Source organism: Mesoplodon densirostris, chromosome 3, assembly GCF_025265405.1.
Source record: "Mesoplodon densirostris isolate mMesDen1 chromosome 3, mMesDen1 primary haplotype, whole genome shotgun sequence".
In the NCBI taxonomy this organism is placed as follows: domain Eukaryota; kingdom Metazoa; phylum Chordata; class Mammalia; order Artiodactyla; family Ziphiidae; genus Mesoplodon; species Mesoplodon densirostris.
In genome coordinates this window covers 158,996,189-159,068,277 of record NC_082663.1, presented here as the reverse complement: position 1 = coordinate 159,068,277, position 72,089 = coordinate 158,996,189, and the positions used below count along the sequence as shown (strand labels likewise).

Below are 72,089 nucleotides of genomic sequence, written 5' to 3'. Positions count from 1 at the left end.
GACCAGTTTTCCTCCAGGCAGGAGCAAGCAGGACACCCACTGCTGCTAGAGTTGCCTCTTCCCACCTTCTCCATTTTAATTGGGCCCTGGTCCATCTTTCTTAGAATCTATATATTCTCTCTCTCTCTCTCTGAACATTTGGTACCACATGAACACTCAGTTGATGAACAAAGTCATATATGTCACATACATATAGTCACATATTTATATGTCATATATATTTATAGGTAAAGTCATATATAATGTAATATATATTATGTGTAGACTATATATCATATAATGTAACTTATAAGAATACACAGTGTATATACATTATATATTACATATGTATAATATACTATATATGTGTGTATAATTAGTATGTGATTATAATGTATAATATCAATATAGAATATTGATCATATTGCATGTATATATTACATATTCATATGTAATATGTATAACAGTGCATATTACATTTTTATAGCATATACGTATACATGTTTAATACATTATGTATAGAATACGTATTTTTAAAATTTTACATATTTTATTTTATTAGAATTATAACATTTGTTATTTTTCTCACATATTCATTGCTTTTTATTTGTATTTATTGGAGTATAGCTGCTTTACAATATTGTGTTAGTTTCTGCTGTACAGGGAAGTGAATCAGCTATATGTATACATATATCCCCTCTTTTTTGGATTTCCTTCACATTTAGGTCACCAAAGAGCATTAAGTAGTTATCTATTTTTTCATTAGTTATCTAGTTTTATCTATTTTATACATATTAGTGTATATGTCAATCCCAGTCTCCCAATTCATCCCACTCCCCCTCCCCCTTGGTGTCCATACGTTTGTTCTCTACATCGGTGTCTCTGTTTCTGCCTTGCAAGAAGGTTCATCTGTACCTTTTTTCCAGATTCCACATGTATGCTTTAAGAGATGCTATTTGTTTTTCTATTTCTGACTTACTTCACTCTGTATGACAGTCTCTAGGTCTATCTACATCTGTACAAATGACCCAATTTCATTCCTTTTTATGGCTGAGTAATATGCCATTGTATATATGTACATCTTCTTTATCCATTCATATATAATATTACATTACATTACATATAATAATATATGTTGAATACTTATATGACTTTTTGCTAATTTATCAACTATTCCTATCTTTGCTTTTTGAATTCACAGTGGAGGAAGAATTGGCTTGTATGAGTGGCCATACTTTTAACTTTTCAGGTTTTCTGTGGCCCAGCTGGGAAATCTGGAACCGCTTTACCCCTCTAGATTCTGAGTCCTGATTTCTGTGTTTTGGAAAGGCACTTGCCTTTTCTCTCTCTGCTGGTCACCTGCCTACCTGACCTCACTATGGGCTGAATCATGCCTAGTGTATGTTAGGAAATGACTTGTGACAACTTTAGTCTTTAAAAAAAATTTTAAATATGATATAATTTTAGACTTACAGGATAGTACAGAGATCCCCAACTAGTCTTCATCTAGCTTCTCCTAAAGTTAACATCTTACAGAGCAGTTATTGAAACCAGGTAATTAACACTGTTACAATGCTATTAGCTAAACTTCAGACTTTAATGGGATTTCCCCATTTTTCCAGTAAAATTTTCTCCCTGTACCTGTATCAGTCCAGAATCCGACATTTCATTTAGTTGTTGTGTCTCCTTAGTCTCCTCCAAAGTGTGACCATTTTTCTATCTTAGGATCTTTTGTGACCTATATACATTTGAAGAGTACCAGTTAGGTATTTTGTAGAATTTTCTCCAATTTGGATTTCTCTGCTGTTTTCTCATGAGTACATTGAGGTTACGGATTTTTAAGAAAAAATCCCACATAGGTGATGTATCCTTCTCAGCATATGGGAAATATTCATCTTGATCACCTGATTAAGGTGGAATCTGCCAGCGTTCTCCACTGAGTAGTTACTATTTCTCCCTATGTAATACATATTTAAGTGAGTCATACTTTGATGCTATACCCCAAACTCCTGTTTATCCTTAAACTTTCACCACTAATTTTGCCATCACCAGTGGATCTTGCCTGCAGCAATTATCAGTGTGGTGTTCTAATGGTGATTTTCTGCCTCTCTTGTTCTTCTACATTGAATTAGAATTCTTCTCTAAGGAAGAGTTCTCTGCATTTATTTATTTATTCAGTCATTTATATCTGTATGGACCCATCAATATTTATTTTTTTACTAGGGCTATATCTATTATTATCACTGTTAATTTTGCTGCTCAAATTGTTCCAGATTTGACCATTTTGAATTCTCTCAGATCAGATACTGAGTCCTTTTAACATGGCTGCATCTTCCTCCCTGCTTTTCCCAAGGATTTATTTACTGTCTAGCCCCACAAGATGCTCCAGGGTTATCTTGTGTTTTACCTGCCCCAGTTCTGGAGTCGACTACTTTTCCAAGGAGCTTTGGTTCCTTTTATTGGAGAAGGAATTTAGAAAACAAAATCTGGGCATTTCGGTGTGCTCATGGCTACTAGGGAGTATTTTTTTTCCCTAGGTCCTCTCAGCAGACAAAACTGGAAATATATGTTCCCATTTACACACACTTACATATATTTCTGTATTTCTCTATGCTTCTGTGAGTGTGTATGCATCCGTGTGTGTCTGTAAATGAGTTCACACTGATACCTCAGACTCTTATATAGTGTAGAACCAGGGTTCATTTTAGAAATGTTCCCCTTTGCTTATGTGTAACTTCTTCAACAGTTTCTCCAGAGAAACCTGGTTTAATTATCTACAGTATGTTTACTTATTTGTTCAATTAAGAATGCACATAGTTTCACAATTTCCAACCCTCTGAGCAACTTACTGAAGTGTTTGTGTACAATTCTTTCTGTATTTAGCCTTGCAGCATCCAGGCAAACACTGCTTTTAAAAGTTACTTGGTTTAGCTCCTTTCAGCAACCCTGCAGCGAGGTTATGTAATCAATTTGTACCACACTTAGATTCATTTGTCATAGTCTGCATTCCATTTTGGGTTCCTCCAACAACCTGGTTGATTTTTATTTGCAAAATAAAACACTCTTTGTGGAATAAAGTTTGCTTACCTTTTTTGAGTATTTTTGTGTCTGTATTTATGAGCGATGCTGGTCTGAAATTTTGTTTTCTTGTGATGCCTTTGTCTGGTTTTGCTATCAGGTTAATACTGCCCATGCAAAATGAGTTTGGAAAGCTTCCTTCCCTCCTCTACTTGTGGAAGAATTTGTAGAACGATTGGTACAATTTATTCTTAAAATATTTGGGAGGATTCAACAATGAATCCATTTGGCTCTGGGTTTTTCTTTATGGGAAAATTTTCATTTACTAATTCGGTCTCCTGTTAGAGGTCTAAGGTTTTCTAATTCTACTTGAGTCAGTTTCAATAATTTGTGTCTTTTTGGGGACTTTGCCTACTTCATCTAAGTCATAGAATTTGTTGGCATGAAATTGTTTGTGGTATTTTCTTATAGTTCTGATATCGCTAAGGTAGGAGATGATATAGTTTCCTCAATTCCTAATTGCTTTCACTGTTTGATATTATGTGCGGATGGGAGATCTCTTGTGGACCAATATCCTGAATTCGGCGATCCCACCTCAGAGGCACAGACCTGACACCCAGCTGGAGCACCAAGACCCTGTCAGACACATGACTCAGAAGAAAAGGGAGATAAAATAAATACATAAGTTAATTAATTCCTTAAATAAAAAGAAATAAAGTTATTAAAAGAAAAATTTAAAAATTATTAAAAATTAAAAAGCAATTAAAAAATAGAAAAAAGAAAGAAAGAAGCGAGCTAAAAAAGAAGAAAATAAATCCAACAATAATAACAAGTGCTAAAAAGTATACTAAAATAAAAACCAAAAAACGGACAGACAGAACCCGAGGACAAATGTTACAACAAAGCTATACAGACAAAATCAAACAAAGAACCATACAGATACACACTCACAAAAAGAGAAAAAGGAAAAAATATACATATAAACATATAAAAAAAAGGAAGAGAGCAACCAAATCAATAAACAAATCTACCAGTGATAATAAACTCTAAATACTAAACCACGATAAACATAAAACCAAAAACTAGGGAGTCGCATACAGCAAACGCCAAGTCTACAGTTGCTCCAAAAGTACACCGCCTCAATATTGGGATGATTCATTGTCTAATCAGGTATTGCACAGATGCAGGGTACATCAAGATGATTGTGGAGATTTAATCCACAAGGCTGCTGGGAGAAATTTCCCTTTCTCTTCTTTGTTTGCACAGCGCCTGGGGTTCAGCTTTGGATTTAGCCCCGCCTCTGAGTGTAGGTCACCTGAGGGCATCTGTTCCCTTTTGGGAATTCTGAGGTCTTCTGCCAGCATTCAGTAAGTGTTCTGTAGGAGTTCCACATGTAGATGTATTTGTGGGGAGGAAGGTGATCTCCATGTCTTACTCCTCCACCATCTTGAAGGTCTCTGGCACTTACTTTTGAAAGATAATATGGATAGGTACAAAGTTTTTGGATTGATATATTAATCACCTCACCACTTTGATATTAAGCACAGAAAGTTTTGAATCTGTTGGCAATGCATCTTCAAGGATAAGATTTTCTGTTCTTGTTTCAGGGTCAGTCATTCAAATGTGTACTTGTACACTCCAGTATGTGTCTTGGGTGAGGTATTGATCCTCTGTTTACTTACAGATAAAATGGAGATAATCATAAGTGAGAGTTAAACTGTGTTTATATAAGTCCTCTATGATGTCAAGTGCTTTGCATTTATTATCCCTTTTATTCTTCTTCATGTAATCACAACTATTTTTGTCTTTTACAGATGATGGAACTAAGACCCTGAGCAATCAAATAACTTGAGAATGGTGACATCATGACTCATCTGCATAGGAGCTGACCCTCAAGCACGGGCACCTAGGCTATACTCTGTTCTTGTAGTGCAATATCACATTCCATGTAGGCTCAGTTTATACACAATTAAGATAATCATAAACATAAATAAGATAAATAAGATAAAAACAGTGCTAACTGTCATGTGTGACATATACTTAAGTATTTGGTACATTTTATCTCTTCTTATGACTAGTTCCCCCCTCTGTTGACTACATCTGTCCCCCCTTAGAGAATCCTCCTGCTTCACTTGACTGTCATGAGAATGCTCATGTTTCAGCTCAGGTGCTGGCTCAGGACGCTCCTCAACCCTTCATTTCCAAGGAGCCACAAGCAGTTCCAGTTTCCATGCAAAGCTTGAGGGAAGCTCCCCTTCCTCCTTCCGCAACTCTCTCTGTGTCGTGCCACTGAAGCGCCTGTGTGTCCAGAGCATCATGAAACCCCTCGTCAGTAGCACCATCAACTTCAACCTCTGACCTCCCTCTCTACATAAGTGCTCAAGTCAGATACATGAGACCAGGTCAAGGACAGATGCCAATCCACTGTCCTGCACACACACGCCTCCTTCTCTCTTGTTTCTTTTCCCCTCAGATTTCACCTGTCTTCCCATCCCACTCATCTTCTCCATCACCAGCTTTATCAAATCCAATTTAGTTTCCTATTCTAGAATAGTGAGAGCCAGGGCAGAGCTTCAACTGTTTAAGAGAATAGGGGCCTGAGACCTGAATCAGAGATAAGTCCTAAATGAGGATGAGAAGGCTGAGGCAAGAAGTGACATTAACAGTGGAGCAGAGGGCTCTGTGAGGCCAGTGCCAGAGGAAGACTACACTGTTCTAGATTGGGACAGGGAAAGAGAACCTAGTGTTAGGTGGAGAGAAAAGTGCTCCCACCCTAACCATCCCCTATGGGCCCCTTCATGGAGCGCATGGAGGAGGAGGAATTCCCACAGCAGACTGCCCTGGGAGAGAGTCACTGATTGTGGAATGATAGACACTGGACAGGCAAAATATGACCCTTGCTGCTTAGGGTTGAAGCCTGGCATTTGTTTCCTACAGCCGATGCTGAGCATCAGGGGATGGCAGCACCAGGGTACTAAGAAGGTTGGCTATGGTCAAGACTCCTTTTCCTTCCCATATCAAAGGTCAGACAGATTCACAGCAGGCTGGCTCAGGGCCTCAAGGTATGATAGGTGATTCAGGGGACATGTGCCAAATTTCACAGGCTTAAGTGCAAGGGGAGTGTCTAGCATAACTTAAGAGACCATGGGCTTATGGAGCGGCAGCCTCCTGGATGAGACAAGTGCTGACCTGGGGTAGGCACATCCACTGCTTCCACTTCAGCATGGTCTGCTGCAAAGATGATACCCTGACCTCCGTATGTGAGACTCTTCTCTCAGAGGCCATAGGTTTATTATCAGAGATATTTGCATTTTGTGTTTTGTATTCTATTTTGCCTCTTGTGGCCATAAAAGGCAGGGTCGGCCTCTTTCCTAAGGATGTGGATATCATTTGTATTCATCATCTTGTAAATGAAGGTGTCCACAGACAAGTGACTGGATATGGAAAGGTGGACAGGAGCCAGGCAGAAAACGGAAGCCATGATTCTTTCCCTATTAGATCAGTGGGGTCAAAAGAGGTGGGTACCCCTTCTTTGTAAATGCAGTTAAAAGTCTTTTCCCTCCACTCCCTGCCTTTATCCAATGTTAATGATATTCTCCTATGAATGTACATGTATAAACATAAATGGCACACAGAAAAATTTGGTACCATTAGTTTTACAAAAATGGGATTATAAAATATGCACTTTTGTGTATCTTGTTTTTCTTCCTTAACAACACATCTAAGAGCTCTGCTCTTAGAGCGGATAGGGATCGTTCCTTTCAAGATCCTAATCCTGATAGTCACCTAGCCCTAGGGTATCAACCCAAACACTAACCCTAATTCTTATATCTAAAATGTGCTAACCTTGAGGCATTACCACAACCTTAACTCCAGCCCTAACATTAGGGTCCTCACCAGAACCCTATTCCCCAGACCCGATAAACTCTAATGCTGACTCTGAGGCCCTAATCCATGTGGAATTAAGCTGCAGTGTACTCACTAGTTTTTAAAATTTTTATTGGAGTATAGTTGCTTTACAATGATGTGTTAGTTTCAGGTGTACAGCAAAGTGAACCAATTATACAAATACACATATCCCTTCTTGTTCAGATTATTTTCCCATATAGATTATAACAAAGTATTGCAGATAGTTCCCCGTGCTGCACTGTAGGCCCTTATTAGTTATCTATTTTATATATAGTAGTCTGTATATGTTAATCCCAATCTCCTAATTTATCATTTTCCCCCTTTGGTAACCATAAGTTTGATTTCGAGATCTGTGAGTCTGTTTCTACTTTGTAAATAAGTTCACTTGTAGCATTTGTTATTAGATTACACATATAAGTGATATCATATGATATTTGTCTTTTTCTGTCTGACTTACTTCATTTAGTATGATAATCTCTGGGTCCATCCAAGTTTACTGCAAATGGCATTATTTCATTCAATTTATGGCTAACAATTCCATTGTATATATGTACCACATCTTCTTTACCCATTCCTTGGTTGATGGATATTTATGTTGCCTCCATGGCCTGGCTATTGTAACTAGTGCTGCAATGAACATGGGAGTTCATGTATCTTTTTGAATTATGGTTTTCTCCAGATATACGCCCAGGGGTAGGATTGCTGGATCATATGGTAGTTCTATATTTAGTTTTTTGAAGAGCCTCCATACTGTTCTTCATAATGCTTGTTCCAATTTACATTCCCACCAACAGTGCAAGAGGGGTCCCTTTTCTCCACATCCTCTCCAGCATTTATTGTTTGTAGAATTTTTGATGAATGGCCATTCTGACCAGTGTAAGGTGATACCTCATTGTAGTTTTGACTTGCATTTCTCTAATAATAAGTGATGCTGAGCATCTTTTCATGTGTTTGTTGGTCATCTGTATGTCTTCTTTGGAGAAATGTCTATTTAGATCTCCTGCCCATTTTTTGATTGGGTTTGTTTTTTGATATTGAGCTACATGAGCACTTTGTATATTTTGGAGATTAAACTCTTGTCATTTGCTTCATTTGCAAATATTTCCTACCATTCCGAGGGCTGTATTTTTGTTTTGTTTATTTTTTCCTTTGCTGTTCAAAAGCTTTTAAGTATAATTAGGTCCCATGTTTTATTTCTGTTTTTATTTACATTACTCTAGGTGGTAGATTTAAAAAGATATTGCTGAAAAAAAAGATATTGCTGTAATTTATGTCAGAGAGTGTTCTGCCTATTTTATGCCTTTTCTAAGAGTTTTAGAGTATCTGGTCTTACATTTAGGTCTTTAATCCATTTTGAGTTTATTTTTGTGTATGGTGTTAGAGAGTGTTCTAATTTCATTCTTTTACATGTAGTTGTCCAGTTTTCCCAGCATAGCTTATTGAAGAGACTGTCTTTTCTCCATTGTATATTCTTGCCTCCTTTGTCATAGATTAGGTGACCATAGGTGCATGGGTTTATCTCTGGACTTTCTATCTTGTTCCATTGAGCTATATCTCTGTTTTTGTGTCAGCACTATACTGTTTTGATTACTGTAGCTTTGTAGTATAGTCTGAAGTCAGGGAGCCTGATTCCTCCAACTCTGTTTTTCTTTCTCCAGATGGCTTTTGCTATTTGGGGTCTTTTGTGTTTCCATAAAAATTGTGAAAATTTTTGCTCCAGTTCTGTGAAAAATGCCATTGGTAATTGGATAGGAATTGCATTGAATCTGTAGATTGCTTTGGGTAGTATAGTCATTTTCTCTGTATTGATTCTTCTAATCCAAGGACATGGTATATCTTTCCATCTGTTTGTGTCATCTTTGATTTCTTTCATCAGCATCTTATAGTTTTCAGAGTACAGGTCTTTTGCCTCATTAGGCAGGCTTACTTCTAGGTATCTTATTCTTTTCGATGTGATGGAAAATGGGATTGTTACACTAATTTCCCTTTCAGACTTTTCATTGTTAGTGTATAGGAATGCAAGTCATTTCTGTGAATTAGTTTTGTAACCTGCAACTTTACCAAATTCATTGACAAGCTCTAGTTGTTTTCTGGTAGCATCTTTAGGATTTTTATGTATACTGTCATATCATCTTCAAATAGTGATAGTTGTAATTCTTCTTTTACAATTTGGATTCCTTTTATTTCTTTTCCTTCTCTGATTGCCATGGCTAGAACTTCCAAAACTATGTTGAATAAAAGTGGCTAGAGTGGACATCTTTGTCTTGTTCCTGATCCTAGAGGAAATGCTTTCAGTTTTTCACTGTTGAGAGTGATGTTAGCTGTGTGTTTGTCACATATAAGCTTTATTATGTTGAGATAGGTTCCCTCTATGCCCACTTCCTGGAGAGTTTTTATCATAAATGGGTGATGAATTTTTGAAAAGCTTTTTTCTACATCTATTGAGATGATAATATGGTTTTTTAACTTCAGTTTGTTAATGTGGTGTATCACACTGATTGATTTGTGGATATTGAAAAATCCTTGTATCCCTGGGATACATCTCACTTGCAGGGTGTATGAACCTTTCAATGTATTGTTGTATTCAGTTTGCTAGTATGTTTTGAGGGGTTTTGCAACTATGTTGGTCATTGATATTGGCTTGTAATTTTCTTTTTCTGTGGTATCTTTGTCTGGTTTTGGAATCAGGGTGGTGATGGCCTCATAGAATGAACTTAGGAGTATTCCTTCCTCTGAAATTTTTTGCAAGAGTTTCGGAAGTATAGGTGTTAGCTCTTCTCCAAATATTTGATAGAATTCGCCTGTGAAGCCATCTAGTCCTGGGCCTTTTTTGTTGGAAGTTTTAAAATCACAGTTTTGATTTTAGTATGTGTGATTGGTCTGTTCATATTTCCTGTTTCTTCCTGGTTCAGTGTTGATTGTACCTTTCTGAGAATTTGTCCATTTCTTCTAGGTTGCCTATTTCATTGGGATATAGATACTTGTAGTAGTCTCTTATAATCCTTTGTATTTCTGTGGTGTCCATTGTAACTCCTCCTTTTTCATTTCTAATTTTATTGATTTGAGCCCTCTTCCTTTTTTTCTTGATGAGTTTGGTGAAAGGTTTATCAATTTTTTATCTTTTCCACGAACCAGCTTTGAGTTTCATTGATCTTTTCTATTGTTTTCTTCATCTCTATTTCATTTATTTCTGCTCTGATCTTTATGATTTCTTTCTTCCTACTAACTTTGGGTTTTGTTTGTTCCTTTTTCTCTAGTTGCTTTAGGTATGACATTAGGTTGTTTGAGATTTTTATTGTTTCCTGACGTAAGCTTGTATTGCTATAAACTTCCCTCTTAAAACTGCTCTTGCTTTGTTCCATAGGTTTTGGATCATCATGTTTTCATTTTCATTTGTCTCTAGGTATTTTTTAATTTCCTCCTTGATTTCTTCACTGATCCTTTGTTTGTTTAGTAACATACTGTTTAGCCTCCACGTTTTTGTGTTTTACCCAGTTTTTTTTGTAGTTCATTTCTAATCTCATAGTGTTGTAGTTGGAAAAGATGCTTGATATGATTTCAGTTTTCTTTAATTTACCATGGCTTGATTTGTGGTCCAAGATGCGATCTATCTGGGGGAATGCTCCATGTGCACTTGAGAAGAAAGTGTATTCTGCTGCTTTTGGGTGGAATGTTCTATAAATATTAGTAAAATTCATCTGGTGAAATGTGTCATTTAAAGCCTGTGTTTCCTCATTGATTTTCGGCCTGAATGATTTGTCCATTGCTGTAAGTGGTGTGTTAAAGTCCCACAATATTGTTACTGTTGATTTCCCCTTTTAAGTCTGTTAGAATTTGTGTTATATATTGAGGGACTCCTATGTTGGTTGCATATATATTTACAATTGTTATATCTTCTTCTTGGATTGATCTCTTGATCATTATGTAGTGCCCTTCCTTATCTCTTGTAACAGTCTTTATTTTAAAGTCTATTTTGTCTGATATGAGTACTGCTATCCAGTTTTCTTTTGATTTTCATTTGCACAGAATACCTTTTTCTATCCCCTCACTTTCAGATTGTATGTGTCCCTAAATCTGAAGCAGGTCTTTGGTAGACAGCATATATACGGGTCTTGTTTTTGTATCCAATCATCCAGACCATGTCTTTTGGTTGGAGCATTGAATCCTTTTACATTTAAGGTAATTGTTGATATATATATGTTCTTACTGCCATTTTCTTAATTATTTTGGATTTGCTTCTGGAGGTCCTTTTTCTTCCCTTCCTCTTTTGTTCTCTTCTCATGTGATTTGATGACTATTTTTAGTGTTGTGTTTTGGGTTGCTTTTTCTTTTTTTGGTGTGTGTTTATCTATTGTAATTTTTTGGTTTGCAGTTCCCATGAGGTTTTGACATAGCAGTCTATATATATTTATATACAAGGTTGGTTTAATTTGTTACTCTCTTAAGTTGAAATACATTTCCAATTTACTGCATTTGTACTCTCCTCATGGTTGCTTGTTTTGATATCATATTTCTGTGTGGATGTTTTCCTACTTTTACTGTACGTTTGCCTTTACAAGTGAGCGTTCCTATTTGTGATTTTATAGTTTCTAGTTGTGGCCTCTTTTTTTTTTTTTTTTTTTACCACCTAAAGAAGTTCCTTCAGCATTTGTTGTAAGGCTGGTTTGGTAGTGCTGAATTCTCTGACATTTTGTTTCTCTGTAAGTCTTCTGATTTCCCCATCGAATCTAAATGAGAGCCTTGCTGGGTAGCATATTCTTGGCTGTAGGTTTTCCCCTTTCATCACTTTAAATATATCATTCCTTCTGGCCTGCATAGTTACTGCCGAAAAATCAGCTGATAACCTCATGGGGATTCCCTTGTATGTATTTTTTTGCTTTTCCCTTGTTGCTCTTAATATTTTTTCTTTGTATTTAATTTTTGTCAGTGTTTGGTTAATTTGTGTCTTGGTGTGTTCCTGCTTGAATTTATTTGGTATGGGACTCTGTGCACTTCCTGGACTTCAGTGAGTGTTTCCTTTCTCATGTTAAGGAAGTTTTCATCTATAATCCCTTCAAATATTTTCTCAGGCCCTTTCTCTTTGCCTTCTCCTTCTGGGACCCCTATAATGTGAATGCTAGTGCATTTAATGTTGTCCCAGAGCTCTCTGAGACTGTCCTCATTTCTTTTCATTCTTTTTTTCTTTATTCTGTTTGGTGGCAGTGATTTCCACTACTCTGTCTTCCAGATCTCTTTTTTGTTCTTCTGCCTCAGTTATTTTGCTATTGAGTCCTTCTAGTGTATTTTTCATTTTAGTTGTTGTGTTATTCATCTATGTTTCTTCTTAAGTCTTCTAGTTCCTTGTTAAATATTTTTTGTATCTTCTTGGTCTGTGCTGCCATTCTTTCTCCGAGATTTTTGAATCATCTTTACTCTCATGACTCTGAACTCTTTTCCAGGTAGATTGCCTAGCTCCTCTTCATTTAGTTGTCTTCTGCAGTTTTATCTTGTTCCTTTGTCTGCAACATATTTATCTGTCATCTTATTTTGTCTCACTTTCTGTCTTTATGGTCTCCTTTCTGTAGGCTGCAGGATCATAGATCTTCTTGCTTCTGGTGGGTTAGGTTGATCCATGGGTTTGTGCAGGCTTCCTGCTGGGAGGGACAGGTGCTTGCCCTCTGGTCTGTGGAGTTGGGTCTTGTCCCTCTAGTGGGCAGGTCTGTATCCTGGGTGTGTTTTGAGGTGGCCACAACGTCAGTATAACTTTAGGTAGCCAGTTGATGGGCGGTTCTGTGTTCTTATCTTGCTGGTTGTTAGGCCTGAGGTGTTCCAGCATTGGAGCCTGAGGGCTCTTGGGTAGTGCCAGGTCTTGGTGCTGCAATGGGGGCCTCTGGGAGCTCTCACGCCAATCAATATTCCCTGGGGCCTCTACCACCAGTTTCCTTGTACTGTGAGTACAGGAGCTACATCCTCAGTAGAACCTCTAAGACCCCTAGGTAGGTCTGTCCCAGGTTCCTATCAAGGTACTTTGTGCTGGGTTCCAGTGCATGTGAGACCTTGTGTGTGCCCTCCAACAGTGGAGTCTCTGTTTCCCCGAGCCGTGTGGAGCTCCTGCACTCAAGCCTTAATGGCCTTCAAAGCCAAACCCTCTGGGGTTTCTTCCAGACTCTGATGCCAGACTCTCGGACTGTCCTGAAGGGCTATTTTATGTGGGAACGTCCCTATGTAGCCTGAGTGGATTTACTTTTTTTTGTGTGTGTGGTGTGAGGGCTGCTTGTAGTATGGATGTCTGCCACCTCTTTCTTTACTGTATGCTGTCCATTAACCCCTTGATAGGAGGTGTGACTGATGTTGCGGTGACCAGAGTCTGCACTGGATATTGAGTGGGACCTTCCCTTTGCTCTGTGGTTTTCACTGCTCTGCCAGGGGCAGGGTCTGCTCTTTAGTTGTTGGAGTAGAGCTCCCCAGTTCTATTTCTGAGCGTGTTTCTCATCTTTGGTGTGAGGTAGGCATGATTGGAGTACTGCCACTGGGAGAGAAGCCACTGAGTGAGTGTTCACCCCCTAGAGCTGCTCACTTGTGAGCGTCCTCTGTTGTGTCACCTTTCACCCATTGTGCAGGCTCACAAATTATACCATTGTTGGCACTGTTCTTGGCCCTGCCTTAACTGTGAGTATGCCAGCAACTGGCCTTGCTGTCTATCAGGCATTGTTTTCACCAAGTCATCAGCACAGATCCACTGAAGCCAGGTACCAGGACTGCAGTAATCATGCAGCTGGGCCTGCTGTGGGTACCTTGGAGGTGTCTCAGACTCTGTCTTGGCCCAACCTCCACATGTATGTGCCCACAAAGCCCACAGCTGTTAAGTTAGAGCTGCTAAAGCTGGAGCCCAGCCAGGTGGGAAGGGGCTGAGGCAGCAACTCACTGGGTCAGGCAAGTCCAGTCAGGCAGGAGGGGGTGGGAGCAAAGACTGACCGGGGTGCATGAGGCTCCTCAGGTGGGAACCCCTTATAATGTCCCCAGAGGCAGGGGTCAGGGCGTGGAGAATGTGTCTGCAATGACGGCCCCATCCTTTGTGCACCACTCAACAATGGTGCTTTGCTTCTATGACAGACCAGACTTCTTCCACAAGCATTTTTGTTTGTGGAGCTCCAAACTCTGTTTGCCTCAGGCTGTCTCTTCACAGCCAAACCAGTCCTCTTCCTGGTCTGCTCTCCAAACTCCACGTTCCAGCACCCAGCCCCTGTCCATACCAGTGGCTGGGGCATGCAGAGCTGTGGCACAGACCATCTGTTTGAGTCTTACTTTGTGTTGCCTGCCATATGTCAGTTGCTGCACTCTCCTCTGAGCTCTTGAAGCACCCCTCCTGTCCCAGCTGATTTCCCCACTTTTGAGGAGGACTACCCTAGATACGGGAAACTCTCTTCTCCTTCAGCACCCCCCAATGTGTGCTTCCGTTTTTCTTTTTTCTTTTTCTTTCTTTCATCCTGCCCAATTATGTGGGGATATTTCTTGTCCTTTTAGGTGTCGAAGTTCTCAGCTAGTGTTCAGCAGGTGCAAGAATTGTTCCACTTCGAGATGTACTCTTGATGTATTTGTGGGGAGAGGTGAACTCCCTGTCCTCCTACTCTGTCATATTCATCAGCCCCTCACCAGGAAAAATTTTTCAATATCATCTTTGTATGTGATCTTAGTGAATATTTTCTCAGAATGGATATCCATGAATGAGATTGTTGCGTCTAGGAATAGATATATTTTAATGCTATTGGACATCATTGCCAAATTGTTTTCCAAAATAGACTGAAAGATGTTTCCTCCTGAGACATGTGAGAGAACCCATTTTCTTGCATCATCACCTGAAATAGAATTTATGACCTTAAACTTCTCCACATTTGAAGTAGTCTTTTAAGTAGCTATGGGGGTGAGGGTTGGGAAGAGTGGAACCCATTCATTCCTAAACTTTAAAGGACTTGGTGTGCCCAGGAACTTCTCCAAGATCCGCATCTGTAGAGGGGAAGGGGACTTGGGAATAGGTGGCTCCACCTCCCATGCTAGCCAATCTAGAGGGTCCTTGTGGCCCCACCCCAAGAAGTGAGGACCTAAGGGGTTTCAGACAGAGATGACAGGCTCTTGGGTGATCACAGGATGAGGGAGAAGGACAGTCTCCTGGTGTGACCCTGGAGCAGGGCTCTGACTCTGAGCTCTCATTGAATTATGCTCTGAGTCATAAGTCCAAGGTCCAACCATCTGGAGTCCCAAATGAGCCTGACTCAAGGGATCAGGTCAGGGGGTGCTGTGGACAGGAGCTGCTTCTATGAGTTAGTCATTAAAACTGGAGCATACCTGTTTCTCTGGGCATGGGAAATCCAAGAGAGGAAGGGTTGAATTTTTCAAGAATGAAGGGGGCCAAAATGAGCAAGAAAGAAATCAAAGGGAGTATCAGGATGGGGAAATTTTCCTCCTGCCACTTTTGGGTTCTTCTGCTTAGTTATAACAATTGAATTGCCACAAGATAGATTAACAGGAAAAAAAAACCATTTAATTCATAAGCACAGAGGTCTCATAGAAATGGGACTCCACTCTATGAGTGGACCAAAGGGACCAAAATAGGCTGTTTGTTTACAGATCATTTTAGACAAACAATTTGTGAAGATTTAACAAAACAAAGGGGCTGGTGTTTGGGGTAACAGACTACTGAAGAAGTAACAAAGTTTGTTTGTACATCTTTCATAGTCTAGAATTCCTTAACTCTGGTGATACGGATGCTTTCAATCCTCCTGGTACAGGATAGATACTTTCACATGGGAGATTTATCTCCTGCTTTCAGGAGGAAAGGAGGTGTCAGAGTGGTTTTTTAACCACCCACAGGCTGTTTCTCAAGTTACTTTAATTCAAAATAATCAATATGCCTTTGTGGCACATTTTGGGATGGTCTGCCTTAGGCCCCAACAGGAGCATGGAAGGGGATGCAAGACAGAGGAACTGGGAGACAGAAGGAACTGAAGGAGCTGACAGGGTGCCCTATAGTACAGAGTCATACCCCCACCTCAAGCCTGGGTCTGAACAGGAGGTCGGGGCAGGAGGCTGGGGGCTTGGGGTCCTTTCTATCTGCCTCCTCCCTGATCTGGTAGACCACTGGGTTCCTCTGGTGCATCACTAGGCAGGACTGGGAGAGGCATCAATCCCGCAAACCATTTGTAAATTTTGGAGATTACTCTTTGGTCAGTCACATCATTTGCAAATATTTTCTCCCATTCTTTGGGTTGTCTTTTCATTTTGTTTATTGTTTCCTTTGTTGTACAAAGGCTTTTGAGTTTAATTAGGTCCCATTTGTTTATTTTTGTTTTTATTTCCATTACTCTGGGAGATGGATCAAAAAAGATATTGCTGTGGTTTATGTCAAAAAGTGTTCTGCCTAAGTTTTCCTCTAAGAGGTTTATAGTATCAGGTCTTACATTTAGGTCTTTAATCAATTTGGAGTTCATTTTTCTATGTGGTGTTAAATAATGTTCTAATTTCATTCTTTTACATATATCTGTCCAGTTTTGCCAGCACAATTCATTGAAGAGACCTTTCTCCTTTGTATACACTTGCCTCCTCTGCTGTAGATTAATTGACCACAGGTTCTTGATTTTATTTCTGGGCCTTCTATCCTGATTCATTGATCAAACAGCTCATGTAGCTCATATCAAAAAACAAACAGCCCAATCAAATAATGGGCAGAAGACCTAAGTAGACATTTCTCCAAAGAAGACATATGTGCCCAGAGGCACATGAAAAGATGTTCAACATTTCTAATTATTAGATAAATGTAAATCAAAACTGGAATGAGACATCACCTCAAACCAATCAAAATGGGCATCATCAAAAAGTCTACAAAAAAATACATGCTGGAGAGGGTGTGGAGAAAACGGAAACCTCCCTATGCTCTCTGTGGGAATGTAAATTCGTACAGCCACTATGGAGAAGGTTCCTTAAAAATCTAAAAGTAGAGCTACCATATGATCCAACCATTCCACTCCTGGGCATATATCCAGAGAAAACCATGGTTCAAAAGAATACATGCACCCCAATGTTCATTGCGATGCTGTTTACAATAGCCAAGACATGGAAGCAACCTAAATGTCCCTTGACAGATAAATGGATAAAGAAGATGTGGTACATATATACAACAGAATATTACTCAGCCATTAAAAATCGAAATAATGCCATTTGCAGCAACATGGATGGAACAGGAGATCATCATAGTAAGTGAAGTAAGTCAGACAGAGAATATCAAATATCACAGGATATTGCTCATATATAGAATCTTAAAAAAAATGATGGAAGTGAACTTATTTACAAAACAGAAACAGAGTCACAGACTTAGAAAACAAAGTTATGGTTACCAAAGGGGGAGGGATAAATTGGGAGTTTGGGCTTGACATATACACACTACTATATTTAAAATAGATAACCAACAAGGACCTACTGTATAACACAGTGAATTCTGCTCAATATTCTGTAACAACTTAAAAGGAAAAGAATTTGAAAAAGAATAGATACATGTATATGTACAACTGAATCTAATGCAACATTGATAATCGACTATATTTCAAAATAAAATAAAAAGATAAATAAAAATTAAAAAATAAAAGTAAAATATAAAAAATCCTGCAAAGTGGCTCCCTGTTCATTTGCATACACCCCACCCCCTCAGGGCCCCTCCTTCCACTCTCACTCTTACAAAGGAGGTGCAGAATTTCCTGCTAGGGCAAGAGCCCAGTTCCCAGGTGGAAGTGCTTTCCTAGAAGGACATGAGGAGGGAAGAGGTCCATTCTGGGACCTCAATCCCCCCTTTCCATAAACACATGGAAGAAACACATTTTAAAAGCATCTTGAAATGGATAAAAATGGAGAATTTCTAGGGAAGAAAATAGAGACAACAGGACTAAAAGGAGGGCGAGAGTGAAAAGGACAGGGGGAAAAACAAAGCCAGAGCTGCCTGTCCCCACCCATGGGCACAGCCACTCAGAGGCCACCTTGAAGTTGCAGCTGGAAGGGGCAAGCTTTGATGGTCTGAGTGATCAGCCTTTTGTAGCTGGAGTCATGCTCTGGGAAGTGGGTGGCAGGGAGAGGAAAGGTCAAGAACAGAGACAAGTTGGGGTCTGGGGCAGAGGTAGACACTTAGGGCCCACAGCCTCTAGAGGGAGCAGTACTGGGGATTCTGGGAGGTTGGAGTCAGCACTGAGGGCAGAAGGGAGCATGGGAAGCAGAACAATGGAAGCTCCAGGAGGTGGAACTGAGGAGACTCCTGTCCAGCTCCGCTTGTCCAGAATGAAAACACCCTGAAGGGGGATCCTGGAGAGAAGGGCACAGACTCCTAAGGACACTCCCCCACTCTATCCCTGATCTTCCATCTCAGCTTTTCCCTCCTCTGGAAGGGCAGATACTTCTGTTATGGAGCAAAGGACTTGATGCCTGAGCAAAGGGCTTGATGCCTGATGCACATAGAAGCCAATGCTATGGCACCAGCTTTTGAGAAAAGCTTTATTGCAAGGAGGCAGGGGGCAAGGCTCAAATCTGTCTTCCCAACAGCAAGGTGAGGTTGATATCTACAGGTTCAGGTTTTGGAGCAGAAAGGGGGAAAAAGTGGTTGGTTATAAAGTTTAAGGGAGTGATGGATTCTTATGTGTAGGGCTTCATACTTCTCCATGGCTAGCATGTGCAAATTCCTGGAGAGCTGGTATGAAACATGTGGGGGAAATATGGGCTGTGATGTCAAAAGGTCATGCATTGGACAAGCAAGTCTATTTGCCACAGACTCCAATCTGCCATACTCTTTCCAACTGGTTTCAGGCAATTTTGTCATGTTGTAAGAGGAGGTGATTTTTAACAACCTGCTTCCTTATCTGCAGTTCTGTAAGATGAGCTCAAGAATTTCTCTTAGTGATGGGTTTTTTTAACCCTATGGGGCAAGGTTTAATTTCTAGTCATATTAGTCTGTCCTGTGACAGAGTTTCCCTCTAGCTATCAAAGGGAAAGTTCCAAGACCTTTCTAAGATTTTGAAGTTGAATGCTGTCTTACCCATCTTCAAATAGGAATCTTCATCAGGAGATCCTGGTTTCAAGGCAGGTTGAATTCATCTTCATTTCCTTAATTGTTTTGGGTTCATTGTTGTAGGTATTTTCCTTCTGTTGTGTTTCTTGCCTAGAGAAGTTCCTTTAACATTGTTGTAAAGCTGGTTTGGTGGTGCTGAACTCTCTCAGCTTTTGCTTGTCTGTAAACGTTTTAATTTCTCCATCAAATCTGAATGAGATCCTTGCTGGGTAGAGTAATCTTGGTTGCAGGTTTTTCTCCTTCATCACTTTAAATAAGTCATGCCACTCCCTTCTGGCTTGTAGAGTTTCTGCAGAAAGATCAGCTGTTAACCTTATGAGGATTCTTTTGTGTGTTGTTTGTTGTTTTTCCTTTGCTGCTCCTAATATGTTTTCTTTCTTTTTAATTTTTGACCATTTGATTAATATGTGTCTTGGCGTATTTCTCCTTGGATTTATTCTGTATGGGACTGTCTGTGCTTCCTGGACTTGATTAACTATTTCCTTTCCCATGTTGGGGATGTTTTCAACTATAATCTCTTCAAATATCTTCTCATTCCCTTTCTTTTTCTTTTCTTCTTCTGGAACCCCTATAATTCGAATGTTGGTGCATTTAATGTGGTCCCAGAGGTCTCTGAGACTGTCCTCATTTCTTTTTATTGTTCTTTCTTTATTCTGCCCTGCAGCAGTTATTTCCACTAGTTTATCTTCCACATCACTTATCTGTTCTTCTGCCTCAGTTATTCTGCTATTGATCCCATCTAGAGTATTTTTAATTTCATTTATTGTGTTGCTCATCGTTACTTGATTCATCTTTAGTTCTTCTAGATCCTTGTTAAATGTTTCTTGCATTCTGTCTATTCTATTTCCAAGATTTTGGATCATCTTTACTATCATTATTCTGAATTCTTTTTCAGGTAGACTGCCTATTTCCTCTTCCTTTGTTAGGTCTGGTGGGTTTTTATCTTGCTCCTTTACCTGCTGTGTGTTTTTCTGTCTCCTCATTTTGCTTATCTTATTGTGTTTGGGGTCTCCTTTTTGCAGGCCGCAGGTTCATAGTTCCCGTTGTTTTTGGTGTCTGTCCCCAGTGGCTAAGGTTGGTTCTGTGGGTTGTGTAGGCTTCCTGGTGGAGGGGACTAGTGCCTGTGTTCTGGTGGATGAGGCTGGATCTTGTCTTTCTGGTGGGCAGGTCCACGTCTGGTGGTGTGTTTTGGGGTGTCTGTGGCCTTATTATGACTTTAGGCAGCCTCTCTGCTAATGGGTGGGGTTGTGTTCCTGTCTTGCTAGTTGTTTGGCATAGGGTGTCCAGCACTGTAGCTTGCTGATCGTTGAGTGAAGCTGGGTGCTGGTGTTGAGATGGAGATCTCAGGGAGATGTTCGCCATTTGATATTATGTGGAGCTGGGAGGTCTCTTGTGGACCAGTGTCTTGAACTTTGCTCTCCCACCTCAGAGGCACAGCACTGACTCCTGGTTGCAGCACCAAGAGCCTTTCATCCACATGGCTCAGAATAAAAGGGAGAAAATATAGAAAGAAAGAATTAGTAGAAGAAACATAAAGAGAAAGAAAGAAAGAAAGGAGGGAGGGAGAGAGGGAGTGAGGAAGGAAGGAACGAATGTAGGAAAAAAGAGAGAAGATAAAGTAAAATAGAATAAAGTATGATAAAATATAACATTATTAAAATAAAAATAATTATTAAAAAAAGTTTGTAAAGAAGGACAGATAGAACTCTGGGACAAATGGTGGAAACAAAGCTATACAGACAAAATCTCACAGAGAAGCATACACATACACATTCACTAAAACAGGAAAAGGGGAAAAAATTATAAACCTTGCTCTCAAAGTCCACCTCCTCAATTTGGGAAGATTCGTTGTATAAAGGAGGGAAGGAAGGAAAGAAAGAAAGAAGATAAAGTAAAATAAAATAAAGATAATATAAAATAAAGCTATTAAAATAAAAAATAATTACTAAGAAATAATATTCTTTTTAAATGGATGGCTAGAACCCTAGGACAAATGGTGGAAGCATAGCGGTACAGACAAAATCTCACACAGAAGCATACACATACACACTCACAGAAAGAGGAAAAGAGGAAAAAGTCATAAATCTTGTTCTCAAAGTCCATCTCCTCAATTTGGGATGATGCGTTGTCTATTCATGTATTCCACAGATGCAGGGTACCTCAAGTTGATTGTGGAGCTTTAATCGGCAACTTCTGAGGCTGCTGGGAGAGATTTCCCTTTCTCTTCTTTATTCTCACAGCTCCCGGGTCTCAGCTTTGGATTTGGCCCCGCCTCTGTGTGTAGATTGCCGGAGGGCGTCTGTTCTTCACTCAGACAGGACAGGGTTAAAGGAGCATCCGCTTCGGAGACTCTGGCTCAATCAGGCGGGGGGGGGGGGGGGGGGAGGGAGGGGCACGGAGGCAGGGCGAGCGTGCGGCGACAGAGGCCAGCATGACATTGCACCAGACCGAGGCGCGCCGTGTGCTATCCCGGGGAAGTCGTCCCTGGATTCCCGGACCCTGGCAGTGGTGGGCTGCACAGGCTCCCTGGAACGGTGGCGTGGACAGTGACCTGCGCTCACACACAGGCCTCTTGGTGGTGGCAGCAGCAGCCCCAGCCTCCCACGCCCGTCTCTGGGGTCTGTGCTTTTAGCAGCGGCTCACGCTGGTCTCTGGAGCTCCTTTAAGCAGTGCTCTTAATCCCCTCTCCTTGTGCACCAGGAAACAAAGAAGGAGGAAAAAGTCTCTTGCCTCTTCGGCAGGTCCAGACATTTTCCTGGACTCCCCCCTGGCCAGCCAATGTGCACTAACCCCTTCAGGCTGTGTTCACGCCGCCAACCCCAGTCCTCTCCCTGCGCTCCCACCGAAGCCCGAGCCTCAGCTCCCAGCCCCGCACACCCTGGCGGCCGAGCAGACAAGCCTCTCGGGCTGGTGAGTGGCGGTCGGCACCAACACTCTGTGTGGGAATCTCTCCGCTTTGCCCTCTGCACCCCTGTTGCTGCACTCTCCTCCGCTACTCTGAAGTTTTCCCCCTCCGCCAACTGCAGTCTCTGCCCCGGCAGGTAGACTCCTAACCACTGCAACACCATAAGTGGGGTTTTAAAGTCTCCTACTGTTATTATATTATTGTCCATTTTCCCCTTTATGTCTGTTAATATTTGCTTTATATATTTAGGTGCTCCTGTATTTGTTCAACATTGTAATACCCTATTTTTATATTGATCCCTTTATCACTATATAATGCCTTTCTTTGTTTTTTCTTATAGACTTTGTTTAAAAGCCTATTTTATCTGATAGTATTGCCATCCCCATTTTCTTGTCATTTATCTTTGTATGAAATATCTTTTCCCATCTCCCCACTTTCAATTTGTGTGTGTCTTTAGCCTTGAAGTGAGTCTCTTATGGGCAGCATATTGAAGCATCTAGTTCTTTTTTAAATCCAATCAGCCTCCCTAGGTCTTTTGGGTGAAGCATTTAGTCCTCTGACATTTAAAGTAATTATTGATAGGTATGTACTTATTGCCATTTTATTACTTTTTTTCCCAGTTGTTTTTGTAGTTCTTCTCCTTTCATTTCTTCTTTTTTTGTTTCTTCTCTTGTGGTTTGATTACTTTCTTTAATAGTGTGCTTGTGTTTCTTTCTTTTTGGTTTTTGTGTCCCTGTTGTAGGTTTTTTATTTCTGGTTACCATAATGTTCATATATATTGACATATATTTACTAAGTAGTTGTATCTACTTGCCTTAAACTGGTAGTTATTGACATTCAAACACATTCTAAAATATCTACACTTTTTTACTCCCCTCCCACACATTTTGTGGTTTCAATGTCATAGTTTACATCTTAATGCTTATCCATTAACTGTTTATTGAAGTTATAGCTGCTTTTACACTTCTTTGTCTTTTATTCAATGTGCTGGCTTATTTCAGTTGTTGATCTTCAATCTTTACTGTATATTTGCCTTTATGAGTGTGATTTTCCTTTTCCTATAGATTCTTACTTCTTCTACATTTAGATTATATTCTTCAGCATTTCTTTAAGGGTAGCTTTAGTATAGATGAGCTCTTTTAGTGTTTGCTTGCCCGAGAGGTTCTTTATCTCTCCTTCTATTCTAAATGATAATCTTGCTGGGTAGAGCATCTTAGGTTACAAATTTTTCCCTTTCAGCACTTTGAATATGTCATGCTATTCCCTCCTAGCTGCAAAGTTTCTGCAGAGAAATCAGCTGATTGCCCTATGGGTGTTCCCTGGTATAGGACTCTTTTTCTCTTGTTGCCTTTAGAATTCTCTCTTTAACTTTTTCCATTTTAATTATGGCGTGTCTTGTGGATCTGTTTGGGGGTCACCTTACTTGGGACCCTCTGTCCTTCCTGTACCTGGATATCTATTTCCTTCATTAGTTTTGAGAAGTTTTTAGCCAACATATCTTCAGATCGATTTTTGATCCCCTTCTCTCTCTCTTTTGCTTCTTGAACCCCTAGAATACAAATGTTGGAATGCTTAATGCTATCACAGTAATCTCTTATTTTCATTTTTAAACATTGGTTTTTCTGTCTGCTGTTCTGAGTGTGTGCTTTCCATTATTCTTTCTTCCAGAGCACTTATGCATTCTTCTGTATCACATAATCTGCTATTCGTTACTTGTAGTGTGTTTTTGTTTTAGTTATTGGATTATTAACTTCTAACTGAGTATTCTTTGATATTTTCTAGTTTCTTGTTAAAATGTTTTGTGTTTAGGTCAGTTCTTTCCCCTAATTCTCTTAATATCTTTATTGCCAATGTTTTGAATTCTTTATCTGGTAAATTATTTATTTCATCATTTTATTCAGCGTTTCTCTTGATCTTTTAATTGAGATTATTTCCTCTGCCTTTTAATTTTCTGAATTGTGTAAATCAGTTACCAGTTTCAGTCTTGAAGCGATATTCTTATGTGGGAGCATCCCTATGCACACTGTGTGTGCCTAATACATTTAGTGGGAGGGTTGGCTTTGACGTGGATGGCTATCACAACTTTCCTCGGGGTGTGCTGGCAACTATCACCATGGTAGGGGGTGAAACTGGAGATGGAGTTGCTAGAGCTGGAGCACGGTGTGATGTGGGACTTCCTCTCTGCTCAGTGGCCACCAGCACCCTGTCAGGGGTCTGAGCCTAAGTTGCTGGAGCAGAAGCCCTGAGGGTCAGTCTTGGGGTGGCTCTGTTCCCTTTAAGTGTGTGCGGTTTTCCCTCTCCTTGCACTGGAACTTTTGCCCCAGAGGAGGGGAGTGCTGAAGCAAGTTGGGCCTGGGCACAGACAAGTTTGATGCACTGCCTTTTGTAGGTATCTATGGCTCCATTCAGACGCAGTCTCAGGCACAAGCCCCCTTTGTCTCTCATAGCTAAACACTGCACCCTGCCTCGGCTACCCCTGTTCTGTTGTGAAGCCGTTCTGTCGTGAACATCTCTTTGCCTTGCCTTGGCGGCCATCCAGCATGCCTGCGCTCCTCATGAGCAGAGACCAGGCCTATTCCACCCTTTTATTTATTGCAGTGGTCTTCCAACCAGTGAAGGGGACTTGTCTCCTCCATCTAGGATGCCAGGAATGGGACACCCAGTCTGTGGCTTGACCTGCTCACTCCCCAGAGCACATGTCTGCTCATGCAATCTCCCTTTTCCTCTGAGTCCCATCCCAGGGGCACAGGTCCCAATCCAATTGCTATGTTTTCCTTCCAACCCGATTACATGTGTATCTTTCTTACAGCTGGGTTGTACACATGTCCTTCTGCCAGTTTTCAGTGAGGACTCTTCCACATGTAGGTGTATTTTTGATGTGTTTGGGGCTGGGGCAGTGAAGAGGTGTGCTCTCTGACTTCTTAACTCTGCCATCTTGATCTCCCTCCAGTCTTTCACCATTAGGTGTGATTTTAGCTGAGGTTTTATAGATGCCCTTTATCATATTGAGGAAGTTCCCTTTTATTCCTAGTTTGTTGCATATTTTTGTCATGAAACTTTCTTAGATTTTGTCTAATGCTTTTCCTTCATCAATTGAAATGATCAAGTATTTTTTCCTTCACTTTATTAATGTGTTGTATTACATTGATTTTTGGATGTTGAACCACCCTTGCCTTCCTAGGATAATTCCCAGTTGGTCATGATGTGTAATCCTTTGATAAGCTTCTGGATATGGTTCTTAAAAGTTTGTAGAGAATTTTGTATCTATACTAATAAGGCATACTGTTCTGCAGTTTGTGTTTCAGTGGCTTTATCTGGTTGTGCTATCAGGGTTATGCAGGCCTCGTAGAATGAGTTAGGAAGTCTTTCCTTGCCTATTTTTTAGAAGAGTTTGAAAATAATTAGCGTTAATTCTTCCTCAAATGTTTGGTAGTTTTCATCATTGAAAACATCTGGTCCTGGGCTTTTTTATAGGGAAGTTTTTGATTACTGACTCAAACTCTTTGCTTTTTTAAAAGTCTGTTCAGGTTTTCTATTTCTTCTTGAGTCAATTTAGGTAGTTTTTCTATTTCTAAGAATGTTTCCAGCTCATCCATGTATCTAAGTTGTTGGCATACAATTGTTCACAGAATTATTTGGAATCCTTTTTCTTTATATGTGTAAGGTCATTTAATGTCTCCACTTTGATATGTGATTGTAATAATTTGAGTCTTCCCTCTTTTTTCGTAGTCATTGTAATTAAAGTTTTGTCAGTTTGTTACCGTTTTTTAAACATCTTTATTGGAGTATAATTGCTTTACAATGTTGTGTTAGATTCTGCTCTATAACAAAGTGGATCAGCTATATGTAAACATATATCCCCATATTCCTTCCCTCTTGCATCTCCCTCTTACCCTCCTCATCCCACGCCTCTAGGTGGTCACAAAGCACGGAACTAATCTTCCTGTGCTATGTGGCTGCTTTCCACTACCTACCTATTTTATATTTGGTAGTGTATGTACGTCCATGCCACTCTCTCACTTCATCCCAGCTTACCGTTCCCCCTCCCCATGTCCTCAAGTCCATTCTCTACATCTGTATCTTTATTCCTGTCCTACCCCTAGGTTCTTCAGAACCTTTTTTTTTTTTAGATTCCATATATATGTGTTAACATATGGTATTTGTTTTTCTCTTTCTGACTTACTTCACTCTGTAGGACAGGCTCTAGGCAAATCCACCTCATTACAAATAACTCAATTTCATTTCTTTTTATGGCTAATATTCCATTGTATATCTGTGCCACATCTTTCTTCATTCATCTGTCAATGGACACTTGGGTTGCTTCCATGTCCTGGCTATTGTAAATCGAGCTGCAATGAACATTGTGGTGCATGACTCTTTTTGAATTATGTTTTTCTCAGGGTATATGCCCAGTAGTGGGATTGCTGGGTCGTGTGGTAGTTCTATTTTTAGTTTTTTAAGGAACCTCCATACTGTTCTCCATAGTGGCTGTATCAATTTACATTCTCACCAACAGTGCTAGAGGGTTTTAACGGAGACACTTTTGGTTCAAATATACAAATAGATTAGAAGTAAGATTATTGAAAAAGATATATCATGCAAGCAGTAACAAAAAGAAAGCATGAAAGCCTATATTAATATCAGGTTAAATCGATGTTAAGACAAAAAATGTTTCTAGAGACCATGAAAATTTATTACAATTAACGTCGCAATCAAGAAATATAACAATTATGAACATATATGAACCCAACAGTACCCTGAAATACGTGAAGCAAAACTGACCAAACTGAAGGGAGGCAAGCAATTCAACAATAATAGTTGGAACTCCAATACCAATCCCAGTAATCAATAAGACAACTAGACAATTTGCTTAGAACATAAGCAAGAATGTAGAAGATTTGAACAACACTATCTATCAACGACACCTAACTGACATCTATCAAATATTCCATCCAACAACACCAGAATGCAAATTCTTCTCAAGTATACATCTCCAGGATAAACCATATGCCATACAATAAAACAATTTTCATAAATTTAATAAATTAATTAATGTATAGATGTCAACAGCATAAGGAAATTTAAGAAATCCACATATGTGTGGAAATTAACACACTTTCAAATGACCAATGAGTAGAATAAATCACAAAGGAAATTGACAATTAAGAAATTGAGCTGAATTAAATAAAAAACATAAGAAACAAAATTTATGAAATGCAGATAAAATCATATTTAGAGGAAAAATGTACAGCTTAAAACACATATATTAGAAAAGGAGAATATCTCAAATCAATAACCTACCCTTCCACCTTAAGAAACTAGAAAAAGAAGAGGAAACTAAACCAATGTAAGCAGAAAGAAGGAATTAATAAGGATGGTCGTGGGAGTAAGTTAAATAGGAAACAGAAAAACACAGAGAAAATTAATAAAACCAAAAGGTAGTTCTTTGATAACATTTTTAAAAACAGACAAATCTTTAGCCATGTTAATCAAGAAAAATGAGAGAAGACACAAATTGATAAAGTCAGAAATGAAAGAGGGGATATCACTACTACCCTTACAGAAATCAAAAGGATTTTAAGGGAGTGGTATAAACAACTTCATGCCAACAGATTAGACTACTAAGATGAAATGGAAAATTCTTAGAAAAAAAGACACAAGTTACCAGAACTGAATCCAGAAGAAACAGAAAACTTAAATCTTCTTGTAAGAAATATTGATAATAACTAAAAATCTTCTCAAAGCAGTGAGTGTAGATGTGGTTATTAAGGGTAGCATTACAGGGCCTTGTGATGGTGGTAGAGTTCTGAAGCTTGGTTGTGTTGGTTATGTGTATCTACATATGTGATAAAATCACGTAGAGATATACACACACACACACACATGCACATCTCCATTTAGGGAAACTGGTACATGGAATATTCCTGTATATATATGTGTATATATATATATGTATGTATATATATATATATATATATATATGTATATATATATATATATATATACATACATATATATATATATATATATATATATTGCTGTGAATGTATGATTATTTGAAAAGAAAAAGCTTAAAAAAATTCCACAATAAAAAAGCACAGGCCCAGATGAGTAGACTTATGAATTCTTTCAATAATTTAAATAAGGAATAATATCGATCCTTTAAACATTATTCCAGAAAATGGGGGGGAGGGAACACTTTTCAACTCATTCTATGAGGCCAGGATTATCCTGATACCACTCAGATAAACAAATCACAGGAAAAGAAAACTACAGACAAATATTCTTCATACCCCCCAAAACAACAAAATAAAGCAGGGCTCCCCTGGTGGTGCAGTGGTTGAGAGGCCTCCTGCCAATGCAGCAGACACGGGTTCGTGCCCCGGCCAGGAAAGATGCCACATGCCGCAGAGTGGCTGGGCCTGTGAGCCATGGTCACTGAACCTGCGTGTTGGGTGCCTGTGTTCCACAGTGGGAGAGGCCACAACAGTGAGAAGCCTGTGTACTTAAAAAACAAACAAAGAAACAAACAAAAAATCGGGCAAAATATAAAATTTTATGCCATGACCAAGTAGGATTTACCCTAGTAATGCAAAGTTGGTTTAATATCTGAAACTCAGTGAACATAATTCCCAATAATAATAGAATAAAGGGCAAATGATCATCACAGCAGATGCATAAAAATGTTTCACAAAATCGACCACCGTCTCATAATAAAATCCTTCATAAACTAGGAATAGAAGGGAATTTCCTGAACCTGATAAGGAGTATTTACAAAATACCCACAGGTGACATTATACGTAGTGGTCTTAGTGGTGAAAGACTAGACACTTTCGACCTAAAATCAGGAACACGAGAAGGAAATCTACTCTCATTGCTTCTATTCAACATTGTGCTGGAGGTTTTATCCAGTGAGATTAGAGAAGGAAAAAAATCCAGATTGGAAAATAAGTAAAACAGTCTTTATTCACATAGAACAAGATACTATATTATTCACATAGAACAAGTTCCTATATATAGAAAAACCCTAAGAGACACATGCATGCACGCACACGCGTGTGTGTGCTTCTACAACTAAAAAAGGAGTTCAAGAATGTTGCAGGAGAGATGTATATACCAAAATTAATTGCACTTTTATATATCAGCAATGAACAGTCTGAAAATGAAAGTAGGAAAAATAATTTCATTCACTTATCAGCAAAAAGAATAAAATACATAGGAACACATTTAATGAAAGATGTGCAAGGCTTGTACAGAGAAGACCACAAAACATTGCTCCAAAAGCTAAATAAGACCCAAGTAAATGGAAAGATATATTATGTCTATACATGGAAGACTTAATATTGTTAAGATGGCACTATTTCCCAAGTTGATTCTACAAATCCATACAATCCCTATCAAAATCCCAGCTGGTCGTTTTTTTGTTTTTTGTTTTTTTGAAATTGACAAACTAGTCTTAAAATTCACATGGTAATACAAGGAACCAAGAATGGCTAAAACAATCTTAAAAAATAACAAAGTTGAAGAACATATATTTCCCAATTTTTAAACTTACTACAAAGCTATGGTAATTAAGGCAGAGTGATAGTGGCATAAGACACATAGTCCAATGGAACAGAATTGAGATTCCAGAAATAAACCCTTACATTTATGGTTAATTAGTTTTGGACAAATGTGCCAACACAATTCAATGGGGTAAAGGACAGTCTTTTCAATAAATGATGCTAGTACCACGGGATAGCCACACACAAAAGAATGAATTTGGACCAGTACCTCACACAATACACCAAAATTAATTCAAAGTAGATCATATTCCTACATGTAAGAGCTAAAACTATAAAGTTCCTAGAAGAAAAACATAGGAATAAATCTTTGAGACCTGTGTGTAAGAAAAACCTCACCCGGCCTCTTGTGTGTTTCTTCTTTACTGTCACACTACTATTACACTCACAACACTTCTGACACCAGGTGTGTGAGCATTTTGCCCACACCAAGAAATTCTGTGACACCAGCTGAGTGTCCTACAATTTAACTCAATTCTGACACTGTGTACCTGAAGATAGCATCTCAGATCCCATAGATTATGGGCTCAGTCCCACAAGACTGCCCCCATTCAGGTGACAATCACAAGTAATAGGTCCCAAGTTTCCCCACAACTATCCCACTTGGCTGCAGATCAGAGGTTCCCATGACCTCCTCTCTCTTGGATTCACTTATTTGTTAGAACATCTCAAAGAACTCAGGGAAACACAGTTATACACTGAGCAATGTGGGAGTTGGGCGTGGTGACCCCTGCACAGTTGAAAATCTGAGTATAACTTGACAATTGGCCCTCTGTATCTATGGTTTCACATACACCAACTGCAGATCTTGTAGTACTCTAGTAGTTTTCACTTTAAAAAATCTTCGTATAAGTGGACCCACACAGTTCAAACCTGTGTTTTCCAAAGGTCAACTGTATTTATGTTTACTGGTTAATATACAATAAAGGATATGATAAAGGATACAGATGATCTGCCAGATGAAGAGATATATCAGGTGAGGTATGGAAGTGTCCCAAACTCAGGAGCTTCTGTCCCCGTGGAGTTGTGGTACATCGCCCTCCTGGTATATGGATGTATTCACCAACCTGGAACCTCTCTGAACCCCATGCTATTGGGATTTTATGGAGGCTGCCACACATAGGCATGATCAATTATTAAGTCCATTTCCAGCCCTTTCTCCTCTCTGGAGAACTGGCGGCGGGGCTGGAAATCCCAAACTTCTAAGTATGGTTTGGTCTTTCTGGTGACTAGTCCCCATCCAGGAACCATGCACAAGTCCACCCAGTCACCTCATTGGAAAAAAAGATGCTCTTAGTGCTCTTATCAAGAATTGTGCCAGGAATGGAGACAAAGACCTAATATATATTTCTTATAAATCACAATATCACATCTTGATTTGGGCAAAGATTTCTTATATATAACACCAAAAGCACAGGTGATAAAATGATAAATTGGACTTCATCAAAATTAAAAACTTCTGTGTTTCAAAAAGAGAACATCAATAAAGTGAAAAGATAATCCATAGATTGGTAGAAAATGTTTGCAACTTATTTATCTGATCAGGGACTTGTACCCAGAATTCATAGAGAACTGAAACTTGGAAAATGATCCAATTAAAGATGGGCAAAATATTTGAATAGACATTTTGCCAAAGAAGAAATCTGAATGGCCAATATTATGAAAAGATGCTTAGTATCATTACTTATTAGGGAAATGGATATTAAAACTACAATAAAATACCACTTCTCTCCCACCGAAATGGCTACAGATGGAGACAGACGGTAACAACTGCTGGTGAGAATGCAGCAAAATGGAAACTTTCATGAATTGCTGGTGGGAATTTAAAATGCAGCAATCACTTTGAAAAAACAGTTTGGAAGTTTCTTCAAATGTTAAACATAGATTTACTACATCATCTGACAATCCTCTCCAAAAGAAATTGTCCCCACAAAGACCTGTATGCAAATGTTCACAGCAGCATTGTTTACAGTAGCCCCAAAATGGAAACAACTCAAATGTCCATCAGCTGATGAATGGATTAACGAGTGTGATATACACATACAATGGAATATTTTTCAGCCAAAACCAGTAATAAAGACAAAGGACCACATGAAGACACAGGGAGAAGCCAAGGAAAGAGGACTCAGAAGAAATCGACCCCGTCTGACACCTTGATCTCAGACATCTAGCTTCCAGAATTGTAAGAAAATAAATTTCTGTTGTTTAAGCCACCCGTTTGAAGTATTCTGTTATGGCAGCTCCAACAGATTTTGGTACCAGGAAGTTGGCTATTTCTGTAACAAATACCTAAGAATGTGCAAGTGGCTTTGGAACTAGGTAATGGGAAGAGTTTTGAGGTGCATGTTAGAAAAGCCTAGATTGTCTTGAAGAGACTAAATATGGTCATTCAAGGTGATTCTTCTGACAGCTCAGAAAGAGAGAACTGTACAGAAAGCTCCTATCACTATATCTGCTCATATATGTATATGTATATATATATATATCTGTTTATATATATTTCATCATGAACAGAATATTGACACAAATATGAATGTTAAAGGTGCTTCTGGGGAAGTCTCAGATGGATATGAGGAATATGTTATTGGAAACTGGAGGAAAAGCAGTCCTTGTTACAAAGCGGAAGAGAACTTGACCAAACTGTGTTCTAGTGTTTTGTAGAAAGTAAAAGTTGTCAGTAATGAACTTGGATATTTAACGGAGGATATTTTTAAGCAAAACGTTGAAGCTGTGACTGGGTTTCACCTTGCTGCTTATAGTAAAGTGGGAGAGGGAGACAACTGAAAAAGAAATTATTATGCAAAAAGGAAGCAGAACTTGAAGGCCAAAAATCCTCAGCCTATTCATATTGCAAAAAAATGAGAACGTGTGTTCAGGACAGAACACCAAAGATGTGGCTGGACAGTCTTTAGGAAAGAGATTATGGGTGTGTGACATGGATCCAATCACAGCAGAAGCACTGTCAGCTTGGACTGAAGAGGACAGAGGTGGGATGAAATGAAGGAAAGGCTGTCAGACGTCTGGGGTTCTACAAGCAGAAAAGTAGATGACAGAGATGTCTGGATGCTAACATGCATCATCCGTCGAGTAGAGGGAGGAATGACTCTAAAGGTGGGTCAGGGGTCAGCAGGGCTGCTACTGCCACCATGGGTCCCGAACACACAGGCAGCAGGACTATTTCCTCATTGGTTCCAGAGGGTTTGGGGACAAAATTCAGGGAGAAGAAAGCAGGGCTGCTACTGCCACCATGGGTCCCGAACACACAGGCAGCAGGACTATTTCCTCATTGGTTCCAGAGGGTTTGGGGACAAAATTCAGGGAGAAGAAGGCAGAGCCACCACCCTTGTTCGACAGAAAATTGAGCCAAAGTGGATTTCCTTATAATCTGATGGAACTTTCCATAGAAGTTTCTTAAAATTAGCCACATATGTTAATGTCACACAAATAATGTCAGCAGGCAAATGTGTGCTGTAGAAATATTGCAGACTGGACAGTAAAAGTTGTGAGTTCTAGTACTGACGTTGATATAATCAAGTAAATCTTTGAATAAACTAAAACTTGAAAGGAATTTACCCTGCTAGGTTTTGGACTTGCTTAGGACCTGTCAGCCTTCTTCTTTCCAATTCTCCCTTTTGGAATGGGAATATCTATCCAATACCTGTCCCACCATTGTATTTTGGAGGCCCATAACTTGTTTTGTTTCATAGGTTCACTATTGTAGAAGAATTTTGCCTCAGGATGAATCATACCTCTAGTCTCACTCATATCTGAGTTAGGTGCTATTTAGATGAAAGTTTAGACTTAGAGTTGTTGCTGGAACGGGTTAAGACTTTTGTGGCTGTTGGAATGGGACAAATATATTTCACATGTGAGGACTTGAAATTTGGAGGCTGACAGGGTGGAGTGTTATAGGTTAAATTGTATCCTTGCAAAATACATATGTTGAAGTCCTAAGCCCTAGTACCTCAGAATGTGACTGTATTTGGATACAGAGTTTTTAAAGAGGCAATTAAGGTTGAATGAGGTTATTGGGAGTGGGCCCAAACCCAATTTCACTTGTGTCCTTAAAAGAAGAGGAGATCAGGACATGCACACACAGAGAAAAGAAAGACCATATGAAGACACAGGGAGAAAAGACACAGGCCACCTGCAAACCAAGGAGAGAGGCTTCAGGAGAAATCAACTCTGCTGACAATTTGATCTCAGAATTGTGAGAACATATATTTCTGTTGTTTCACAACAACAACAAAAAAGAATTACTAATACATGTGGCTATACAGATGAACCCCAAAAACATGCTAAGTGAAACTAGCTACAAGAGACCATATATTGTAAGAGTCTGTTTATCTGAAAGGTGTCCAGAAGAGGCAAATTTATCGAGACAAAAAGTACATTAGTGGTTGCCCAGGCCTGTGAGTAAGAATGGGAAGTGACTGCAAATAGGCATGAGTTTTCTTCTGGGGTTAATAGAAATGTCATAAAATTAGATATAGGTGAAAGTTACACACTTTACAAAGTTACTAAAGATTCTTGAAGTGTAATCTTAATACAGGTGAATTTTATGATATGTAAATTATATCTCAATAAAGTTGTTTTCAAAATTAATGGTTGAAACAATTCCTTAAGATGATATTTGTTGGATAACAAGTTTTATTGTGTCTATAATTCGGATTTATTCTTTAACTGAGAACCTTCAAATACCTGGAACAACTCCATTCATATTGTGGTAGAATATCAACCCATCACGAATTTTTCTTTTATTTCATTTTAAGGAGGGCTTTGAAGCACAGCAGGCAGGGAGGTTAAGTCAGTATTGTTAAAATTTTTTGCATAAAAATGCAAGTCAAACTCCTGAATTTTAGAACCCACTAGAATATTTAACTACAGCCCTTTAGATGTTGGTTACACAAAATCATACTTCCCTCCTCTGCTTGCTGAGAGCAGCACTGACTGGAATAACTCCTTTGAAAAGTGACCTGGCCTGGTAAAGGGTCACGGGTCATTCACTAAGTGACAACAATTCAAAATAAGGCAAAAAGATTTCAAAACAAACAAACAAACAAATAAAACAAAACCAAAGAAGTGGGGGTAAGTACTAAAACATCAAAGATTTCTATATAGTCTGAATATTCTAATGTATTCACCATTTAACTAATAATATTAACTTCAGTCAGAATACTTACAGGGAGCCCAATTCTGAGTTCCAATTTAAATTGCCAGGTCACTTCTCCCATCCCATAGACACAGACTTACTGAATAGATGAAAAAGGAATGACAAAAGGCCTACAGGATCTGCTAAGAGGCAGAAAACAGAGATTAGGATGAAGGTAAAGCATGACCTTCAAAACAGGAATTCAAGTTTTAGGTCCCAGATAACATAGCTCCTGGACATAGAGCTGCCTAAAAAGATACCAGTTCTCTACCTGTAAGTTCTGACTTCTGGTCATTATAAACTGTCTTGGAAACCTTACTTCCCAGGGAAGGCGACGAGGAGCCAAGAAGGGGCACCTGGAAAGTAAGATTCTCTGGGAAGGGAGGAAGATGGGGGGCAGCACATCCACTCTGGCTTCCCGCGTCCCGTGGGTTCCCTCCTGCGGTCCTCCTGCCCCCTAGACGCCTGGGGGGCTATGCCATCCCGCAGGATCTCGGTGGCACGGGTTCTGAACGGCTTTCCCCTGAGGTATCCGGTGCTGACCCCAGAGCTCCAGCGTAGAGTGGGCGCTGCTGAGCCCGGAGCCGTTCGGGTTGGGGGAACACCGCCCGTCCCTTTCCCGCGACGAAGCTGGGGCCTGGCCACGGGAAGGGCGGCTGCACCCCAGGGAGCCTGTCCTCCACGCGCCAACACCCGAGGCCCGCAGCAGCGGTCCGGAAACAGGCGAGGCCTCTCGCAGGTCTCGCGCCCCCTTTCTCCACTCACTCGTTCCAACAACGCGTCACAGGCGGCACGCCCAACCGTCAGTAGCGAATGGAAACCTCTCTGAGCCGCTGACTCCCATCTGAAGGACACGACCGTTCAGAATTGCGCCTCATGGGCGGTTACCTGAGCCGGACTTGCCGTCGCCGGCAGTCCCCTGCTCTGCGAGGCGGGGACCAGGCGGAGAGAGCCGAGCTCCTCGGGCCTGCGCATCCCGCCCGCCATTTTCCCCTCCCTTTCCGCTCTCACTCGGCGGTCCCAACCCTGGACCTGGCTCGCAGGCTGTCATACGAGCGTCCTGGGGCTTCACCCCGTCGTCGTTGGCACCGTCGGCTGTTTATCAGAGCCCATCGGTGGCAATATCCAATCCAGCAAGCCTGGTGTTTATTTCTGGGGATCTTTTCCTCGGTGCCCCGGAGGGGCCATCAGAAGTCACTGCTGTCTGCTTGCAGCTCCAAGATGTCCTGTACCTCAGTGATCCTGAAGATGGCACCTGCTAAGGGCAAACGGATGCTCCTTTTGGCTCTGAAGCAGACAATCCTCTGTACGTGGTCTTCCCTGTCTGTTCACCTCCCAAACTTTTGTGGAAAGGAGATCCTGGTGAGAGACCTCGAAGAAAGCGGTCAACTGAAAGCCAAGGAAGAGAAGGACCTGACAGCCCTGGGTGAGCGCAGGAAAAGGCTAATGAAGCAAAAGAAAGGACACTCAGCTCCCGAGAGTCAGGACGAGCAGAGAAGGGGCTCAAACCCCGGTGGGAATGCGCAGTCTGTGTTCAGAGGGCTGATGGCCAGTGAGGTCCTCTCTTCTTCTGTGCCCAAGCCTGGGCCTCTGAAGAGAGACTTCTGCTCCAAGAGCTCTGAAGATATCCTGCTTAGGAAATCCCAGCCCTACGTTTTGAGCTCATGCAGAAAACGAAATGCCATTACCGGTTCCTACAGCTCCACTAGAGGTTTCCCACAGCTGCAGAGGAGTGGTCCAGGCGCAGCGGGGCTCCTGGGCCCAGCCTCATCGCATCCTCGTGTGCTCTCAAAGAAAGCCAGTGAGCAAGGCTGTCAGTCTAGCCCTTCAGCCTCAGTGGAAACACAGAGGAAGAAGATCAAGCGTGAAAGGGTTGCGGATGGCCCCTTAGAGCAGAAACACAACTTAAATTGCTCACAGCCATCTGATAGTTCCAGACCCCGGAAACGTAAGATTACTCTGCTGCTGCCCTCGAGACGAAATGGCCCACTGATTTTGCCCCCACCACCCCAGCTAGCTTATCCAGTCACTGCTGAAGACCTTGAATTGGAGAAGAGAGCTGCGATGCAGTGGATCAACAAGGTCTTGGAAGGGTAAGACAGAGGCCCTCTCACACTGCAGAGCCCCTCAGCCTTCCTGTTTCCACTCTGCCAGCGCCCAGCACTAATTCACAGCTGAGGAGCTTGTGCAAGAGGTAGAGCTCCCCAGGCCCAGTGGTCTTCCCGTAGCTGTCTGGAGCAGCCACTTCTATGGGCCGTTTGTCCTGGTTTTCCCTGTTTGTCTTGCTCCACCTGGCTTAAAAAATGTTTGCTCCTTTTCCCTGGCCCACCAGGGTCTGTTCCCCAGTACTTTGCTGCTTGGCCCCTCAGTGGTTCCTCAGAGGAGCATTGCAGGACACCATCAGAGTCCAGCTTTGCCCTTGAGGGAGCCCAGGGTGCTGCTCCTTTGGGCCCATTCCCCCACCAAGTCAGTTCTCTCTAGAGAGGCAATGTTCCATTCTTATCGACTTTCTGTCAGAGGTGCCCCTAGAAGTCGGGTGGCTTGAGGTTGTTAGTCTGGCCTACCCCAGTGGTGAGGATCCTTGCAACAGAAGAGGGATGCTTTGGACCAGTTTTCCTCCAGGCAGTAGCAAGCAGGACACCCACTGCTGCTAGAGTTGCCTCTTCCCACCTTCTCCATTTTAATTGGGCCCTGGTCCATCTTTCTTAGAATCTATATATTCTCTCTCTCTCTCTCTGAACATTTGGTACCACATGAACACTCAGTTGATGAACAAAGTCATATATGTCACATACATATAGTCACATATTTATATGTCATATATATTTATAGGTAAAGTCATATATAATGTAATATATATTATGTGTAGACTATATATCATATAATGTAACTTATAAGAATACACAGTGTATATACATTATATATTACATATGTATAATATACTATATATGTGTGTATAATTAGTATGTGATTATAATGTATAATATCAATATAGAATATTGATCATATTGCATGTATATATTACATATTCATATGTAATATGTATAACAGTGCATATTACATTTTTATAGCATATACGTATACATGTTTAATACATTATGTATAGAATACGTATTTTTAAAATTTTACATATTTTATTTTATTAGAATTATAACATTTGTTATTTTTCTCACATATTCATTGCTTTTTATTTGTATTTATTGGAGTATAGCTGCTTTACAATATTGTGTTAGTTTCTGCTGTACAGGGAAGTGAATCAGCTATATGTATACATATATCCCCTCTTTTTTGGATTTCCTTCACATTTAGGTCACCAAAGAGCATTAAGTAGTTATCTATTTTTTCATTAGTTATCTAGTTTTATCTATTTTATACATATTAGTGTATATGTCAATCCCAGTCTCCCAATTCATCCCACTCCCCCTCCCCCTTGGTGTCCATACGTTTGTTCTCTACATCGGTGTCTCTGTTTCTGCCTTGCAAGCAGGTTCATCTGTACCATTTTTCTAGATTCCACATGTATGCTTTAATAGACGCTATTTGTTTTTCTCTTTCTGACTTAATTCACTCTGTATGACATTCTCTAGGTCTATCTACATCTGTACAACTGACCCAATTTCATTCCTATTTATGGCTGAGTAATATGCCATTGTATATATGTACGTCTTCTTTATCCATTCATATATAATATTACATTACATTACATATAATAATATATGTTGAATACATTAATGACTTTTTGCTAATTTATCAACTATTCCTATCTTTGCTTTTTGAATTCACAGTGAAGGAAGAATTGGCTTGTATGAGTGGCCATACTTTTAACTTTTCAGGTTTCTGTGGCCTAGCTGGGAAATCTGGAACCGCTTTACCCCTCTAGATGCTGAGTCCTGATTTCTGTGTTTTGGAAAGGCACTTGCCTTTTCTCTCTCTGCTGGTCACCTGCCTACCTAACCTCACTATGGTCTGGATCATGCCTAGTGTATGTTAGGAAATGACTTGTGACAACTTTAGTCTTTAAAAAAATTTTTAAATATGATATAATTTTAGACTTACAGGATAGTACAGAGATCCCCAACTAGTCTTCATCTAGCTTCTCCTAAAGTTAACATCTTACAGAGCAGTTATTGAAACCAGGTAATTAACACTGTTACAATGCTATTAGCTAAACTTCAGATTTTAATGGGATTTCCCCATTTTTCCAGTAAAATTTTCTCCCTGTACCTGTATCAGTCCAGAATCCCACATTTCATTTAGTTGTCATGTCTCCTTAGTCTCCTCCAAAGTGTGACCATTTTTCTATCTTAAGATCTTTTGTGACCTATACACATTTGAAGAGTACCAATTAGGTATTTTGTAGAATTTTCTTCAATTTGGATATGTCTGCTGTTTTCTCATGAGTACATTGAGGTTATGGATTTTCAAGAAACAATCCCACGTAGGTGATGTATCCTTCTCAGCATATGGAAAATATTCATCTTGATCACCTGATTAAGGTGGAATCTGCCAGCATTCTCCACTGAGTAGTTACTATTTCTCCCTATGTAATACATATTTAAGTGAGTCATACTTTGATGCTATACCCAAAACTCCTGTTTATCCTTAAACTTTCACCACTAATTTTGCCATCACCAGTGGATCTTGCCTGCAGCAATTATCAGTGTGGTGTTCTAATGGTGATTTTCTGCCTCTCTTGTTCTTCTACATTGAATTAGAATTCTTCTCTAAGGAAGAGTTCTCTGCATTTATTTATTTATTCAGTCATTTATATCTGTATGGACCCATCAATATTTATTTTCTTACTTGGGCTATATCTATTATTATCACTGTTAATTTTGCTGCTCAAATTGTTCCAGATTTGACCATTTTGAATTCTCTCAGATCAGATACTGAGTCCTTTTAACATGTCTGCATCTTCCTCCCCGCTTTTCCCAAGGATTTATTTACTGTCTAGCCCCACAAGATGCTCCATGGTTATCTTGTATTTTACCTGCCCCAGTTCTGGAGTCGACTACTTTTCCAAGGAGCTTTGGTTCCTTTTTTTGGAGAAGGAATTTAGAAAACAAAATCTGGGCATTTCTGTGTGCTCATGGCTACTAGGGAGTATTTTTTTTTCCTAGGTCCTCTCAGCAGACAAAACTGGAAATATATGTTCCCATTTACACACACTTACATATATTTCTGTATTGCTCTATGCTTCTGTGGGTGTGTTTGCATCTGTGTGTGTGTGTGTGTGTGTGTGTGTAAATGAGTTCACACTGATACCTCAGACTCTTATATAGTGTAGAACCAGGGTTCATTTTAGAAATGTTCCCCTTTGCTTATGTGTAACTTCTTCAACAGTGTCTCCAGAGAAACCTGGTTTAATTATCTACAGTATGTTTACTTATTTGTTCAATTAAGAATGCACATAGTTTCACAATTTCTAACCCGGTGAGCAACTTACTGAAGTGTTTGTGTACAAGTCTGTCTGTATTTAGCCTTGCAGCATCCAGGCAAACACTGCTTTTAAAAGTTACTTGGTTTAGCTCCTTTCAGCAACCCTGCAGCGAGGTTATGTAATCAATTTGTACCACACTTAGATTCATTTGTCATAGTCTGCATTCCATTTTGGGTTCCTCCAACAACCTGGTTGATTTTAATTTGCAAAGTAAAACACTCTTTGTGGAATAAAGTTTGCTTACATTTTTTGAGTATTTTTGTGTCTGTATTTATGAGCGATGCTGGTCTGAAATTTGTTTTCTTGTGATGCCTTTGTCTGGTTTTGGTATCAGGTTAATACTACCCATGCAAAATGAGTTGGGAAAGCTTCCTTCCCTCCTCTACTTGTGGAAGAATTTGTAGAAGGATTGGTACAATTTATTCTTAAAATATTTGGGAGGATTCACCAATGAAGCCATTTGGCTCTGGGTTTTTCTTTATTGGAAAATTTTTATTTACTAATTCATTCTCTTGTTAGAGGGCTAAGGTTTTCTAAATCTACTTGAGTCAGTTTCCATAATTTGTGGCTTTCTGGGGACTTTGCCTACTTCATGTAAGTCATAGAATTTGTTGGCATGAAATTGTGGTATTTTCTTATAGTTCTGATATCGCTAAGGTAGGAGATGATATAGTTTCCTCAATTCCTAATTGCTTTCACCATTTGATATTATGTGGGGCTGGGAGATCTCTTGTGAACCAATATCCTGAACTCGGCACTCCCACCCCAGAGGCACAGACCTGACACCCAGCTGGAGCACCAAGATCCTGTTAGCCACACGGCTCAGAAGAAAAGGGAGAGAAAATAAATACATAAATAAATAAATTAATTAAATAAAAAGAAATAAAGTTATTAAAATAAAAATTAAAAAATTATTAAAATTTAAAAAGTAAATAAAAAATAGAAAAAAGAAAGAAAGAAGTGAGCAACCAAACCAGAATATAAAACCAACAATAATAACAAGTGCTAAAAACTCTACTATAGAAAACCCAAAATACGGACAGACAGAACCCTAGGACAAATGTTACAACAAAGCTGTACAGACAAAATCACACAAAGAACCATACAGATACACACTCACAAAAAGAGAAAAAGGAAAATATATATATATAAACATATAAAAAAGAGAAGAGAGCAACCAAATCAATAAACAAATCTACCAGTGATAATAAACTCTATATACTAAACTAAGATAAACATAAAACCAAAAACAAGTGAGTCGCATACAGCAAACGCCAAGTCTACAGTTGCTCCAAACGTACACTGCCTCAATTTTGGGATGATTCATTGTCTATTCAGGTATTGCAGAGATGCAGGGTACATCAAGATGATTGTGGAGATTTAATCCACAAGGCTGCTGGGAGAAATTTCCCTTTCTCTTCTTTGTTTGCACAGCGCCTGGGGTTCAGCTTTGGATTTAGCCCCGCCTCTGAGTGTAGGTCACCTGAGGGCATCTGTTCCCTTTTGGGAATTCTGAGGTCTTCTGCCAGCATTCAGTAAGTGTTCTGTAGGAGTTCCACATGTAGATGTATTTCTGATGTATTTGTGGGGAGGAAGGTGATCTCCATGTCTTACTCCTCCACCATCTTGAAGGTCTCTGGCACTTACTTTTGAAAGATAATATGGATAGGTACAACGTTTTTGGATTGATACATTAATCACCTCACCACTTTGATATTAAGCACTGTAAGTTTTGAGTCTGTTGGGCAATGCATCTTCAAGGATAAGACTTTCTGTTCTTGTTTCAGGGCCAGTCATTCAAATGTGTACTTGTACACTCCAGTATGTGTCTTGGGTGAGGTATTGATCCTCTGTTTACTTACAGATAAAATGGAGATAATCATAAGTGAGAGTTAAACTGTGTTTATATAAGTCCTCTATGATGTCAAGTGCTTTGCATTTATTATCCCTTTTATTCTTCTTCATGTAATCACAACTATTTTTGTCTTTTACAGATGATGGAGCTAAGACCCTGAGCAATCAAATAACTTGAGAAGGGTGACATCATGACTCATCTGCATAGGAGCTGACCCTCAAACACGAGCACCTAGGCTGTACTCTGTTCTTGTAGTGCAATATCACATTACATGTAGGCTCAGTTTTATACATAAATAAGATAATCATAAACATAAATAAGATAAATAAGATAAAAAAAGTGCTAACTGTCATGTGTGACATATACTTAAGTGTTTGGTACATTTTATCTCTTCTTATGACTAGTTCCCCCCTCTGTTGACTACATCTGTCCCCCCTTAGAGAATCCTCCTGCTTCACTTGACTGTCATGAGAATGCTCATGTTTCAGCTCAGGTGCTGGCTCAGGATGCTCCTCAACCCTTCATTTCCCAAGGATCCACAAGCAGTTCCAGTTTCCATGCAAAGCTTGAGGGAAGCACCCCTTCCTCCTTCCGGAACATTTTCTTTGTCGTGCCACTGAAGCGTCTGTGTGTCAAGAGCATCATGAAATGCCTTGTCAGTGGCACCATAAACTTCAACCTCTGACCTCCCTCTCTACATAAGTGCTCAAGCCAGATACATGAGACCAGGTCAAGGACAGATGCCAATGCACTATCCTGCACACACACTCATCCTTCTCTCTTGTTTCTTTTCCCCTCAGATTTCACCTGTCTTCCCATCCCACTTCCAGCCACTCATCTTCTCCATCACCAGCTTTATCAAATCCAATTTAGTTTCCTATTCTAGAATAATGAGAGCCGGGGCAGAGCTTCAACTGTTTGAGAGAATAGGGGTCTGAGACCTGAATCAGAGATAAGTCCTAAATGAGGACGAGAAGGCTGAGGCAAGAAGTGACATTAACAGTGGAGCAGAGGGCTCTGTGAGGCCAGTGCCAGAGGAAGACTACACTGTTTTAGATTGGGACAGGGAAAGAGAACCTAGTGTTAGGTGGAGAGAAAAGTGCTCCCACTCTAACCATCCCCTATGGGCCCCTTCATGGAGCCCATGGAGGAGGAGGAATTCCCACAGCAGACTGCCCTGGGAGAGAGTCACTGATTGTGGAATGATAGACATAGGACAGGCAAAATATGACCCTGCTGCTTAGGGTTGAAGCCTGGCATTTGTTTCCTACAGCTGATGCTGAGCATCGGGATGGCAGCACCAGGGTACTAAGAAGGTTGGCTATGGTCAAGACTCCTTTTCCTTCCCCTATCAAAGGTCAGACAGATACACAGCAGGCTGGTTCAGGGCCTCAAGCTATGATAGGTGATTCAGGGGACATGTGCCAAATTTCACAGGCTTAAGTGCAAGGGGAGTGTCTAGCATAAATTAAGAGACCATGGGCTTATGGAGCGGCAGCCTCCTGGATGAGACAAGTGCTGACCTGGGGTAGGCACTGCTTCCACTTCAGCATGGTCTGCTGCAAAGATGATACCCTGACCTCCGTATGTGAGACTCTTCTCTCAGAGGCCATAGGTTTATTATCAGAGATATTTGCATTTTGTGTTTTGTATTCTATTTTGCCTCTTGTGGCCATAAAAGGCAGGGTCTGCTTCTTTCCTACGGATGTGGATATCATTTGTATTCATCATCTTGTAAATGAAGGTGTCCACAGACAAGTGACTGGATATGGAAAGGTGGACAGGAGCCAGGCAGAAAACGGAAGCCATGATTCTTTCCCTATTAGATCAGTGGGGTCAAAAGAGGTGGGTACCCCTTCTTTGTAAATGCAGTTAAAAGTCTTTTTCCCTCCACTCCCTGCCTTTATCCAATGTTAATGATATTCTCCTATGAATGTACATGTATAAACATAAATGGCACACAGAAAAATTCGGTACCATTAGTTTTACAAAAATGGGATTATAAAATATGCACTTTTGTGTATCTTGTTTTTCTTCCTTAACAACACATCTAAGAGCTCTGCTCTTAGAGCGGATAGGGATCGTTCCTTTCAAGATCCTAATCCTGATAGTCACCTAGCCCTAGAGTATCAACCCAAACACTAACCCTAATTCTTATATCTAAAATGTGCTAACCTTGAGGCATTACCACAACCTTAACTCCAGCCCTAACATTAGGGTCCTCACCAGAACCCTATTCCCCAGACCCTATAAACTCTAATGCTGACTCTGAGGCCCTAATCCATGTGGAATGAAGCTGCAGTGTACTCACTAGTTTTTAAAATTTTTATTGGAGTATAGTTGGTTTACAATGATGTGTTAGTTTCAGGTGTACAGCAAAGTGAACCAATTATACAAATACACATATCCATTCCTTTTCAGATTATTTTCCCATATAGATTATTACAAAGTATTGCAGATAGTTCCCCGTGCTGCACTGTAGGCCCTTATTAGTTACCTATTTTATATGTAGTAGTCTGTATATGTTAAGACCAATCTCCTAATTTATCATTTTCCCCCATTTTCCCCCTTTGGTAACCATAAGTTTGATTTCAAGATCTGTGAGTCTTTTTCTACTTTGTAAATAAGTTCACTTGTATCATTTGTTATTAGATTACACATATAAGTGATATCATATGATATTTGTCTTTTTCTGTCTGACTTACTTCATTTAGTATGATAATCTCTGGGTCCATCCAAGTTTACTGCAAATGGCATTATTTCATTCAATTTATGGCTAATAATTCCATTGTATATATGTACCACAACTTCTTTACCCATTCCTTGGTTGATGGATATTTATGTTGCCTCCATGGCCTGGCTATTGTAACTAGTGCTGCAATGAACATTGGAGTTCATGTATCTTTTTGAATTATGGTTTTCTCCAGATATACGCCCAGGAGTAGGATTGCTGGATTATATGGTAGTTCTATATTTAGTTTTTTGAAGAGCCTCCATACTGTTCTTCATAATGCTTGTTCCAATTTACATTCCCACCAACAGTGCAAGAGGGGTCCCTTTTCTCCACATCCTCTCCAGCATTTATTGTTTGTAGAATTTTTGATGAATGGCCATTCTGACCGGTGTAAGGTGATACCTCATTGTAGTTTTGACTTGCATTTCTCTAATAATTAGTGATGTTGAGCATCTTTTCATGTGTTTGTTGGTCATCTGTATGTCTTCTTTGGAGAAATGTCTATTTAGGTCTCCTGCCCATTTTTTGATTGGGATTGTTTTTTGATATTGAGCTACATGAGCACTTTGTATATTTTGGAGATTAAACTCTTGTCATTTGCTTCATTTGCAAATATTTCCTACCATTCTGAGGGCGGTATTTTTGTTTTGTTTATGTTTTCCTTTGCTGTTCAAAAGCTTTTAAGTATAGTTAGGTCCCATGTTTTATTTCTGCTTTTATTTACATTACTCTAGGAGGTAGATTTAAAAAGATATTGCTGAAAAAAAAGATATTGCTGTAATTTATGTCAGAGAGTGTTCTGCCTATTTTATGCCTTTTCCAAGAGTTTTACAGTGTCTGGTCTTACATTTAGGTCTTTAATCCATTTTGAGTTTATTTTTGTGTATGGTGTTAGAGAGTGTTCTAATTTCATTCTTTTACATGTAGCTGTCCAGTTTTCCCAGCATAGCTTATGGAAGAGACTGTCTTTTCTCCATCGTATATTCTTGCCTCCTTTGTCATAGACTAGGTGACCATAGGTGCATGGGTTTATCTCTGGACTTTCTATCTTGTTCCATTGAGCTATATCTCTGTTTTTGTGTCAGCACTATACTGTTTTGAATAATGTACCTTTGTAGTATAGTCTGAAGTCAGGGAGCCTGATTCCTCCAACTCCGTTTTTCTTTCTCAAGATGGCTTTTGCTATTTGGGGTCTTTTGTGTTTCCATAAAAATTGTGAAAATTTTTGCTCCAGTTCTGTGAAAAATGCCATTGGTAATTGGATAGGAATTGCATTGAATCTGTAGATTGCTTTGGGTAGTATAGTGATTTTCAGTGTATTGATTCTTCCAATCCAAGAACATGGTATATCTTTACATCTGTTTGTGACATCTTTGATTTCTTTCATCAGCATCTTATAGTTTTCAGAGTACAGGTCTTTTGCCTCATTAGGTAGGTTTACTTCTAGGTATTTAATTCTTTTCGATGTGATGGAAAATTGAATTGTTACCCTAATTTCCCTTTCAGACTTTTCGTTGTTACTGTGTAGGAATGCAAGTCATTTCTGTGAATTAGTTTTGTATCCTGCAACTTTACCAAATTCATTGACAAGCTCTAGTTGTTTTCTGGTAGCATCTTTAGGATTTTTATGTATACTGTCATATCATCTTCAAATAGTGATAGTTGTAATTCTTCTTTTACAATTTGGATTCCTTTTATTTCTTTTTCTTCTCTGATTGCCATGGCTAGAACTTCCAAAACTATGTTGAATAAAAGTGGCGAGAGTGGACATCTTTGTCTTGTTCCTGATCCTAGAGGAAATGCTTTCAGTTTTTCACTGTTGAGAGTGATGTTAGCTGTGTGTTTGTCACATATAAGCTTTATCATGTTGAGATAGGTTCCCTCTATGCCCACTTCCTGGAGAGTTTTTATCATAATTGGGTGATGAATTTTTGAAAAGCTTTTTTCTACATCTATTGAGATGATAATATGGTTTTTTAACTTCAGTTTGTTAATGTGGTGTATCACACTGATTGATTTGTGGATATTGAAAAATCCTTGTATCCCTGGGATACATCTCACTTGCAGGGTGTGTGAACCTTTCAATGTATTGTTGTATTCAGTTTGCTAGTTTGTTTTGAGGGGTTTTGCAACTATGTTGGTCATTGATATTGGCTTGTAATTTTCTTTTTCTGTGGTATCTTCGTCTGGTTTTGGAATCAGGGTGGTGATGGCCTCATAGAATGAACTTAGGAGTATTCCTTCCTCTGAAATTTTTTGCAAGAGTTTCGGAAGTATGGGTGTTAGCTCTTCTCTAAATATTTGATAGAATTCGCCTGTGAAGCCATCTAGTCCTCGACTTTTTTTGTGGGAAGTTTTCAAATCACAGTTTTGATTTTAGTATGTGTGATTGGTCTGTTCATATTTCCTGTTTCTTCCTGGTTCAGTGTTGATTGTACCTTTCTGAGAATTTGTCCATTTCTTCTAGGTTGCCTATTTCATTGGCATATAGTTACTTGTAGTAGTCTCTTATAATCCTTTGTATTTTTGTGGTGTCCATTGTAACTCCTCCTTTTTCATTTCTAATTTTATTGATTTGAGCCCTCTTCCTTTTTTTTTTTTTTTTTTGATGAGTTTGGTGAAAGGTTTATCAATTTTTTATCTTTTCCAAGAACCAGCTTTTAGTTTCATTGATCTTTTCTATTGTTTTCTTCATCTCTATTTCATTTATTTCTGCTCTGATCTTTATGATTTCTTTCTTCCTACTAACTTTGGGTTTTGTTTGTTCCTCTTTCTCTAGTTGCTTTAGGTGTGACTTTAGGTTGTTTGAGATTTTTATTGTTTCCTGACTTAAGATTGTATTGCTATAACCTTCCCTCTTAGAACTGCTTTTGCTTTGTTCCGTAGGTTTTGGATCATCATGTTTTCATTTTCATTTGTCTCTAGGTATTTTTTAATTTCCTCCCTGATTTCTTCACTGATCCTTTGTTTGTTTAGTAACATACTGTTTAGCCTCCACGTGTTTGTGTTTTTCTCAGTTTTTTTTCTTGTAGTTGATTTCTAATCTCATAGTGTTTAGTTGGAAAAGACACTTGATATGATTTCAATTTTCTTTAATTTACCATGGCTTGATTTGTGCTACAAGATGTGATCTATCTGGGGGAATGCTCCCTGTGCACTTGAGAAGAAAGTGTATTCTGTTGCTTTCAGGTGGAATGTTCTATAAATATTAGTTAAATTCATCTGTTGAATTATGTCATTAAAGCCTGTGTTTCCTCATTGATTTTCTGCCTGAATGATTTGTCCATTGTTGTAAGTGTGGTGTTAAAGTCCCACAATATTGTTATTGTTGATTTCCGCTTTTAAGTCTGTTAGAATTTGTGTTATATATTGAGGGGCTCCTATGTTTGGTGCGTATATATTTACAATAGTTATATCTTCTTCTTGGATTGATCTCTTGATCATTATGTAGTGCCCTTCCTTATCTCTTGTAACAGACTTTATTTTAAAGTCTATTTTGTCTGATATGAGTACTGCTATCCAGTTTTCTTTTGATTTTCATTTGCATGGAATACCTTTTTCTATCCCCTCACTTTCAGATTTTATGTGTCCTTAAATCTGAAACAGGTCTTTGGTAGACAGCATATATATGGGTCTTGTTTTTGTATCCAATCATCCAGTCTATGTCTTTTGGTTGGAGCATTGAATCCATTTCCATTTAAGGTAATTGTTGATATATATGTTCTTTCTGCCATTTTCTTAATTATTTTGGATTTGCTTCTGGAGGTTCTTTTTCTTCCCTTCCTCTTTTGTTCTCTTCTCATGTGATTTGATGACTATTTTTAGTGTTCTGTTTTGGGTTGCTTTTTCTTTTTTTGGTGTGTGTTTATCTATTGTAGTTTTTTGGTTTGCAGTTCCCATGAGGTTTTGACATAGCAGTCTATATATATTTATATACAAGGTTGTTTTAATTTGTTGGTCTCTTAATTTGAAATACATTTCCCATTTACTGCATTTGTACACTCCTCAGGGTTGCTTGTTTTTTTTGTTTTTTTTGTTTTTGTTTTGTTTTTGCAGTACACGGGCCTCTCACTGTTGTGGCCTCTCCCGTTGCGGACCACAGGCTCCAGACGCACAGGCTCCGCGGCCATGGCTCATGGGCCCAGCCGCTCCACGGCATGTGGGATCTTCCTGGACCGGGGCACGAACCCATGTCCCCTGCATCAGCAGGCGGACTCTCAACCACTGCGCCACCAGGGAAGCCCTGGTGGCTTGTTTTGATATCATATTTCTCTGTGGATGATTTCCTACTTTTACTGTATGTTTGCCTTTACCAGTGAGCGTTCCTATTTGTGATTTTATTGTTTCTAGTTGTGGCCTCTTATTTTTTTTTACCACCTAAAGAAGTTCCTTCAGCATTTGTTGTAAGGCTGGTTTGGTAGTGCTGAATTCTCTGGCGTTTTGCTTGTCTGTAAATCTTCTGATTTCCCAATTGAATCTGAATGAGAGCCTTGCTGGGTAGCATATTCTTGGCTGTAGGTTTTCCCCTTTCATCACTTTAAATATATCATTCCTTCTGGCCTGCAGAGTTACTGCCGAAAAATCAGCTGATAACCTTATGGGGATTTCCTTGTATGTATTTTTTGCTTTTCCCTTGTTGCTCTAAATATTTTTTCTTTGTATTTCATTTTTGTCAGTGTTTGGTTAATTTGTGTCTTGGTGTGTTCCTCCTTGAATTTAGTTGGTATGAGACTCTGTGCACTTCCTGGACTTGAGTGAGTGTTTCCTTTCTCATGTTAAGGAAGTTTTCATCTATAATCCCTTCAAATATTTTCTCAGGCCCTTTCTCTTTGCCTTCTCCTTCTGGGACCCCTATAATGTGAATGCTAGTGCATTTAATGTTGTCCCAGAGCTCTCTGAGACTGTCCTCGTTTCTTTTCATTCTTTTTTTTATTTATCCTGCTTCGTGGCAGTGATTTCCACTACTCTGTCTTCCAGATCTCTTTTTTGTTCTTCTGCCTCAGTTATTTTGCTATTGATTCCTTCTAGTGTATTTTTCATTTTAGTTGTTGTGTTATTCATCTATGTTTCTTCTTAAGTCTTCTAGTTCTTTGTTAAATATTTTTTGTACCTTCTTGGTCTGTGCTGCCATTCTTTCTCCGAGATTTTTGAATCATCTTTACTCTCATGACTCTGAACTCTTTTCCAGATAGATTGCCTAGCTCCTCTTCATTTAGTTGTCTTCTGCAGTTTTATCTTGTTCCTTTGTCTGCAACATATTTCTCTGTCATCTTATTTTGTCTCACTTTCTGTCTTTATGGTCTCCTTTCTGTAGGCTGCAGGATCATAGTTCCTCTTGCTTCTGGTGGGTGATGTTGATCCATGGGCTTGTGCAGGCTTCCTGCTGGGAGGGACAGGTGCTTGCCCTCTGGTCTGTGGAGTTGGGTCTTGTCCCTCTAGTGGGCAGGTCTGTATCCTGGGTGTGTTTTGAGGTGGCTGCAAGCTCAGTACAACTTTAGGTAGCCAGTTGATGTGCGGTTCTGTGTTCTTATCTTGCTGGTTGTTAGGCCTGAGGTGTTCCAGCATTGGAGCTTAAGGGCTCTTGGGTACTGCCATGTCTTGGTGCTGAAATGGGGACCTCTGGGAGCTCTCAGGCCAATCAATATACCCTGGGGCCTCTGCCACCAGTTTCCTTGTCCCCACTGTGAGCTACATCCTCAGGAGACCCTCTAAGACCCCTAGGTAGGTCTGTCCCAGGTTCCTATCAAGGTACTTTGTGCTGGGTTCCAGTGCATGTGAGACCTCGTGTGTGCCCTCCAACAGTGGAGTGTCTGTTTCCCCCAGCTGTGTGAAGCTCCTGCACTCAAGCCTTAATGGCCTTCAAAGCCAAACGCTCTGCGTTTTCTTCCAGACTCTGATGCCAGACTGTCGGACTGTCCTGAAGGGTTATTTTATGTGGGAATGTCCCTATGTAGCCTGAGTGGATTTACTTTTTTGTGTGTGTGTGGTGTGAGGGCTGCTTGTAGTATGGATGTCTGCCACCTCTTTCTTTACTGTATGCTGGCCATTAACCCCTTGATAGGAGGTGTTACTGATGTTGCGGTGACCAGAGTCTGCACTGGATATTGAGTGGGACCTTCCCTTTGCTCTGTGGTTTTCACTGCTCTGTCAGGGGCAGAGTCTGCTCTTTAGTTGTTGGAGTAGAGCTCCCCAGATCTATTTCTGAGCGTGTTTCTGATCTTCAGTGTGAGGTAGGCAGGATTGGAGTACTCCAACTGGGAGAGAAGCCACTGAATGAGTATTCGCCCCCTAGAGCTGCTCACTTGTGAGCGTCCTCTGTTGTGTCACCTTTCATCCATTGTGCAGGCTCACAAATTATACCATTGTTGGCACTGTTCTTGGCCCCGCCTTAACTGTGAGTATGCCAGCAACTGGCCTTGCTGTCTCTCAGGCATTGTTTTCACCATGTCATCCGCACAGACCCACTGAAGCCAGGTACCAGGACTGCAGTAATCATGCAGCTGGGCCTGCTGTGGGTACCTTGGAGGTGTCTCAGACTCTGGCTTGGCCCAACCTCCACATGTATGTGCCCACAAAGCCCACAGCTGCTAAAGTTAGAGCTGCTAAAGCTGGAGCCCAGCCAGGTGGGAAGAGCCTGAGGCAGCAACTCACTGGGTCAGGCAAGCCCGGTCAGGCAGGAGGGTTTGGGAGCAAAGACTGACCGGGGTGCATGAGGCTGCTCAGGTGGGAACCCCTTATAATGTCCCCAGAGGCAGGGGTCAGGGCATGGAGAATGTGTCTGCAATGACGGTCCCATCCTTTGTCCACCCCTCAACAATGGTGCTTTGCTTCTATGACAGACCAGACTTCTTCCACAAGCATTCCTGTTTGCGGAGCTCCACACTCTGGTCCCCTCAGGCTGTCTCCTCACAGCCAAACCAGTCTTCTTCCTGGTCTGCTCTCCAAACTCCATGTTCCAGCACCCAGCCCCTGTCCACACCAGTGGCTGGGGCATGCAGAGCTGTGGCACAGACCATCTGTTTGAGTCTTAGTTTGTCTTGCCTGCCATATGTCAGTTGCTGCACTTTCCTCTGAGCTCCTGAAGGACCCCTCCTGTCCCAGCTGATTTCCCCACTTTTGAGGAGGACTTCCCTAGATGCGGGAACCTCTGTTCTCCTTCAGCACGCTACAATGGGTACTTCCGTTTTTCTTTTTTCTTTTTCTTTCTTTCATCCTGCCCAGTTATGTAGGGATCTTTCTTGTCCTTTTAGGTGTCTGAAGTTCTCGGCTAGTGTTCAGCAGGTGCGCTGCAAGAATTGTTCCACTTGTAGACGTACTCTTGATGTATTTGTGGCGAGAGGTGAACTCCCTGTCCTCCTACTCTGTCATATTCATCAGCCCCTCACCAGAAAAAGTTTTTCAATATCATCTTTGTATGTGATCTTACTGAATATTTTCTCAGAATGGATATCCATGAATGAGATTGTTGGGTCTAGGAATAGATATATTTTAATGCTATTGGACATCATTGCCAAATTGTTTTCCAAAATAGACTGAAAGATGTTTCCTCCTGGGACATCTGAGAGAACCCATTTTCTTGCATCATCACCTGAAATAGAATTTATGACCTTAAACTTCTCCACATTTGAAGTAGTCTTTTAAGTAGCTATGGGGGTGAGGGTTGGGAAGAGTGGAACCCATTCATTCCTAAACTTTAAAGGACTTGGTGTGCCCAGGAACTGCTCCAAGATCCGCATCTGCAGAGAGAAAGGGGACTTGGGAATAGGTGGCTCCACCTCCCACGCTAGCCTCTCCAGAGGGTCCTTGTGGCCCCACCCCAAGAAGTGAGGACCTAAGAGGTTTCAGACTGAGATGACAGGCTCTTGGGTCATCACAGGATGAGGGAGAAGGACAGTCTCCTGGTGTGACCCTGGAGCAGGGCTCTGACTCTGAGCTCTCATTGACTTATGCCCTGACTCATAAGTCCAAGGTCCAAACTTCTGGAGTCCCAAATGAGCCTGACTCAAGGGATCAGGTCAGGGGGTGCTGTGGACAGTAGCTGCTTCTATGAGTTAGTCATTAAAACTGGAGCACACCTGTTTCTCTGGGTGTGGGAAATCCAAGAGAGGAAGTGTTGAATTTTTCAAGAAAGAAGGGGGCCAAAATGAGCCAGAAAGAAATCAAAGGGAGTATCAGGATGGGGATATTTTCCTCCTGCCCCTTTTGGGTTCTTCTGATTAGTTATAACAATTGAATTGCCACAAGATAGATTAACAGGAAAAAAAACCATTTAATTCATAAGCACAGAGGTCTCATAGAAATGGGACTCCACTCTATTGGTGGACCAAAGGGACCAAAATAGGCTGTTAGTTTATGGATCATTTTAGACAAACAATTTGTGAAGATTTAACAAAACAAATGGGCTGGTGTTTTGGGTAACAGACTACTGAAGAAGTAACAAAATTTGTTTGTACATCTTTCATAGTCTAGAATTCCTTAACTCTGGTGATACGGATGCTTTCAATCCTCCTGGTACAGGGTAGATACTTTCACATGGGTGATTTATCTCCTGCTTTCAGGAGGAAAGGGGGTGTCGGAGTGGTTTTTTAACCACCCACAGGCTGTTTCTCAAGTTACTTTAATTCCAAATAATCAATATGCCTTTGTGGCACATTTTGGGATGGTCTGCCTTAGGCCCCAACAGGAGCATGGAAGGAGATGCAAGACAGAGGAACTGGGAGACAGAAGGAACTGAAGGAGCTGACAGGGTGCCCTATAGTACAGAGTCATACCCCCACCTCAAGCCTGGGTCTGAACAGGAGGAGGGGGCTGGAGTTTGGGGGCTTGGAGTCCTTTCTATCTGCCTCCTCCCTGATCTGGGAGACCACTGGGTTCCCCTAGTGCATCACTAAGCAGGACTGGGAGAGGCATCAATCCCGCAAATGATTTGTAATATTTGGAGATTACTTTTTTGTCGGTCACACCATTTGCAAGTATTTTCTCCCATTCTGTGGGTTGTCTTTTCATTTTGTTTATGGTTTCCTTTGCTGTACAATGGTTTTTTATTTTAATTAGGTCCCATTTGTTTATTTTTGTTTTTATTTCCTTTACTCTGGGAGATGGATCAAAAGAGATATTGCTGTGATTTATGTCAAAAAGTGTTCTGTCTAAGTTTTCCTCTAAGAGGTTTATAATATCAGATCTTACATTTAGGTCTTTAATCGATTTAGAGTTCATTTTTGTATATGGTGTTAAATAATGTTCTAATTTCATTCTTTTACATATATCTCTCCAGTTTTGCCAGCTCCATTCATTGAAGAGACTGTCTTTTCTCCATTGTATAGTCTTGCCTCCTTTGTTGTAGATTAATTGACCACAGGTTCTTGATTTTATTTCTGGGCCTTTTATCCTGTTCCAGTTATGAAACAGCTCATGTAGCTCATATCAAAAAACAAACAACCCAATCAAAAAGTGGGCAGAAGACCTAAGTAAACATTTCTCCAAGAAGACATATGTGCCCAGAGGCACATGAAAAGATGTTCCACATTTCTAATTATTAGATAAATGTAAATCAAAACTGTAATGAGACATAACATCAAACCAATCAAAATGGGCATCATCAAAAAGTCTACAAAAAATACATGCTGGAGAGGATATGGAGAAAAGGGAACCCTCCCTATGCTCTTCGTGGGAATGTAAATAGTTACAGCCACTATGGAGAAAGTTCCTTAAAAAACTAAAAGTAGAGCTACCATATGAACCAACCAACCCACTCCTGGGCATATATCCTGAGAACAGCATGGTACAAAAGAATACATGCACCCCAATATTCATTGCAATGCTGTTTACAATATTCAAGACATGGAAGCAACCTAAATGTCCCTTGACAGATAAATGGATAAAGATGTGGTACATATATACAATGGAATATTACTCAGCCATTAAAAAATAGAAATAATTCCATTTGCAGCAACATGGTTGGAATAGGAGATCATCATAGTAAGTGAAATAAGTCAGACAGAGAATGACAAATATCATAGGTTATTGCTCATATACATAATCTTAAAAAAATGGATGCAAATGAACTTATTTATAAAACAGAAACAGAGTCACAGACTTAGAAATCAAAGTTAAGGTTACCAAAGGGGGAGGGGTAAATTGGGAGTTTGGGCTTGACATATACACACTACTATATTTAAAATAGATAACCAACAAGGACTTACTGTATAACACAGTGAATTCTGTTCAATATTCTTTAACAACTTAAAAGGAAAAGAATTTGAAAAAGAATAGATACATGTATATGTACAACTGAATCTAATGCCACATTGTTAATCAACTATATTTCAAAATAAAATAAATAGATAAATAAAAATTAAAAAGTAAAAGTAAAATATAAAAAATCCTGAAAAGTGGCTCCCTTTTCATTTGCATACACCCCACCCCCTCAGAGCAACTATTCCACTCTCACTCTTACAAAGGAGGTGCATAATATCTTGCTAGGGCAAGAGCCCAGTTCCCAGGTGGAAATGCTTTCCTAGAAGGACATGAGGAGGGAAGAGGTCCATTCTGGGTCCTCGATCTCCCCTTTCCATAAACACATGGAAGAAACACATTTTAAAAGCATCTTGAAATGGATAAAAATGGAGAATTTCTAGGGAAGAAAATAGAGACAACAGGACTAAAAGGAGGGCGAGAGTGAAAAGGACAGAGGGAAAAACAAAGCCAGAGCTGCCTGTCCCCACCCATGGGCACAGCCACTCAGAGGCCACCTTGAAGTTGCAGCTGGAAGGGGCAAGCTTTGATGGTCTGAGTGATCAGCCTTTTGTAGCTGGAGTCATGCTCTGGGAAGTGGGTGGCAGGGAGAGGAAAGGTCAAGAACAGAGACAAGTTAGGGTCTGGGGCAGAGGTAGACACTTAGCGCCCTCAGCCTCTAGAGGGAGCAGTACTGGGGATTCTGGGAGGTTGGAGTCAGCACTGAGGGCAGAAGGGAGCATGGGAAGCAGAACAATGGAAGCTCCAGGAGGTGGAACTGAGGAGACTCCTGTCCAGCTCCGCTTGTCCAGAATGAAAACACCCTGAAGGGGGATCCTGGAGAGAAGGGCACAGACTCCTAAGGACACTCCCCCACTCTATCCCTGGTCTTCCATCTCAGCTTTTCCCTCCTCTGGAAGGGCAGATACTTCTGTTATGGAGCAAAGGACTTGATGCCTGAGCAAAGGGCTTGATGCCTGATGCACATAGAAGCCAATGCTATGGCACCAGCTTTTGAGAAAAGCTTTATTGCAAGGAGGCAGGGGGCAAGGCTCAAATCTGTCTTCCCAACAGCAAGGTGAGGTTGATATCTACAGGTCCAGGTTTTGGAGCAGAAAGGGGGAAAAAGTGGTTGGTTACAAAGTTTAAGGGAGTGATGGATTCTTATGTGTAGGGCTTCATACCTCTCCATGGCTAGCATGTGCAAATTGCTAGAGAGCTGGTATGAAACATGTGGGGGAAATATGGGCTGTGATGTCAAAAGGTCATGCATTGGACAAGCAAGTCTATTTGCCACAGACTCCAATCTGCCATACTCTTTCCAACTGGTTTCCGTCAATTTTGTCACGTTGTAAGAGGAGGTGATTTTTAACAACCTGCTTCCTAATCTGCAGTTCTGTAAGATGAGCTCAAGAATTTCTCTTAGTGATGGGTTTTTTTAACCCTATGGGGCAAGGTTTAATTTCTAGTCATATTAGTCTGTACTGTGACTGAGATTCCCTCTAGCTATCAAAGGGAAAGTTCCAAGACCTTTCTAAGATTTTGAAGTTGAATGATGCCTTACTCTTCTTCAAATAGGAATCTTCATCAGGAGATCCTGGTTTCAAGGCAGGTTGAATGCACCACCATTTTCTTAATTCTTTTGGGTTCACTGTTGTAGGTATTTTCGTTCTGTTGTGTTTCTAGCCTAAAAAAGTTCCTTTAACATTTGTTGTAAAGCTGGTTTGGTGGTGATGAACTCTCTCAGCTTTTGCTTGTCTCTAAAGGTTTTAATTTCTCCATCAAATCTGAATGAGATCCTTGCTGGGTAGAGTAATCTTGGTTGCAGGTTCTTTTCCTTCATCACTTTAAATAAGTCCTCCCACTCCCTTCTGGCTTGTAGAGTTTCTGCTGAAAGATCAGCTGTTAACCTTATGGGTATTCCATTGTGTGCTATTTGTTGTTTTTCCCTTGCTGCTTTTAATATGTTTTCTTTCTTTTTAATTTTTGACCATTTGATTAATATGTGTCTTTGTGTATTTCTCCTTGGATTTATTCTGTATGGGACTCTCTGTGCCTCCTGGATTTGATTAACTATTTCCTTTCTCATATTAGGGAATTTTTCAACTATAATCTCTTCAAATATCTTCTCATTCCCTTTCTTTTTCTCTTCTTCTTCTGGAACCCATATAATTCGAATGTTGGTGCATTTAATGTTGTCCCAGAGGTCTCTGAGACTCTCCTCATTTCTTTTAATTGGTTTTTGTTTATTGTGCCCTGCAGCAGTTATTTCCAGTAGTTTATCTTCCACATCACTTATCCGTTCTTCTGCCTCAGTTATTCTGCTATTGATCCCATCTAGAGAATTTTAAATCTTATTTATTCTGTTGCTCATCGTTACTTGATTCATCTTTAGTTCTTCTAGATCCTTGTAAAATGTTTCTTGCATTTCGTCTATTCTATTTCCAAGATTTTGGATCATCTTTACTATCATTATTCTGAATTCTTTTTCAGGTAGACTGCCTATTTCATCTTCATTTGTTAGGTCTGGTGGGTTTTTATCTTGCTCCTTCACCTGCTGTGTGTTTTTTTTGTCTTCTCATTTTGCTTATCTTACTGTGTTTGGGGTCTCCTTTTTGCAGGCTAAAAGTTCGTAATTCCCATTGTTTTTGTTGGCTGTCCCCAGTGGCTCTTCTTGTTCAGTGGGTTGTGTAGGCTTCCTGATGGAGGGGACTAGTGCCTGTGTTCTGGTGAATGAGGCAGAATCTTGTCTTTCTGGTGGGCAGGTACACGTCTGGTGGTGTATTTTGGGGGGTCTGTGGCCTTAATATGACTTTAGGCAGCCTCACTGCTAATGGATGGGGTTGTGTTCCTGTATTGCTAGTTGTTTGGCATAGGGTGTCCAGCACTGCAGATTGCTGTTCGTTGAGTGAAGCTGCCTCACTATGAAGTCCTCCTGGTTGCCTTGCCTCAACAGATTGTTAGATGATAGTTGTCCTTTATAACGCTGCAATTTTCTGAATTGTTGTGCCCCTGAGCTCCATTTGTCAACACACATTTTTGTGATCTGGCAGCAAAACGACAGGATTGCTTCAGGCCGTATTCTGGTTCCGGGGCAGAAGGCTGAGACTTCGGTTAATTTTTCTTCCTGACGGGAAATTAGAGTGACATGTGCCCGTCCAAATGCCTACATCTTGGCTCTCATTGGTTCCCCCTCTTCCCTTTCATCCTCCGCACAAGTTGCAAACTGTGTGAAACAGGATGTTAAAGGCACTGACTCCCCAAGTTTGGAGATGGAGAGTAAAGCACCTGGAATGTCGAACCCGAGCACCAGGAGAGGAAAAATGAGGAGCGTTTTAGAAATCTTTCCCGATCACACGGTGTCCCATCCGGTGCGTTTCCCATGCATGATTTAACTGTACTAAAATTCCCTTAAACCTGGTGAGTAGGGACACATGGAATTTTTGGCACGCATTATTGCTTTCAAGTTGTTCATTTGTTCTCCGAGCCTCACCAATCCTCTCAGCCGCAAGTGTCCAGCCTTTTTTCTCATGCAGGTGTGGGTGTAGATGGGGTCAATCCAGGTTGCATCAAGCCCCTGAATGAATGGTGTAAGAATTTTGTGGTTTTTGTGTTTTGTTTTTCAAATTTATTTTTATAATGGGGTTCAGCTTATTTTCACTGCCGTGTTTATGCCGCTCTAGGCACACTTGATTCCCTTATGGAGACATATCAGTACATAGGTTTTAAGATTCTTACTAGTCAGATATATACCTCTGTGTGGAATAGGGTGTGTCCAGTCCAGTTCACTGAGGAAGGAGTAGGTCTTTTCTATTACATATTTGGTTTATGGAATGGTACCTGTGTTAATATCAAACTCTGGTTTTATGCATCTCCCCACCTCACCTTTCGCCTTGAGCAGGCATAGGAGCGTTTTCTAAATGTGAGACTCTGTTCTGTTTTCTAATTATTTCATGTGTAGCCTTTTTACATTCCCTTCATAAGTGATATCTTATGATAAGTTTCTTTTTCTGTGTGACTTATTTCACTTAGAATCATCGTACCTAAATCCACCCATTATGGTGCTACTGGCCTTATGACATTGATTTCATGGCTGAGGGCTATTCCATCATATGAAAGTACCACAACTTCTTTATCCATTTTTGTCTATCCGGCGATATATGAGGCGTTCTGAAGTCGAGGGGCTTGTAAACAGAGCAGCCCTTAACTTTGGGGTGGCTGTGTTTGTTGATTTTCAGGTTTCCCAAGGTATACGTCCATGAGTGAAAGTACCCTGGCTCTCTCGCTGAGTTGTTTAGTTGTTTTTGGGAAACACCATGCACTTCTCCGCAGTGGCTGCTGGCAGTTTTCCTCCCTCCCATCTGCATATGAATGCTCCCGGTTCTCCATGGGCTGTCCTGCTTTTCTGGTTTTTACAATTTTTTCGGATGTCCCTTTTGACCGGTTGGAAGAGAGACTACTTTTTAGTGTGTATTTGCATTGCCTGATTGCTTGGTTGGACATAAAGTGTGTATGCGTCTTTTCCTCAATATGTTCTGGAAAACACGCATACGCCCTCTTTGGCCAAGTGCATCATTGTGGAAATTCTGCCGATTTTCATGTGCTTTAAAGGCGATTCCAGTCTACCTCTTGAAGCCTGTTTCCTGGAATTCTGCCTCGCTTTCAAGTCCTCCTGGTTGCCTTCCCTCAACAGATTTTTGGATGATAGTTGTCCTTTATAACTCTGCAGCTTTCTGAATTGTTGTTCCCCTGAGCTCCATTTGTCAACATACATTTTTGTGAGCTGGCCACAAAACCGCAGGATTGCTTCAAGCCCTATTGTCAGAAGCCATCCTGGAGCCATTGCACCATGACAAATTAATGAGCGATGGAAGGGAAATCTGCAAGGCAGCGCCGTGCCAGGAAGGTGGACTACAGCTCCGTTGTTATGTTTTATGATAATAAATTTACATACAGGGGCAATTTTGGGGGGATGTTGCTCCACGTGAAAGAAAAATTCCTCTAGGACTCCCCTCCTGAAACTACCACAGAATGGGAAGTACCCACTAAAACCCTGGGGAAATAGGTAACTACTTAAGAGCTTGGAACTAAGGGGATGGTTTTATGAAAAACACCCTCTAGTATGGAGTTATGGCCATGGGCCAGAGTTCCTGATGACGACATAGGAAATTTTTGGTTCTATTATAAAGGAAGATTAATTATAGAAAAACAAATGACTAGAGCAGAATTGGTTGCCAGGATGGGGAGAAAACACTGTCTCAGTTGAAGAAAACAACGAGAAAGAGCATGCAGGTACATTGTAAATATTTTCATGGAACCATTGTAAAAGGTTGCTTTGCAAGAAGAAAAATAGGAACAAGTAGCTCCAACTTTTACAACTGAAATAATCATATAACTGTTTGACTTGGTTACTAAGAAACAACCTGTGATTAATGGGAACTTGGGGAAATATTTTAATAGGACATCTAGAAACTAGGTGATATTTGTTTTAAAAAATCTTTATAGAATATTTTGAGGTTTGATTGTGCTAAGATTGTTTGGCCATGTACCTGTTAATGTAATCAACTACACTATATAAACCTGTGATTGTAAACAAAAAAAGAAGAATCAAGAATAAAGACATGAGAGAAAGAAACATGCAATGCTGATACTTTAAGAAGTGTAATAGAGTTATTTCCTTTGCCGATTCTATCCATCCCTCGTGTATCCCTGGACTCGCTGGAGCTGGATTCTGGCACCCTATTCTGGTTCCGGGGTGGCAGGATGAGATTTTGGTTAATTCTTCTTCCTGATGGGAAATTAGAGTGACATGTGCCTGTCCAAATGCCTACAGCTTGGCTCTCATTGGTTCCCCCTCTTCCCTTTCATCCTCTGCACAAGTTGTAAACTGTGCGAAACAGGAGGTTAAAAGCACTGACTCCACAAGTTGGCAGATTGAGAGTAAAGCGCCTGGAATGTTGAACCCGAGCACCAGGAGAGGAAAAATGAGGAGCGTTTTAGAAATCTTTCCCGATCACACGATGTCCCATCCTGTGGGTTTCCCATGCATGATTTAACTGTACTAACATTCCCTTAAACCTGGAGAGTAGGGATCCATGGCATGGGTGGCACACATTATTGCTTTAAAGGTGTACATTTGCTCACCCAGGCTCACCTCTCAGCCCCAAGTGTCCAGCCTTTTGTCTCATCCAGGTGTGGGTGTAGATGGGGTCAATCCAGGTTGCATCAGAACCCCTGAACGAATTGTGTAAGAATTTCGCTTTTGTGTGTGTGTGTGTGTGATATGAGGGCCTCTCACTGTTGTGGCCTCTCCCGTTGTGGAGCACAGTCTCTGGACACGCAGGCCCAGTGGCCAATGCTCACAGGGCCAGCCACTACACCGCATGTGGGATCTTACCAGAATGGGGCACGAACCCGTGTACCCTGCATCAGCAGGCGGACTTGCAACCACCGCACCACCAGGGAAGCCTGAATTTTGCTGTTTTTCTGTTTTGTTTTTGAAATTTATTTTTATAATGGGGTTGAGCTGATATTCACTGCTGTGTTTATGCCTCTCTAGGCACACTTGATTCCCTTACGGAGACATATCAGTACATTCTTACTAGTCAGATATATTCCTCTGCGTGGAATAGGGTGTGTTGAGTCCAGTTCACTGAGCAAGGAGTAGGTCTTGTCTATTACATATTTGGTTTATGGAATGGTACGTGTGCTAATATCAAACTCTGGTTTTATGCATCATCCCATCTCACCTTTCCCCTTGAGCAGGCATAGGAGTGTTTTCTAAATGTGAAACTCTGTTCTGTTTTCTACTTTAGTTCATGTGTAGCCTTTTTACATTTCCTTCATAAGTGATATCTTATGATAAGTTTCTTTTTCTGTGTGACTTATTTCACTTAGAAGCATCGTACCTAAATCCACCCATTATGCTGCTACTGGCCTTATGACATTCATTTCATGGTTGAGGGATATTCCATCGTACGAAAGTACCACAACTTTTTAATCCATTTTTGTCTTTCCTGCGATATTTGAGGTGTTCTGAAGTCGAGGTGCTTGCAAACAGAGCAACCCTTAACTTTGAGGTGGCTCTTTCTTGTTGATTTTCAGTTTTCCTAAGGTATACGTCCATGAGTGAAAGTGCCCTATGCTCCATAGCTGAGTTGATTACTTCTTTTTGGGAAACAACATGCACTTCTCCAGTGGCGGCTGGGAATTTTCCTCCCTCCCATGTGCATAAGAAGGCTTTCTGTTCAACATGGCCTCTCCTGCTTTTCTGGTTTTTACAATTTTTTCGGATGTCCCATTTGACTGGCAGGAAGTGAGACTTCTTTTTAGTTCGGATTGGCATGGCCCGCTTGCTTGGTTGGCCGCAAAGTGTGTATGCTTTTTTTTCCTCAGTATGTTGTGGAAAACACTCATACGCCCTCTTGGACAAGTGCATCATTGTGGAAGTACTGCCGATGTGCATGTGCTTTAAAGGCGATTCCAATCAAGCTCCTTATCTTTGTTTCCTGGAATTCTACCTCACTTTCAAGTCCTTGCACTAGCTAAACTGTGAAACAAACGTGACCCCTAGCCTAAAGGTATGCCAAAGTGTTTCTCATCTGCAAGACGAATATGCAGCCAACTCCATGAACCCTGACTCGATAGAGTGCTTTAAATCCTCTATGGCTTTCCATAGGCCTAAGAGAGTCGTGTATGAATTCCCTTCTGAAGGACAGCATGTGAGCTGTGGGTCACCTTTTTGTTTTCTGGGCCACACAACAAAGAACAAACTGTTGGAGTCAATTCTTTCTACGCAGAGGGGAGGGCAATGAACTGCTTCTTGCTTGCAGAGCTTGATTTCTACAGCTGTAAGGCAGCTCCGGCACAACGTTTTTGCCAGTATTACAGTCAACGTGGCTCACCCTCTGTGGAGGCCCTCTGAACGGCACTGAGAGAATCCCTGAGCCCAAAGTGCATCCTGGCAACTCTTACCTGTCATCTCTCTATTCTGACGCAAGGTACACTGTAGGTCCAGCCTGACAGAAAGTACAGAATAACCGGTACAATTGTGAGGCATTTGGAAGAGCCAAAGTCACCTAGACCTGACTCAGTCATTAAGCGGGTAATGCTATTCATGGCACGCAAAACACCCGGAGTCAAACGAAGTGTGATCCTAGAAAGGCCCAGTGTGTCTGAAAGTCTCCAGTAGTCAGTCAGAGAATGCTGGAAAATGTGCTGTGGGGTGAAGACGGCGAGTGGAGAATGTGGGAGAAGCCCGAATTTCCCACTTTGGAAAGCAAATTCGTTGCAGATTCCAAGGTACCTGAAAACCCCACTAACAGGGTACTATTCACTCCACAGATGCCTCTGAGGAGCAGTGAGTTTTTCCACAAGAAACCAGGTGCTTGCGATTCTTTCCTGGGAGCTCACCCCAGGAGCATACTGTCGCTCAAGTGCCAACTAAATGTGACCTCTAGTCTCGAGGTAAGGTGCACATTTTCCCATTACCAGAGATAGGTGTGCACCAGTTTCCAGGAAATCTTAGTCAATGGACGGCTTTAGCATTAGTAGGCCTCACAGCGCTCAAGACTCTCATGTGGGCACTTCTTTCCAAGGAAGTGCGCTGTGTACCCAAAGCCTTCTGAGCAAAATCAAGGGATACACAGCTCTGGGAACATCCCTCACTATGCAGTTGAAAGGGCCGGGAACTAAGGTGTTCTCTATCGCTAGCGTTCCACAGCTTTGAAGCAGCCTCAGGACCGCGGTTCTTGGAAGGCTTTTGTTCCGTGTGCGTCTGCCACGTTATGGAAAGCTATGCTGCCCTGAAAGAAACCCCCGGGGCTCCAATTCAGTTGGGGGACTCCTGCACGAGGTATCTCGAAGTGACATGGAACCTGGACTTTAGGTCCAGCCCGAAATAAGGTAGATATTTACTCTGAGCATTGCTAGGCATTTGGAACATCCAAAGTCACCTAGGCCTACTGAGGGCCTTTAGAGGATTATGCCGTTCACCACATGCAGCACACACTGCATCCAAAAGTTTCATCGTGGAGGCCGAAGTGTGTTCCAATGGTCTCCCATGGAATGTCACAGAAGATAGGTGTATGTGCTGGGTGACCCAGTTTGTAATTGAGAAGACTGGAAAAAAGCAGAATTTTCCCCACTTCAAAGGTAGATAGTGGCGCCTTCCAGGCTGACTGAAAGACATTGCTGCTACCCGTCTTCTAGTCACCTCTAGGAATGCCTCAGTGAAGAAAGTTTGTTTTCTCCTATGAATCCAGGTGGTCTCCAGTGCCTTGCTGGGAGCTCATCCCACGCTTGCCCTAGCTAAAGTGCGAAGTAAACGTGAGCCCTAGCCTCAAGGTAAGCACGAGTGTTTCCTATCAGCAAGGTTTTGGGTGCAGCCATCTCCATGAACCCTGACTCGATAGAGTGCTTTAACTCCTCTACGGCTTTCTGTCGGCCTCAGAGAGTCGCGTATGAATTCCCTTCTGTGGGAGAGCGTGTGCGCTGTGAGTCCCCTGTTTGTTTTCCGAGCCACACAACACAGAACAAACTGTTGGGCTCAACTCTTTCTATGCAGAGGGGAGGGCAATGCACTGCTTCTCGCTTGCAGAGCTTGATTTCTACAGCTGTAAGGCAGCTCCGGCACAACGTTTTTGCCAGTATCACAGTCAACGTGCCTCTCCCTCTGTGGAGGCCCTCTGAACGGCACTGAGAGAATCCCTGAGCCTAAAGTGCATCCTGGCAACTCTTACCTGTCATCTCTCTATTGTGACTCCAGGTACACTGTAGGTCCAGCCTGACAGAAAGTACAGAAAAACCGGTACAATTGTGAGGCATTTGGACGATCCAAAGTCACCTAGGCCTGACTCAGTCATTAAGCGGGTAATACTATTCACGACACGCAAAACACCCCGCGTCCAACCAAGTGTGATCCCAGAAAGGCCCAGTGTGGCTGAAAGTCTCCAGTCGTCAGTCAGAGAGTGCTGGTCAATGCGCTGTGGGGTCAAGTTGGCAACTGGAGAATGTGGGAGAAGCCCGACGTTCCCCCTTTGCAAAGCAACTTCGTTGCAGCTTCCAAGCCGCCTGAAAACCCCACCAGCACCGTACTATTCACTCCACAGATGCCTCTGAGGAGCAGTGAGTTTTTCCAAAAGAAACCAGGTGCTTGCGATTCCTTCCTGGGAGCTCACCCCAGGAGCATACTGTCGCTCAAGTGCCAACTAAATGTGACCTCTAGTCTCGAGGTAAGGTGCACATTTTCCCATTACCAGAGATAGGTGTGCACCACTTTCCAGGAAGTCTTAGTCAAGGGATGGCTTTAGCATTAGTAGGCCTCACAGCGTTCAAGACTCTCACGTGGGCACTTCTTTCCAAGGAAGTGCGCTGTGTACCCAAAGCCTTCTGGGCACAATCAAGGGATACACAGCTCTGGGAACATCCCTCACTATGCAGTTGAAAGGGCCGGGAACTAAGGTGTTCTCTATGGCTAGTGTTCCACAGCTTTGAAGCAGCCTCAGGACCGCGGTTCTTGGCAGGCTTTCGTTCCGTGTGCGTCTGCCACGTTATGGAAAGCTATGCTGCCCTGAAAGAAACCCCCGGGGTTCCAATTCAGTTGGGGGACTCCTGCTCGACGTCTCTCGAAGTGACGTGGAAACTGGACTTTAGGTCCAGCACGAAATAAGGTAGAGATGTACTCTGAGCATTGCTAAGCATGTGGAACATCCAAAGGCACCTAGGCCTACTGAGGGCATCTAGAGGATTATGCCGTTCACCACATGCAGCACACTCTGCACCCAAAAGTTTCATCGCAGAAGGCCGAAGTGTGTTCCAAGGGTCTCCCTTGGGTTGGCAGAGAAGACAGGTGTATATGCTGGGTGATCCAGTTTGTAATTGAGAAGCCTGGAAAGAGGCAGTATTTTCCCCATTTGAAAGGTAGATAGTGCCGGCCTCCAGGCTGACTGAAAGACATTGCTGCTACCCGTCTTCTAGTCACCTCTAGGAATGCCTCAGTGAAGAAAGAGAGTTTCTCCTCTGAAACCAGGTGGTCTCCAGTGCCTTGCTGGGAGCTCATCCCACGCTTGCCCTAGCTAAAGTGCGAAGTAAACGTGAGCCCTAGCCTCAAGGTAAGCACGAGTGTTGCCTATCAGCAAGGTTTTGGGTGCAGCCATCTCCATGAACCCTGACTCGATAGAGTGCTTTAACTCCTCTGCGGCTTTCCGTCGGCCTCAGAGAGTCGCGTATGTGAATTCCCTTCTGTGGGAGAGCGTGTGCGCTGTGAGTCCCCTGTTTGTTTTCCGAGCCACACAACACAGAACAAACTGTTGGGCTCAACTCTTTCTATGCAGAGGGGAGGGCAATGCACTGCTTCTCGCTTGCAGAGCTTGATTTCTACAGCTGTAAGGCAGCTCCGGCACAACGTTTTTGCCAGTATCACAGTCAGCGTGGCTCTCCCTCTGTGGAGGCCCTCTGAACGGCACTGAGAGAATCCCTGAGCCTAAAGTGCATCCTGGCAACTCTTACCTGTCATCTCTCTATTGTGACTCCAGGTACACTGTAGGTCCAGCCTGACAGAAAGTACAGAAAAACCGGTACAATTGTGAGGCATTTGGATGATCCAAAGTCACCTAGGCCTGATTCAGTCATTAAGCGGGTAATGCTATTCACGGCACGCAAAACACCCCGCGTCCAACCAAGTGTGATCCTAGAAAGGCCCAGTGTGGCTGAAAGTCTCCAGTAGTCAGTCAGAGAGTGCTGGTCAATGCGCTGTGGGGTCAAGTTGGCAACTGGAGAATGTGGGAGAAGCCCGACGTTCCCCCTTTGCAAAGCAACTTCGTTGCAGCTTCCAAGCAGCCTGAAAACCCCACCAGCACCGTACTATTCACTCCACAGATGCCTCTGAGGAGCAGTGAGTTTTTCCCCAAGAAACCAGGTGCTTGCGATTCCTTCCTGGGAGCTCACCCCAGGAGCATACTGTCGCTCAAGTGCCAACTAAATGTGACCTCTAGTCTCGAGGTAAGGTGCACATTTTCCCATTACCAGAGATAGGTGTGCACCAGTTTCCAGGAAGTCTTAGTCAAGGGACGGCTTTAGCATTAGTAGGCCTCACAGCGCTCAAGACTCTCACGTGGGCACTTCTTTCCAAGGAAGTGCGCTGTGTACCCAAAGCCTTCTGAGCACAATCAAGGGATACACAGCTCTGGGAACATCCCTCACTATGCAGTTGAAAGGGCCGGGAACTAAGGTGTTCTCTATGGCTAGCGTTCCACAGCTTTGAAGCAGCCTCAGGACCGCGGTTCTTGGCAGGCTTTCGTTCCGTGTGCATCTGCCACGTTATGGAAAGCTACGCTGCCCTGAAAGAAACCCCCGGGGTTCCAATTCAGTTGGGGGACTCCTGCTCGACGTCTCTCGAAGTGACGTGGAAACTGGACTTTAGGTCCAGCACGAAATAAGGTAGAGATGTACTCTGAGCATTGCTAAGCATGTGGAACATCCAAAGGTACCTAGGCCTACTGAGGGCATCTAGAGGATTATGCCGTTCACCACATGCAGAACACTCTGCACCCAAAAGTTTCATCGCAGAAGGCCGAAGTGTGTTCCAAGGGTCTCCCTTGGGTTGGCAGAGAAGATAGGTGTATGTGCTGGGTGATCCAGTTTGTAATTGAGAAGCCTGGAAAGAGGCAGTATTTTCCCCATTTGAAAGGTAGATAGTGCCGGCCTCCAGGCTGACTGAAAGACATTGCTGCTACCCGTCTTCTAGTCACCTCTAGGAATGCCTCAGTGAAGAAAGAGAGTTTCTCCTCTGAAACCAGGTGGTCTCCAGTGCCTTGCTGGGAACTCATCCCACGCTTGCCCTAGCTAAAGTGCGAAGTAAACGTGAGCCCTAGCCTCAAGGTAAGCACGAGTGTTTCCTATCAGCAAGGTTTTGGGTGCAGCCATCTCCATGAACCCTGACTCGATAGAGTGCTTTAACTCCTCTGCGGCTTTCCGTCGGCCTCAGAGAGTCGCGTATGTGAATTCCCTTCTGTGGGAGAGCGTGTGCGCTGTGAGTCCCCTGTTTGTTTTCCGAGCCACACAACACAGAACAAACTGTTGGGCTCAACTCTTTCTATGCAGAGGGGAGGGCAATGCACTGCTTCTCGCTTGCAGAGCTTGATTTCTACAGCTGTAAGGCAGCTCCGGCACAACGTTTTTGCCAGTATCACAGTCAACGTGCCTCTCCCTCTGTGGAGGCCCTCTGAACGGCACTGAGAGAATCCCTGAGCCTAAAGTGCATCCTGGCAACTCTTACCTGTCATCTCTCTATTGTGACTCCAGGTACACTGTAGGTCCAGCCTGACAGAAAGTACAGAAAAACCGGTACAATTGTGAGGCATTTGGATGATCCAAAGTCACCTAGGCCTGATTCAGTCATTAAGCGGGTAATGCTATTCACGGCACGCAAAACACCCCGCGTCCAACCAAGTGTGATCCTAGAAAGGCCCAGTGTGGCTGAAAGTCTCCAGTAGTCAGTCAGAGAGTGCTGGTCAATGCGCTGTGGGGTCAAGTTGGCAACTGGAGAATGTGGGAGAAGCCCGACGTTCCCCCTTTGCAAAGCAACTTCGTTGCAGCTTCCAAGCAGCCTGAAAACCCCACCAGCACCGTACTATTCACTCCACAGATGCCTCTGAGGAGCAGTGAGTTTTTCCACAAGAAACCAGGTGCTTGCGATTCCTTCCTGGGAGCTCACCCCAGGAGCATACTGTCGCTCAAGTGCCAACTAAATGTGACCTCTAGTCTCGAGGTAAGGTGCACATTTTCCCATTACCAGAGATAGGTGTGCACCAGTTTCCAGGAAGTCTTAGTCATGGGATGGCTTTAGCATTAGTAGGCCTGACAGCGCTCAAGACTCTCACGTGGGCACTTCTTTCCAAGGAAGTGCGCTGTGTACCCAAAGCCTTCTGAGCACAATCAAGGGATACACAGCTCTGGGAACATCCCTCACTATGCAGTTGAAAGGGCCGGGAACTAAGGTGTTCTCTATGGCTAGCGTTCCACAGCTTTGAAGCAGCCTCAGGACCGCGGTTCTTGGCAGGCTTTCGTTCCGTGTGCGTCTGCCACGTTATGGAAAGCTATGCTGCCCTGAAAGAAACCCCCGGGGTTCCAATTTAGTTGGGGGACTCCTGCTCGACGTCTCTCGAAGTGACGTGGAAACTGGACTTTAGGTCCAGCACGAAATAAGGTAGAGATGTACTCTGAGCATTGCTAAGCATGTGGAACATCCAAAGGCACCTAGGCCTACTGAGGGCATCTAGAGGATTATGCCGTTCACCACATGCAGCACACTCTGCACCCAAAAGTTTCATCGCAGAAGGCCGAAGTGTGTTCCAAGGGTCTCCCTTGGGTTGGCAGAGAAGATAGGTGTATGTGCTGGGTGATCCAGTTTGTAATTGAGAAGCCTGGAAAGAGGCAGTATTTTCCCCATTTGAAAGGTAGATAGTGCCGGCCTCCAGGCTGACTGAAAGACATTGCTGCTACCCGTCTTCTAGTCACCTCTAGGAATGCCTCAGTGAAGAAAGAGAGTTTCTCCTCTGAAACCAGGTGGTCTCCAGTGCCTTGCTGGGAGCTCATCCCACGCTTGCCCTAGCTAAAGTGCGAAGTAAACGTGAGCCCTAGCCTCAAGGTAAGCACGAGTGTTTCCTATCAGCAAGGTTTTGGGTGCAGCCATCTCCATGAACCCTGACTCGATAGAGTGCTTTAACTCCTCTGCGGCTTTCCGTCGGCCTCAGAGAGTCGCGTATGTGAATTCCCTTCTGTGGGAGAGCGTGCGCGCTGTGAGTCCCCTGTTTGTTTTCCGAGCCACACAACACAGAACAAACTGTTGGGCTCAACTCTTTCTATGCAGAGGGGAGGGCAATGCACTGCTTCTCGCTTGCAGAGCTTGATTTCTACAGCTGTAAGGCAGCTCCGGCACAACGTTTTTGCCAGTATCACAGTCAACGTGCCTCTCCCTCTGTGGAGGCCCTCTGAACGGCACTGAGAGAATCCCTGAGCCTAAAGTGCATCCTGGCAACTCTTACCTGTCATCTCTCTATTGTGACTCCAGGTACACTGTAGGTCCAGCCTGACAGAAAGTACAGAAAAACCGGTACAATTGTGAGGCATTTGGATGATCCAAAGTCACCTAGGCCTGATTCAGTCATTAAGCGGGTAATGCTATTCACGGCACGCAAAACACCCCGCGTCCAACCAAGTGTGATCCTAGAAAGGCCCAGTGTGGCTGAAAGTCTCCAGTAGTCAGTCAGAGAGTGCTCTTCAATGCACTGTGGGGTCAAGTTGGCAACTGGAGAATGTGGGAGAAGCCCGACGTTCCCCCTTTGCAAAGCAACTTCGTTGCAGCTTCCAAGACGCCTGAAAACCCCACCAGCACCGTACTATTCACTCCACAGATGCCTCTGAGGAGCAGTGAGTTTTTCCAAAAGAAACCAGGTGCTTGCGATTCCTTCCTGGGAGCTCACCCCAGGAGCATACTGTCGCTCAAGTGCCAACTAAATGTGACCTCTAGTCTCGAGGTAAGGTGCACATTTTCCCATTACCAGAGATAGGTGTGCACCAGTTTCCAGGAAGTCTTAGTCAAGGGACGGCTTTAGCATTAGTAGGCCTCACAGCGCTCAAGACTCTCACGTGGGCACTTCTTTCCAAGGAAGTGCGCTGTGTACCCAAAGCCTTCTGAGCACAATCAAGGGATACACAGCTCTGGGAACATCCCTCACTATGCAGTTGAAAGGGCCGGGAACTAAGGTGTTCTCTATGGCTAGCGTTCCACAGCTTTGAAGCAGCCTCAGGACCGCGGTTCTTGGCAGGCTTTCGTTCCGTGTGCGTCTGCCACGTTATGGAAAGCTACGCTGCCCTGAAAGAAACACCCGGGGTTCCAATTCAGTTGGGGGACTCCTGCTCGACGTCTCTCGAAGTGACGTGGAAACTGGACTTTAGGTCCAGCACGAAATAAGGTAGAGATGTACTCTGAGCATTGCTAAGCATGTGGAACATCCAAAGGCACCTAGGCCTACTGAGGGCATCTAGAGGATTATGCCGTTCACCACATGCAGCGCACACTGCATCCAAAAGTTTCATCGCAGAAGGCCGAAGTGTGTTCCAAGGGTCTCCCTTGGGTTGGCAGAGAAGATAGGTGTATGAGCTGGGTGATCCAGTTTGTAATTGAGAAGCCTGGAAAGAGGCAGTATTTTCCCCATTTGAAAGGTAGATAGTGCCGGCCTCCAGGCTGACTGAAAGACATTGCTGCTACCCGTCTTCTAGTCACCTCTAGGGATGCCTCAGTGAAGAAAGAGAGTTTCTCCTCTGAAACCAGGTGGTCTCCAGTGCCTTGCTGGGAGCTCATCCCACGCTTGCCCTAGCTAAAGTGCGAAGTAAACGTGAGCCCTAGCCTCAAGGTAAGCACGAGTGTTTCCTATCAGCAAGGTTTTGTGTGCAGCCATCTCCATGAACCCTGACTCGATAGAGTGCTTTAACTCCTCTGCGGCTTTCCGTCGGCCTCAGAGAGTCACGTATGTGAATTCCCTTCTGTGGGAGAGCGTGTGCGCTGTGAGTCCCCTGTTTGTTTTCCGAGCCACACAACACAGAACAAACTGTTGGGCTCAACTCTTTCTATGCAGAGGGGAGGGCAATGCACTGCTTCTCGCTTGCAGAGCTTGATTTCTACAGCTGTAAGGCAGCTCCGGCACAACGTTTTTGCCAGTATCACAGTCAACGTGCCTCTCCCTCTGTGGAGGCCCTCTGAACGGCACTGAGAGAATCCCTGAGCCTAAAGTGCATCCTGGCAACTCTTACCTGTCATCTCTCTATTGTGACTCCAGGTACACTGTAGGTCCAGCCTGACAGAAAGTACAGAAAAACCGGTACAATTGTGAGGCATTTGGATGATCCAAAGTCACCTAGGCCTGATTCAGTCATTAAGCGGGTAATGCTATTCACGGCACGCAAAACACCCCGCGTCCAACCAAGTGTGATCCTAGAAAGGCCCAGTGTGGCTGAAAGTCTCCAGTAGTCAGTCAGAGAGTGCTGGTCAATGCGCTGTGGGGTCAAGTTGGCAACTGGAGAATGTGGGAGAAGCCCGACGTTCCCCCTTTGCAAAGCAACTTCGTTGCAGCTTCCAAGCAGCCTGAAAACCCCACCAGCACCGTACTATTCACTCCACAGATGCCTCTGAGGAGCAGTGAGTTTTTCCACAAGAAACCAGGT

General features: G+C 41.8%; 1 protein-coding gene across 1 annotated transcript; it reads left to right on the top strand.

Annotated features, from left to right (window-relative positions):
* The first annotated feature begins 35,480 nt into the window (after positions 1-35,480).
* Positions 35,481-36,701, top strand: LOC132485897 (nuclear envelope pore membrane protein POM 121-like). Its single transcript, XM_060092502.1, has one exon. The coding sequence runs from the start codon at positions 35,481-35,483 to the stop codon at positions 36,699-36,701; it is 1,221 nt and encodes a 406-aa protein (XP_059948485.1).
* The last annotated feature ends 35,388 nt before the right edge of the window (positions 36,702-72,089 follow it).

Excerpts from the sequence above, each read along its gene's own strand:
- LOC132485897 (XM_060092502.1), top strand. The coding sequence starts at position 35,481 with ATGGGCGGTTACCTGAGCCGGACTTGCCGTCGCCGGCAGTCCCCTGCT.